Source organism: Arachis hypogaea, chromosome 16, assembly GCF_003086295.3.
Source record: "Arachis hypogaea cultivar Tifrunner chromosome 16, arahy.Tifrunner.gnm2.J5K5, whole genome shotgun sequence".
Classification (NCBI taxonomy): domain Eukaryota; kingdom Viridiplantae; phylum Streptophyta; class Magnoliopsida; order Fabales; family Fabaceae; genus Arachis; species Arachis hypogaea.
The window spans coordinates 65,578,173-65,650,261 of NC_092051.1; positions in this window are offsets into that span (position 1 = coordinate 65,578,173).

Sequence of the window (72,089 nt, forward strand, 5' to 3'; positions counted from 1 at the left end):
AGGGTCGATCCCACGGAGATTGTCGGCTTGAAGCAAGCTATGGTCACCTTGTAAATCTCAGTCAGGAGGATTCAAATGGTTATAGAGTTTTAAAAATTAAAAGATAAATAAAACGTAAAATAAAGATAAAGGTACTTATGTAATTCATTCGTGAGAATTTCAGATAAGCGTATAGAGATGGTTTCGTTCCTCCTGAACCTCAGTTTTTCTGCTATCTTCATCCAATCATTCCCACTCCTTTCTATGGCAAGCTTTATGTAGGGCATCATCATTGTCAATGGCTACTTCCCAACCTCTCAGTGAAAATGGTCCAAGATGCGCTGTCACCGCACGGCTATTCATCTGTCGGTTCTCGATCATACTGGAATAGGATTCAGTAATCCTTTTGTGTCTGTCACTACGCCCAGCACTCGCGAGTTTGAAGCTCGTCATAGCCATCCCTTTCCGGATCCTACTTGGAATACCACAGACAAGGTTTAGACTTTCCGGACCTCAAGAATGGCCGCCAATAGTTCTAGCCTATACCATGAAGACTCTGATCTCACGATCAGAAGGCTAAGAGATACAAATTCAAGCTTGTTTGCATGTAGAACGGAAGTGTTTGTCAGGCACACGTTCATAAGTGAGAATGATGATGAGTGTCACATAATCATCATATTCATCATGTTCTTGTGTGCGAATGAATATCTTAGAGAAGAAATAGGCTTGAATTGAATAGAAAAACAGTAGTACTTTGCATTAATTCATGAGGAACAGCAGAGCTCCACACCTTAATCTATGGTGTGTAGAAACTCTACCGTTGAAAATACATAAGAACAAGGTCCAGGCATGGCCGAATGGGCAGCCCCCATAAAGATCTAAGATAGCATAAAACTAATCAAAAGAACTCTCTTAACATGATAGTAAAAAGTTCTATTTATACTAAACTAGTTACTAGGGTTACAGAAATCAGTAAATGATGCAGAAATTCACTTCCGGGCCCACTTGGTGTGTGCTTTGGCTGAGCATTGAAGCTTTCACGTGTAGAGGTCTTCCTTGGAGTTAAACGCCAGTTTGTAACCTGTTTCTAGCGTTTAACTCTGCTTTGCAACCTGTTTCTGGCGTTTAACTCCATAATAGGGCAGAGAGCTGGCATTGAACACCAGTTTGCGTCATATAAACTCAGGCAAAGTATCGACTATTATATATTTCTGGAAAGCCCTGGATGTCTACTTTCCAACGCAATTGAGAGCGCACCATTTGGACTCCTGTAGCTCCAAAAAATCCACTTTGGGTGCAAGGAGGTCAAAATCCAACAGCATCTGCAGTCCTTCTTCAACCTCTGAATATGATTTTTGCTCAAGTCCCTCAATTTCAACCAGAAATTACCTGAAATCACAGAAAAACGCAAAAACTCATAGTAAAGTCCAGAAATGTGATTTTTAATTAAAAACTACTAAAAATATACTAAAAATTATTCAAATCATACTGAAAACTATGTAAAAACAATGCCAAAAAGCGTATAAATTATCCGCTCATCACGTACCAATTTAAAAAAAAATTGCAGTAAACTTGCTTCAAGAATGTATTTTGGAACATAGTGATTGAGATAAGAACACAAGCATGTAAGTTTTGACCCTATTATGTGGTTATATCTTCTAACCACTATTTTCCATTCTTGTGCGCATTATTCTCTCTCTATGACTGTAATCCTTGCTTTGTCTGATTCTATATGTCCATTACTTTGTGTATTAATGTATTTACATGATTGAGACCATCATTTCAATAGTCACTTCGCCCAAATGGCCTTAACCTTTTTATCTACCATTGCTAACCAATTTTGAGCCCATGATAAATCCTTTTTGTTCTTAAATAGAGCACATCAACAACCTTAAGTGAAAAACAATGAATGTCCCTAGATTTGGATCGTTGATTAGCTTAGGTAAGTGAGGGTGTGTATCATTCAAATGGGAGGGTGTACTTGGGAACTTGGGTAGATGTAAAGGTGTGTATTTGTAGTTGTAATTAAAAATTCTGGGATTTGGGAACATACTCATGTATTGAATGATTGACCCATATGTATTGAAACTTTTGTACAAGAAACCCCAAGAAAAAGGGGACCAAAAAAAATTATATGTGTATATACGAGAATGTAAGAAAAAGAAATAGAAAAATGCAAGAAACAAAAATATGAAAAAAAAAAGAAAGCAATGAAAGGGGACAAAAATGCCCCAAGACAAAGTAATAATAACAATGCATATGGGATGTGAATTGAAAAGAATGCATGAGCATGCAAAAAAGTGAAACCCATGGGTAGCTAGGTATTGTATTAGAGTTGTATAGGTTGTTCTATGTGTTTAGTGAGAACTTAGGTTAATCAAGGATTCAGATTTTAAGCTCACTTGACCATATGCATCCTTACCTTCACCCTTGCCCCGTTACAACCCATAAATAAGACCTCATGAAACTTGTATACATGCATTAAGTAATTGTTGATTGTTAGATGAAAGACAAATCTTGGAAAGCATGATTAGGAGAGGATTGAGTGACAAACCCTATACACTTGAGCGAATAGAGCGGATGCACTTCCGGTGAGGGTTCGATTCTCAACTCCTTGTTCCCAGCTTTCACAAGCGTTCATCTAGCAAGTTATATGCACTTCATAGTCATGTTCAAATTGGTAGGATTCATGAACTACATATCATTTTCGTCCCGTATGCTCATATGTGTTCTTGGAGGATAGATTTACCCTTGACCAAGTAGATAGATGCTTTTACATTAGTTGCATGCATTCATCTAGGTGATTTGCACTTCATAAACCCTTTCTTACCATGATCTTTGTTCTTTTTATTTTTAGCATGAGGAAATGCTTGGTTTAAGTGTGGGAAGATTTGATAAACTCCAATTTTTTGGTTTATATTGTGTAGAATTTGGGGGGTTTTGTCAATATTTTTTACACTTATTCACAAGAATTGCATGGTTTTGTGTTCTCTTTCTAATATTGCTTCATGATGGAAAACATGCTTCTTTTGCCTTAGAATTGCTATATTTTGATCTTCTTTTATTACCATTTGATTCCATGACGTGTTCATTGAGTGATTTCAGAATTTATAGGGCAAGAATGGCCTAGAAGAGAGAAAGAAGCATGCACAAGAGAAAGGAACATGAAGATATGGATTTTGGGAATTTCAGCATGGGCCGCGTGTATGTGGACAGATGGAAGCGGCGCGTGAAGTTCGGCACATCCGCGCGGATTAGAGAAATCCCCACCGACGCGCACGCGTACATGGCGCGCGCGTGTGGATCACAAAATCAATCGGCGCGCACGCGTGCATGGCGCGCACGCGCGATAAGCTGCACGTGACCTCATTAAAGGAAATCATGCTTGGTGATTTTTTTGGCTCAACAGGCCCAAATTCAAGCTAGTTCTACATGGAAAAGACCCAAGGATGCTAGGGGAAAGGGGGGATCATTCATTCACACTTAGACACAATTTTTAGCTAGTTTTTGACTTTTGTTCTTCTAGAGGGAGAAACCCTTGTTCCTCTCTAGATCTAGTTTGATTTGATCTTCCCTTGTGAATTCTGAATTGGATTTTGTTGAATTCTAGTTTTGATTACTTAATTTGAATTCCCTAGTATAATTTTGTTAGATTTATGTTTTCTTGCCAATTGTTACTTCTACCCTTTCCATGAATCTTGTTGATCTTTAGTTGTTAATGCTACATTAATGATTTCCATGGTTAATTTATTGTTTGAGTGATTGTATATTGATACTTCTTAATGTGTACTTGTTAATTTCAATTTAGTTGCATTTTGAATATGTCTTTTAGTAATGCTTACAATGTGTTTGATGAAATGTTTCCTTTGATTATGGAGTAGTTTTCTTTACTCTTGGCCTAAGCTAAGGGAATTGAGTGACCTTGAGTCATTGGGTCTCATTGAATTGGTGATTTGAGAACCCTTGGTGATCAATTTGATGCCCATTGACACTAACCCACTACTAATCTAATTAGTAGATAGGTTGGGACTTATGGGTTGATGTGATCAAACCTATTTGACGTACTTCAAGCTTAGGAGTAGACACTGCGTACTTAAGGCTTTTGGGAAGTAGACTTAATGGGTTGGTACCTTATAATTGTCAATATTTGGTATGAAGACAAGGATGGCGATCTCAATTCCCATGCCTAGCCAAGAGTTGCTTTTATTATTCATACTTGAAAACCAAAATTTCAATTGCTTAATTCTAGTCATAGTTACTTGTTAGTTTTAGATTAGAATTGTATTACTTGTCCTCTTATTAGTTTGAATTGCTCATACCTTACTTTAGCTAATTGAGTTAATTTCTTGCATCTTAAGAATTCTTGCTTGATTGGGTCTCTTAGTTTAATTTCTTGCTCATAAGTTGCAACCCTGGAATTCTAACTAATGTTGAAGCGCATGTTTGCCCATTCCTTGTGAGACGACCCGAGATTTGAATACTTTGGTTACTTTTATTGGGGTTGAACTTGTGACAACCAATTCCTTCGAAATTTGATTCGCGGATTATTTGTCAGTTGAGGGCCATACTTGCAATGTGAAAATCTTCTGAAATTCCTTACTGACGGTATTCCTCCCATCACTGACGCGTACGGGTGGTGAGCGGCACATGCCTCACTAAAGTGAAATCGCTAGGGGCAATTTCTGAGCTAATTTCTGGCCTAGTTTCGAGCCTAGTATGCAAATAAGAGTCTGGGAGTGAAGGAGGATAGGGGGGATCACCATTCATACACACTTTTAGTTTAGATGTAGTTTTCTAGAGAGAAAGGCTCTCTCCTCTCTCTAGATTAGGGTTCTTAGTTTTACTCATTTTTAGATCTAGATCTCTTTCTCTTTCAATTTAGTTTTCATTTACCTTTATTTGTTCTAGTACTTTACTTCTCTTGTTATTTCCTTTATTTTATTAATTTTAGTTTATGAATTCTCTTGTTCATTTCTATTTTCTTTTAATGCAATTTATGATTTCCATGTCTTTTTACGTTTGCCTTAATTTCTATTGTTGGTTTTTTACTTTAATTAGTTGTAGCTTCCTTTAATTCTTGCAATTGATGATGTTTACTTTTATTGCACTCTAGCTGTTTGTTAAAATGTTTTCACTAGTTTTAGAGTAGTTTTCTTGACTCTTGGCCTAGGCTAAGGGAATTGAGTGACCTTGAGTCATTGGATCTCATTGAATTGGTGATTTGAGAACCCTATGTGGTCAATTTGATACCCATTGACGCTAACCCACTACTAAGCTAAATGGTAGGTAGGTTAGGACTTATGGATTGATGTTGATCAAGCCTATTTGACGTACTTCAAGCTTAGGAGTAGGCATTGTACGTACTTAAAGCTTAAAAGTAGAATTAATGGGTTGGTCCCTCATAATTGTCAATATTTGGTTTGTAGACAAGGATAGTGATCTCAATTACCTATATCTAGCCAAGAGTTCTTCCTTTCTTTTATTAATTCTTGTTATTTACATTTCTTGTTCCTTATTACAAAAACCCCAAAACATCCCTTCATAGCCAATAGTAAAGCACTTCATTGTAATTCCTAGGGAGAACAACCCGGGATTAATACTCTTGGTTATTTTATTGGGGTTCAACTAGTGGCAACCATATTAAATTTGATTTGAGAAATCATTGTTGGTTTAGAACAATACTTGCAACGTAACTATTTTTGTGAAATTCTTTACCGACATGAAATCCTCTCGCATCAGTTTACAACATAGGAGAGACACACAGAATATTATTTTCAAATCTTCTTTGTTTTCTCAGTAAAGCATAAGTAACTAAACCTTCTGGTTAAGGTGAGGAGCTCTGCTTATTCCTATGGATTAATATGATTACTTTTCTATTTTAATATATGTTTGATTCCATTCTATGAGTATTGTTGTTCTTCATCTAATGAATATGGGGTGGAACAGAAGTATGACCCCTTTTTCTACATGAGTTCTTGCGAGTTCCTGACCGGATAGTATTGAACTACAGCTTGAGAATACATCTCCTAAACTGTAAATTGACTGGGCTAATTAGATAAGTGACATAAAATCCGGTTAGCTTTGGGTGATTGAGGTTTCTGTGGCGCTAAGGCTAGAGTACTAAGCTTCATTCTCTGATCCGAAAGATTTGACCTTTTCTGTGCCATTTTAAGTAGAATCAAGAGAGATTGAATTGCGTTGAGCTTCACCCTCGTTTGATTCGAATGACCACTGACCCTGGCTTTTGATGAGAATCAGAGGAGATTAAAAGGGTCCAAGGAATTGGGGTTTGATCACTTACAGCTTTGCCATACAATGAATCATTCGTTGTTAATTTAGATAGTAAGAAGTATTAATCCAGAAAGATAAGTATCTCCAAAGCCTTAACGGATTTCTCATTATTGGTTTTATACCGATTCTTTGCTGCTTTCTTTATTGTATGCGCCAACAACAACCACTCTTTTTCTATTTCGCCTGACAAAGTCCAGCAAGATAACTATTGCTTGCTCAATCCAACAATCCTCGTGGGATCGACCTCATTCACCTGAGGTATTACTTGGACGACCAGGTGCACTTGCCGGTGAAGTTGTGCGAGTTCAAATTTTGCGCATTAGTCGGTTGTCTACCCGCATCCCGACTTTACCCGGAGTGATGGTTTCTTTACTGCGTCAATTAGGCACATTGGTATCGTCATGGGTAAACCCATGTCACTTAAGATACCTTGGCATCACGGTTACCTGTGTCAGTTACGCCTCACCATAATAATATTTTAATGTGTATCATAGTAAGAAATGGTACTATCAATTAGGCGAACATTCCTGCATTAGCAATCTTAGGCTATCAGTTTGGGGGGCACTTTCACATTAGCAGTTTGATAAAAGGGCCTTTTCAACATACAATTTTTGAGTATATAATTTATTCATTACTTTTCCTTTCTTTTTGCTTAAGTATCTATTTCATTCCATAGTTCTCATTTCCTTTCTTTTCATTATGCCTCCGCATCACCATGTAACTTAAACGTACCTCCGCATCACTATGTAACTAAACATACATCTGCATCACTGTTTAACCAAGTTCCTATATTTTTTCCAAATTTGCTATTACCCTTTTGATCTTAGATTAAATTTTACCACGTTTGGATTAGAATTGAATTTGATAACAACTTTTGAAAATTTGCTACTGCACTTATGGAAAAATTTAGAAAAAAACAGCAGGTAGCTCTATTTTGTAAAATCTATAATAAAATTCAATTCTAATCCATTGCTTCTAGATTTTGGTGGGGATACACTCAACACCCCTAAGTTTTAGAGCAAACAAGTTTCAGGTTCATAGCAGTTTGTGTTATTAATTAAATGTCAATTGAAAAGGCTGCCCTGTTTCTATAATTCAGTTCTAATTTCCCTGCAAGCAGCCCAGCTTCCATGTGATTTAATTAACTCTAAAAAATATCTTTGGACATGAAATTTGTATTCACTTAAAGTAGACTTACAGATCTTCAAAATTATTTTGGTAGAAACTCAAAATGCCAAATAAATCAAAAGTTCTAGTGGCTGAAAGTTGATAACGCAGAACCAGAAAAATAGAAAATTCTACAGCAACTACTAAATTTAAAAAATTCACATCTTCCAAAACACTTGGCCAAATTCCTTGAAATTTTTATGGAGAAATCTTGACTTCTTGAAGTTTGATAGAAAAATAATTTGGATCTAAAATCATGTCTAGATTTCTCCCAGTTTTTATTTTAAGTTGATGCCAAATATGCAGAAAAATTTGCATTAAGTAATTTAACAACCTCACGTAACAAATTTTATATTTAAACCTAAAATTCCTCTAAAACCATAATTATATCTTTCTTTTGACTAATCAAAGTTGCTAGAGTGATTAGCACAGTCCTAAAAATCCAGATTCAATATTTCGCAAGTTTTCAAGTGCTTATACACAAGTGAACCTGTATTTTTCTGCATCACGTTAAAAATAGAATTTCCACATGCACTTGTTATCATTAAATCACAAAGTAAATCATCATTCATAATCATTCAACTAGATTTAGTTATAATAGAACCCATCTCAAGCACAGCAGCTCATACTACCAACTAATTCATTCACAGAACATGGCCTTTAGCTTTCAAACAAATTCTGCACATAGCAACATAAAACCTCAAGTAACATCATTTGACCCACAACCATCAATCAATCACAAACATATCCTTCCAAATATACTAACCCTTACCTTTTTTGTTGATTAAACACACAAAGCTTGCCTCTACTACCTTGTTACAACCGAACCCTAATTACAACAAGAACTAATATTCTCTATCACACACACTAGGCCATTCGGAAAAAACAAATACAAGCAAGGGAAAATTACTTACCCTTTCTCGCTTGTGATGGTGGTTGTTTCAAAAATCGGGCAAGCTACAGGAATGGTGCAAGGAGTTAGTCAGAGATTCGAATTGGGGAATTAAGGGAAGAATGTGAAATCACTGGTTCTCACTTTGCAGAGAAGCTTGATGAATCAACTGGGTGAGTAGGATGCAACTTCAGCTTTAGCTTTGGCTGTCCTCCTCTCTACTCTCTCTTCTTTTCCCGTCACTGGCCCTTCCTCTCTTTTCTCTATTTGATGGGTGTATTGGAAAGAAGAGAAATTGAAGCTACTTACCTACACTTATACAGAAAGAAGGGTGGGCTGAGTTGTTGATTATAGCTTCGTGTCTTCTCTTCCCTCAAACACAGCAGCCACGCACCTCTGAAGAGGTGAAACTATGGTTTACGGCTGAGTTCCAAATGGTGCTGAGAAAAGAGGTAATCAAGGTTGGGTTTAATTGGTTAGGAGGTGGTTTGGTTGAACCAAAAGGAAAGAAACCAACCCAATTCAAGGTTTGGTTCATTAAAAAAGTGTGGTTCAATGATTCATGTATCGACTCTTTTCAAGAACAACTAAAGAGATGATTAAAATACTATAGAAGTAATTATTCCAAAAAATAATTGAATCAGTAGTGTAATTTTTAAAATTACCGAATCTTGCTATTACTTAAAACTGAGTAAAATAATATTGAACTTGGCGATATAAGTTAAATTTTATTCCTCTGTCTTAATATCTATCAATCACACACACAAATATAAATTCGCGAAAAATCACAATTTTCAAAAGGAATAATAAAATTTTCAAGGTAGAAAGATCCCGTTCTTACAAAAATCAATTCTCATCATTCTTCATTCACATAGCCAACCTCATCATCAATCATATCTCATTCAACTTTATCCTTACCTCATTAATTCAATTATTTCACTTCACAAAATTTCCCTCAATGTCAACCTAACTTCCTCAGTAGGTTCGCTCTCTTTTTGAAGCCTAGAAGCTAGCTATTGGACCTTAAAAAGTAGTTACCGACATTTGAAAAGTTAGAAGAATGGTTTAAACTCAAAAACATAATTTTCAGAAAAATAAGGTCATGTGTAAGAACCGGATTTTTTCACGGATAAAATTATTTAAATGTCGAAATTAAGTTTTGGAAAGTTACGATGAGAATTTGGGGATTTAAATATGATTTTCAGACTCAGTAGGTCTTTCCGAGCCAGAAAATGTGTTTTCTGTGAAAAATCGTGAAAAATCGCAAACTGACAGTCGAACCGATTGAACCGGTTTAAGTCTGCCCGGTACTACACAAGAAATAGTGAAAATAGCCGAAAACCTTAGAAAAATAGTAGAAGTCAAAAACCAGGCGTTAATTTTAAAGGTTTGGCCCGAAGTTGGGCCAAACGGGCTAAAAACGCTAATAGGTTAGACCGGGCTCAAGTTGGACCCAAGCCCAACATATATAAGGTTCTTTTAATGAACCAAATCAGCCACAACACTAAACACACCCACACTCATGCTGAAAAGAAGAGAAGAAGAAGAAACCCTCTTTTGGCACTATTCATCATCTTCTTTCCAAGCTCATATCTTGAGCTACAGAGCTCCGATCGCCGTACCGTTTGTGGCTACACGTTCTTGTGATGAGCTCTACAAAACCCATCCAAGAAACTCTATAGGTAATCACAAAATCATCCTGGTTCCTTGGTGCACGAATTATGAATCACACTTTTCACAACTCGTACCACTGACCAGCAAGTGCACTGGGTCGTCCAAGTAATACCTCACGTGAGTAAGGGTCGAATCCCACGGAGATTGTTGGTTTGAAGCAATCTATGGTTATCTTGTAAATCTTAGTCAGGAAGTCAATTATGTTTATCAGTTGAATTGCAAATAAACAATAGAGCATGGATTAAAGGTTACTTGTTATGCAGTAATGGAGAATATGTTGGAGTTTTGGAGATGCTTTGTCTTCTGAATCTCTGCTTTCCTCTGTCTTCTTGTTCACGCACGCACGTCCTCCTATGGCAAGCTGTGTGTTGGTGGATCACCGTTGTCAATGGCTACCTTCCATCCTTCCAGTGAAAACTACGCTCACGCGCTCTATCACAGCACGGCTAATCACCGGTTGGTTCTCGATCCGGTTGGAATAGGATTTACTATCCTTTTGCGTCTGTCACTAACGCCCAGCCTTCAGGAGTTTGAAGCTCTTCACAGTCATTCAATCCTTGAATCCTACTCGGAATACCACAGACAAGGTTTAGACTTTCCGGATTCTCATGAATGCCGCCATCACTTCTAGCTTATACCACGGAGATTCTGATTAAGGAATCTAAGAGATACTCATTCAATCGTATATAGAACGGAGGTGGTTGTCAGGCACACGCTCATGATTTGAGGAAGGTGATGAGTGTCACAGATCATCACCTCCATCACAGTTAAGCGCGAATGAACATCTTAGATAGGAACAAGCGTGTTTGAATGGAAAACAGAAATACTTGCATTAATTCATCGAGACACAGCAGAGCTCCTCACCCCCAACAATGGGGTTTAGAGACTCATGCCGTCAGAGAATACAAAGTTTTGATCTAAAATGTCATGAGATACAAAATAAGTCTCTAAAAGTTGTTTAAATACTAAACTAGTAGCCTAGGTTTACAAAAAATGAGTAGACTATGATGGATGATGCAGAGATCCACTTCTAGGGCCCACTTGGTGTGTGCTGGGGTTGAGATTTAAGTGAGTCACGTGCAGAGGCCATTTGTGGAGTTGAACACCAGTTTTTGTGCCAGTTTGGGCGTTCAACTCCAGCTTTTGATCCTTTTCTGGCGCTGGACGCCAGAATTGGGCAGAGAACTGGCTTTGAACGCCAGTTTACGTCGTCTATCCTTGTGCAAAGTATGGACTATAATATATTGCTGGAAATCCCTGGATGTCTACTTTCCAACGCAATTGAAAACATGCCATTTCGAGTTCTGTAGCTCCCGAAAATCCACTTTGAGTGCAGGGAGATCAGAATCCAACAGCATCAGCAGTCCTTTTTCAGCCTGAATCAGATTTTTGCTCAGCTCCCTCAATTTCAGCCAGAAAAATACCTTAAATTACAGAAAAACACACAACTCATAGTAAAGTCCAGAAATATGAATTTTTCCTAAAAACTAATGAAAATAGACTAAAAACTAACTAAAACATACTCAAAACTATATGAAATTAACTCCAAAAAGCGTATAAAATATCCGCTCATCACAACACCAAACTTAAACTGTTGCTTGTCCTCAAGCAACTAGACAAATAAAATAGAAGACTAATAGGTTGAGAAGAAATAATATCTCAGACTTTTTTATTGAAGCTCAGATTCTAATTAGATGAGCGGGACTAGTAGCTTTTTGCTTCTGAACAGTTTTGGCATCTCACTTTATCCATTGTAGCTCAGAGTGATTGGCATCTATAGGAACTCAGAATTCAGATAGTGTTATTTATTCTCTTAGTTCAGCGTGATGATTCTTGAACACAGCTTCTTTATGAGTCTTGGCCATGGCCCTAAGCACTTTGTTTTCCAGTATTACCACCGGATACATAAATGCCACAGACACATAATTAGGTGAACCTTTTCAGATTGTGACTCAGCTTTGCTCAAGTCCCCAGTTAGAGGTGTCCAGGGTTCTTAAGCACACTCTTCTTTTTGCTTAGACCTTGACTTTAACCGCTCAGTCTCAAGTTTTCACTTGACACCTTCACGCCACAAGCACATGGTTAGGGATAGCTTGGTTTAGCCGCTTAGGCCAGGATTTTATTCCTTCGTGGCCCTCCTATCCACTGATGCTCAAAGCCTTGGGATCCTTTTCATTACCCTTGCCTTTTGGTTTTAAGGGCTATTGACTCTTTCCTCTTGCCTCTTGGTTTTAAGAGCTTTTGGCTTTTTCTGCTTGCTTTTTCTTTTTCTTTCTATATTTTTTTTTCGCTTTTTTTTTTCTGTAAGCTTTGTTCTTTGCTGCTTTTTCTTGCTCCAAGAATCATTTTTATGATTTTTCAGATTATCAATAACATGTCTCATGTTCATCATTCTTTCAAGAGCCAACATATTTAATAGTCTTAAGCAACAAATTCAAAAGACATATGCACTGTTCAAGCATTCATTCAGAAGACAGAAAGCATTGCCACCACATTTAACTAATTAGAATTTCTCTTATTAAAACTCGAAATTTTATTGCCTCTTATTCAAAAGATCTACTACTTTATTCATGTTTGCTGATGATGAGAAAAATAAACTATAGCTTAATTGGAGATAAAATTAAAATAGATACTAATTACTACTATATGACTCCTAAGGTAAACTTCTATAAGGACACTGTCACAGAGTTAAGGCAGAAATTGGAAATTAACAACCTTTATTCTGGGGGAACGGGGGTTCCTCTGATCCTTGCGGTGCTTGGTCCTACAAGAGAAGATTTTTGGCGCTTCAACTCCCTTAAGTCACGCCCTTGCTCCTCTTGTTCTTTAAACATATAGGTCAGCATTTGACTGTGTTCCTTCTGTTCTTTTATTATTTGCTCCAAAGCTTCCCGTATCTTGGTAACGGACGTCTCAAGATACTCCAAGTATTCAGCTTGAGGGATCTCTGGGAGGAATTCCTGTGCTCTCTTTTTGATGGGATCCTCCTGTGCTTGTTGTTTTTCCATTGATGCTTTGGTGATTGGCTTTTCAATTAGGATATACTCAGTTATTCCCATCCTTACTCCAGCGTCCTTGCAGAGCAGAAAAATCACGTTTGGATAAGCCAACCTGGCCTCTTTTGAATTTTTGTTAGCAATCTTGTAGAGTTTAGTTGAAATCAGCTGATGAACCTCCACTTCCTTTCCCATCATGATGCAATGGATCATCACTGCTCTTTTAACTGTGACTTTAGAACGGTTGCTAGTAGGCAACAGAGAACGCCCAATGAAGTCCAGCCATCCTCTGGCGACTGGTTTGAGATCCTCTCTCTTGAGTTGATTTGGGACACCCTTTGTGTTGGTGGTCCACCTGGCTCCAGGGATACATATGTCCTCTAGAATCTTATCCAGGTCAATGTCTGCTCTCATCATCCTCCTGTTGAAGGAGTCTGGATCATCCTTTAGCTGACGTAGCTTTAAGATCTCTCTGATCTTGTCAGGGGTGGTATGAACAATCTTCCCTCTGACCATGGTCCGAAATTCATAGAAGGCAGTTCCAGATAGTTTTTGCTTGTCAGTCTGCCACATATTAGCATAGAACTCCTGGACCATGTTCCTTCCCACTTTCGTTTCAGGATTAGCTAGGACTTCCCAGTTCCTGATTCGAATTTGCTCCTGGATCTCCGGATATTCATCTTCTTTTAGATCGAATCTAACTTCCGGGATCACTGATCTCAGACCCATTACTTTAAGATAATGGTCTGAATGTTCTTTAGCTAAGAACTTCCCTTGATTCCAAAGTGGTTTTGGAACGCTCTCTTTCTTGCCTCTTGGAGTGGGTTGTTTTCCTTTAGGAGCCATGATCTTAGTGATCTCGGATAAACACACCAAACTTAGAGGTTTGCTTGTCCTCAAGCAAAAGAAAAGAAAGGAGAGGGATAGAAGGAGAGCTAGGTGCAATTATTGATGGAGGAGGAGGGAGGCCGAACCCAAATATAAAGGGATGGGGGGTGAGTTTTTCGAAAAATTGGAAAAGATAAGATAAGAAGATTAAGTTAAAAAAGATAAGATAGAAGATATAGTTTAATTTTGAAAAGATATGATAGATTTTTGAAAAAGATAAATCTGAATTTTGAAAAAGATAATATGGAGATTTGAAAAAGATATGGATTAGTTGAAAAGATTTTTGAGTGAAAAAGATAGATTTATTTTCAGAAAAGTTTTGAAAAGAGTTTGGATTGAATTTGGAAAGAGGGATTTTTAGAAATTAAGGATTTTAGAAATCAGGGTTCTTAACATGTTTATGTAAAAATCATGCATTGAAACATAAAATTTGAAATTAAAATGGAAATACATGTGGAAAAATGAATTTGGCTCCTCCCTGCTGTCCTGGCGTTTGAACGCCCAAACACTGCCTGTTTTGGGCGTTCAGCGCCCAAATGCTGCTCTCCTGGGCGTTCAACGCCCAGCTGCTGCCATTACTGGCGTTCAACGCCCAGTGGGTGCCCCTTTCTGGCGTTGAACGCCCAGCTGCTACCATCACTTGCGTTCAGCGCCCAGTGGATGCCCATTTTGGGCGTTGAATGCCCAAAATGCACTTTTACTGGCGTTTTCTTGCCAGTGAGATCTTTTTCTCTGTTTTGTGTGCCGAGGTCTTCTGTAAATGATTATTTACCTTGTTATCAATGAACTCTATATAAACAAATAAAAATAAAAATAGAAATAGGGCAAAAATGCTTAGAGGATTGTTGCCCCATGGCTGGGTTGCCTCCCAGCAAGCGCTTCTTTATTGTCTTTAGCTGGACCTTGCTGAGCTTTTAATCTAGCTTCAGCCTTGAGAATTCTTGCTCAATGTTGCCTTCAAGATAATGCTTGATTCTCTGTCCATTGACAATGAACTTCTTATCAGAATCAATATCTTGAAGCTCCACATAACCATATGGTGACACACTTGTAATCACGTATGGTCCCCTCCACCGGGATTTCAGTTTCCCAGGGAATAGCCTGAGTCTAGAGTTAAACAACAGGACCTTCTGTCCTGGTTCAAAAATTCTAGATGACAGCTTTCTGTCATGCCATTTTTTTTATTTTTCTTTATAAAGCTTGGCATTTTCGAAAGCTGTGAATCTGAATTCCTCTAGCTCATTTAGCTGGAGCAATCATTTTTCTCCTGCTAATTTGGCATCAAAGTTTAGGAATCTGGTTGCCTAGTAGGCCTTATGTTCCAGTTCCACGGGCAAGTGACATGCCTTACCATACACGAGTTGGTATGGAGATGTCCCTATGGGGGTCTTGAATGCTGTCCTGTAAGCCCACAGAGCATCATCCAGGCTCCGTGCCCAATCCTTTCTACGGGTGTTTACTGTCCGTTCCAGGATTCTCTTTAATTCTCTGTTAGAGACTTCAGCTTGCCCATTGGTTTGTGGATGATATGGAGTGGCCACCTTGTGGCGAATTCCATACCGAACCATGGCAGAGTAAAGCTATTTATTGCAGAAGTGAGTGCCCCCATCACTGATTAGTACTCTAGGGACACCAAACCTACTAAAGATATGTTTCTGGAGGAACTTCAGCACTGTTTTAGTATCATTGGTGGGTGTGGCAATAGCCTCAACCCATTTTGATACATAGTCAACTGCCACCAGAATATAAGTGTTTGAGTATGACGGTGGGAAAGGTCCCATGAAGTCAATTCCCCATACGTCAAACAACTCAATTTCCAAGATTCCTTGTTGAGGCATGGCATAACCATGAGGCAGGTTACCAGCTCTTTGGCAACTGTCACAATTACGTACAAACTCTCGGGAATCTTTATAGAGTGTGGGCCAATAGAAGCCACATTGGAGGACCTTGGTGGCTGTTTGCTCACCTCCAAAATGGCCTCCATATTGAGATCCGTGGCAATGCCACAGGATCCTCTGTGCTTCTTCTCTAGGCACACACCTACGGATAATTCCGTTTGCACATCTCTTAAAGAGATAAGGTTCATCCCACAAGTAGTACTTTGCATCAGTAATTAATTTCTTCTTTTGTATCCTGTTGTACTCCTTGGGTATGAACCTTGCAGCTTTATAGTTTGCGATATTGGCAAACCATGGTGCTTCCTGAATGGCGAATAAATGCTCATCAGGAAACGTCTCAGAGATCTCAAGAGAAGGGAGGGACGTCCCTTCCACTGGCTCTATCCGGGACAGATGATCAGCCACTTGGTTCTCTGTCCCTTTTCTGTCTCTTATTTCTATATCAAACTCTTGCAGAAGCAATACCCATCTGATGAGCCTGGGTTTTGAATCCTGCTTTGTGAGTAGATATTTAAGAGAAGCATGGTCAGTATACACAATCACTTTTGATCCTACTAAGTATGATCTAAACTTGTCAATGGCGTAAACCACTGCAAGTAGTTCTTTTTCTGTGGTTGTGTAATTTTTCTGGGCATCATTTAGAACGCGACTGGCATAATAAATGACATGCAGAAGCTTGTCATGCCTCTGTCCCAATACTGCACTAATGGCATGATCACTGGCATCACACATTAGCTCAAATGGTAATGTCCAGTCTGGTGCAGAAATGACTGGTGCTGTGACCAGCTTAGCTTTCAGCATTTCAAATGCCTGCAGGCACTTTGTGTCAAACACAAATGGCGTGTCAGCAGCTAGCAGATTGCTTAGAGGTTTTGCGATTTTTGAAAAATCCTTTATAAACCTCCTATAGAATCCTGCATGCCCCAGAAAGCTTCTGATTGCCTTAACATTGGCAGGTGGTGGTAATTTTTCAATTACCTCTATTTTTGCTTGATCCACCTCTATTCCCTTGTTTGAGATTTTATGCCCAAGAACAATTCCTTCAGTCACCATGAAGTGACACTTTTCCCAGTTTAAAACTAGGTTGGTTTCTTGGCATCTTTTCAGAACAAGTTTCAGGTGATCAAGACAGGAGCTGAATGAGTCTCCATATACTGAGAAGTCATCCATGAAGACTTCCAGAAAATTTTCCACCATGTCAGAGAAAATAGAGAGCATGCATCTCTGGAAGGTTGCAGGCGCATTACATAGCCCAAATGGCATCCTTCTATAAGCAAACACTCCGGATGGACATGTGAATGCTGTTTTCTCTTGATCCTGGGGATCTACTGCAATCTGGTTATAACCTGAGTAGCCATCCAAAAATCAATAATAATCATGACCTGCTAGTCTTTCTAGCATCTGGTCTATGAATGGTAAAGGAAAATGATCCTTTCTGGTGGCTGTATTGAGCCTTCTGTAGTCAATACACATGCGCCACCCCGTAACTGTTCTTGTAGGAACCAGTTTATTTTTTTCATTATGAATCACTGTCATGCCTCCCTTTTTTGGGACGACTTGAACAGGGCTCACCCAGGGGCTATCAGAAATAGGATAAATAATTCTAGCCTCTAGTAACTTGGTGACCTCTTTCTGCACCACTTCCTTCATGGCTGGATTTAGCCGCCTCTGTGGTTGAACCACTGGTTTGGCATTATCCTCCAATAGGATTTTGTGCATGCATCTAGCTGGGCTTATGCCCTTAAGGTCACCTATGGACCACCCAAGAGCTGTCTTGTGTGTCCTTAGCACTTGAATAAGTGCTTCCTCTTCCTGTGAATTTAAAGCAGAGCTTATGATCACTGGAAAAGTGTCACCTTCTCCCAGAAATGCATATTTCAAGGATGGTGGTAGTGGCTTGAGCTCGGGTTTAGGAGGTTTTTCCTCTTTCAGAAGAAAGTTCAGAGGCTCTTTCATGTCCCCTGAATCCTCCAAATCAGGCTGAACATCTTTAAAGATGTCTTCCAACTCTGATTCGAGACTCTTAGCCATGTTGATCTCTTCTACCAAAGAGTCAATAAGATCAACTTTCATGCAGTCTGTTGATGTGTCTGGATGCTGCATGGCTTTGACAGTGTTCAACTTGAACTCACCATCGTTGACTCTCAGGGTTATTTCCCCTTGTTGGACGTCAATGAGGGATCGTCCAGTTGCTAGGAAGGGTCTTCCTAGAATGAGAGTAGCACTCTTGTGCTCCTCCATTTCCAGCACAACAAAGTCAGTGGGAAAGGCGAATGGCCCAACTCTGATAATCATGTCCTCAATCATGCCTGATGGGTATTTAGTGGAACCATCAGCAAGTTGGAGACATATCCGGGTTGGTTTAACTTCTTCAGTTAAGCCAAGCTTCCTGATAGTGGATACAGGTATTAGGTTGATGCTTGCCCCAAGATCGCATAAAGCTGTCTTGGTGCAATTATCTTCTAATATGCATGGTATCAGAAAGCTCCCAGGGTCTTTAAGCTTTTCAGGAAAGCTCTTCAAAATGACTACACTGCATTCTTCAGTGAGGAGAACTCTTTCTGTTTCTCTCCAATCCTTCTTATGACTCAAGATCTCTTTCATGAACTTGGCATAAGAAGGTATTTGCTCAAGTGCTTCTGCAAATGGAATCTTTATTTCAAGAGTCCTGAGGTAATCTGCAAAGCGAGCAAATTGCTTATCCTGCTCCTCTTTCCGGAGTTTTTGAGGATAAGGTATCTTGGCTTTATATTCTTCAACCTTAGTTGCTACAGGTTTATTGCCTACAGAAGTGGTGGAAGAAGCGTTTTTAGAGGGGTTGTTATCAGCATTTGTGTGTGTCTGATCCCTCACTAGCACTTGAGTGCCAGAGTTAGAAGCTGGAGTGAAACTGGACGCCAGCTCCTTGTCTACTCCTGGCGTCTGAACGCCAGAACTGTGCTCTTTCTGGGCGTTCAGCGCCAGATCCTGCCCATTTTGGGCGTTCAACGCCAGATCCTTGCCCATTTCTGGCGTTGAACGCCAGTCCTGCTGTATTTCTGGCGTTGAACGCCAGTTTTGGCCATGGTCTGGGCGTTTAGCGCCAGCCTTCCACCAATTTTCTGGCGTTTTAGCGCCATAATTATTTTTCCCTGGGCTCTTACTGTCCTCAGGTGAATTTTGGGTTGTTTGCTCATTTCTTAGCTTTTTGCTGCCTTGAGGTGGGGTATTTAATGTTTTCCCACTTCTTAGTTGAACTGCTTGGCATTCCTCTGCTATTTGCTTTGACAGCTGCTGCTTTGTTTGCTTGAACTGTTCATCCATATGTATATTAGCCATCCTTGTCTCTTGTAACCTGTCTTTAAATTCGGCTAGCTGCTTTGTTAGAAAGTCCAATTGCTGATTGAATTCAGTAGCTTGTTTTACAAGACTGAGTTCAGCAGTTACTATTTTAACCTCTTCATTCATGGAAGGGTTGCTGCTTAGGTACAGATGCTGATTCCTGGCAACTGTATCAATGAGCTCTTGAGCCTCTTCAATTGTCTTTCTCATGTGGATAGATCCACCAGCCGAGTAATCAAGAGACATCTGAGCTCCTTCTGCAAGCCCATAATAGAAGATGTCTAACTGAACCCACTCTGAAAACATTTCAGAGGGGCATTTTCGTAGCATCTCTCTGTATCTCTCCCAAGCATCATAAAGAGATTCATTATCTCCTTGTTTAAAGCCTTGGATGTCCAGCCTTAGCTGTGTCATCCGTTTTGGGGGAAAGTACTGATTCAGGAATTTTTCTGTCAGCTGTTTCCATGTCTTTATGCTGGCCTTAGGTTGGTTATTCAACCACCTCTTAGCTTGATCTTTTACAGCAAATGGAAACAGTAATAGTCTGTAGACATCCTGATCTATTTCTTTATCATGTACTGTGTCAGCAATTTGTAAAAATTGTGCCAGAAACTCTGTAGGTTCTTCCTGTGGAAGACCGGAATACTGGCAGCTTTGCTGCACCATGATAATGAGCTGAGGATTCAACTCAAAGCTACTGACTCCAATGGAGGGTATGCAGATACTACTCCCATATGAAGCAGTAGAGGGGTTTGAATATGACCCCAGAGTCCTCCTGGACTGTTCATTTCCACTTAGATCCATGATGGAGAAAGGGAGATGATGTAAAATAGGAAAAATATTTTGATTTATTTATTTATATATTTATTTCAAAAATGAAATAAATTAAAATAGAATAAATAAAAATTGAGTGAAGATTTTCGAAAAACAGAGGAGAGAGAAAGTGGTTAGGAAGTTTTGAAAAGGATATGATGATTTTGAAAAAAAAAATTTTTAATTTTGAAATAAAAAAAAATCTGAATTTTAGAAATATATTTCGAAAATTCGTTTTTTAAAAAAGAGAGAAAAGATATTTTTGATTTTTAAGAGGAAAGAGAAAAACAATAAGATAGCACAAGATTTGAAACTTTTAGATCTAATGCTCCCTATTTTCGGAAATTTTGGGGGGAAAACACCAAGGAACACCAAACTTAAAAATTTTAAGATCAAGTTACCAGGAAAACTCAAGAACATGAAGAAAGAACACCAAACTTAAAATTTTTAGAAAACCAAACCAAAATTTTCGAAAATTTTAAGGAAAATCAACAAGAAAACACCAAACTTAAAGTTTGGCACAGGATCTAATAGAGAAATTATTTTTGAAAACTATTTTTAAAAAGAAAATAAGGATTCTAAAATTTTAACACGACAATAATAAGAGACCCTAAACAAAAAAAGAAATTTTTCCTAATCTAAGCAACAAAATAATCCGTCAGTTGTTCAAACACGGACAATCCCCGGCAACGGCGCCAAAAAACATGGTGCACGAATTATGAATCACACTTTTCACAACTCGTAGCACTGACCAGCAAGTGCACTGGGTCGTCCAAGTAATACCTCACGTGAGTAAGGGTCGAATCCCACGGAGATTGTTGGTTTGAAGCAATCTATGGTTATCCTGTAAATCTTAGTCAGGAAGTCAATTATGTTTATCAGTTGAATTGCAAATAAACAATAGAGCATGGATTAAAGGTTACTTGTTATGCAGTAATGGAGAATATGTTGGAGTTTTGGAGATGCTTTGTCTTCTGAATCTCTGCTTTCCCTGTCTTCTTGTTCACGCACGCACGTCCTCCTATGGCAAGCTGTGTGTTGGTGGATCACCGTTGTCAATGGCTACCTTCCATCCTTCCAGTGAAAACTACGCTCACGCGCTTTGTCACAGCACGGCTAATCACCGGTTGGTTCTCGATCCGGTTGGAATAGGATTTACTATCCTTTTACGTCTGTCACTAACGCCCAGCCTTCAGGAGTTTGAAGCTCGTCACAGTCATTCAATCCTTGAATCCTACTCGGAATACCACAGACAAGTTTTAGACTTTCCGGATTCTCATGAATGCCGCCATCAGTTCTAGCTTATACCACGGAGATTCTGATTAAGGAATCTAAGAGATACTCATTCAATCGTATATAGAACGGAGGTGGTTGTTAGGCACACGTTCATGATTTGAAGAAGGTGATGAGTGTCACAGATCATCACCTCCATCACAGTTAAGCGCGAATGAACATCTTAGATAGGAACAAGTGTGTTTGAATGGAAAACAGAAATACTTGCATTAATTCATCGAGACACAGCAGAGCTCCTCACCCCCAACAATGGGGTTTAGAGACTATGCCGTCAGAGAATACAAAGTTTTGATCTAAAATGTCATGAGATACAAAATAAGTCTCTAAAAGTTGTTTAAATACTAAACTAGTAGCCTAGGTTTACAAAAAATGAGTAGACTATGATGGATGATGCAGAGATCCACTTCTGGGGCCCCCTTGGTGTGTGCTGGGGCTGAGATTTAAGTGAGTCACGTGCAGAGGCCATTTGTGGAGTTGAACGCCAGTTTTTGTGCCAGTTTGGGCGTTCAACTCCAGCTTTTGATCCTTTTCTGGCGCTGGACGCCAGAATTGGGCAGGGAACTGGCGTTGAACGCCAGTTTACATCATCTATCCTTGTTCAAAGTATGAACTATAATATATTTCTGGAAAGCCCTGGATGTCGACTTTCCAACACAATTGGAAGCATGCAATTTCGAGTTCTGTAGCTCCAGAAAATCCACTTTGAGTACAGGGAGGTCAGAATCCAACAACATCAGCAGTCCTTTTTCAGCCTGAATTAGATTTTTGCTCAGCTCCCTCAATTTCAGCCAGAAAAATACCTGAAATTACAGAAAAACACACAACTCATAGTAAAGTCCAGAAATATGAATTTTTCCTAAAAACTAATGAAAATAGACTAAAAACTAACTAAAACATACTCAAAACTATATGAAATTAACTCCAAAAAGCGTATAAAATATCCGCTCATCATTCCTCTCTTCAAATTTTTGGGTATTTAGGGCTTTTTATTAAGAGATTTTTTCTGATTTTTGATGTTTAGGTCCACTCTAATCCTTGCTTAGCTTTGGGTTTTCACATCCAAATCTGTTGGGAAAGGTAAGAGACTTTGAACTTTTGTGAAATTTTGATTTATGTTGAGCCCTAGGTTGATTTATGATGGTTTGTGCATATATAGTTTGATTATTGTGAGTTGGAGCTTGTTGGAGTTACATTGGTGGTTGGATGTTGGTTGAAAGCTCATTTGGTTCATAAAGGGAATCGGCCAAGGTATGGTTTTGGTTTCCTCTATGTAGTATATAATATTCATGGACACTTAGGCTAGTGACCCATAGGATAGGTTTGAAATTTTATAAGTTGGTTGATGGTGTACAATAAATTGGTAATGTTGATATGGTTAAATGATTATGTTGAGATATGATGGATTTGGATGATTGAACATTGTTGATTAATAATATGAAGCATGGTTGAGTGATGATGAAGATTGATGGTGATAAATGATGATTAGTGGATATGTGTTTGGAATGTTATATATATATTTGATTGTTAAGGTTGAGAATGATAAAGTAGGATAGAAAGATTGGTATTAATTATGAAAAGTGACCCAAGTGGGAAAATTGTGTTGTAGAGGGGAGTTTGGTATTGTTTTGGTTGGTTTAAGATATGATAATTGGGAGAATTGGTAAATTAGGAACTTAGGTAAAAGCTTATTTAAAACCCTTTAATTTGATATAAAGTTTGCCAAATTTGGAATTTTGTAGAGGAAGTTATGATCATTCAAAGTTGGTGTTGAAAATCTGAAATTTTACAAAGATGCAGAATTTCAGGATTTCTTATATGTGCGCACGCACAACCCTGCGAAAATCTTATTCTGTGCAGACGCATGGACATGTGCATATGCACAGGCAGGAAAAGGCTCTCTGCTTGCAGCGTTTCACAGCTTGTGCGTGTGCACATCAATGAAGAATTACGACCTGTGCGTATGCACAGCCCTGTGCGCACGCACAAGTTAGGAAGGGTCGTCTGTTGGGGGCGCTCGCACAGCTTGTGCGAGTGAACAGGCTTGTAAATTTTAGTACATATGCGTACACACACTCCTATGCGTACGCACACTTTCAAAATCTTCCTAGGTGTGCGCATGCACACCCCTGTGCGGACGCACACGCCCTGTTTCACAAAATTAACTTTGTTTTCAACTATTTCACCTTCCTTACAAGGTCGTAAGCTTCTATAACACCATTTTAAGGCTTTTGGGCTTAAATTTTGAGTATGGGAATAAGGGAAATAGGCTAAGGGTTTTAGTTAATGATTGTTATGAAAAATTAGAAAAACAGAGGCTTAGGTTTCTGGTGTACTGAGGATGCGTTGGCAGAGTGAGAAGAGGAATGGAAATATGAATTGGCAATGGTTGAGATGAGTCGAGGACTCTAAAGGAAATGATAGATCCATGTGATATTGAAAATATTTTCCGAAAACCAGTGATATTGAAAATGTATCATTGTATTTTGAGATTATGACACGCTATGCGCCCAGCAGGGGCCGAGGTTGGATCCCGCCTATTCGAGGTAGCGGTGGCGGCATAAGGGCGGTGGTTCGTCCCGCTTGTGCTTAGATGTGAGGTTGGTGGCAATAGATCCTGCTCACATCCCTTCGGATCATCAGAGCGTACAAGCGCAAAACCCTGGATAGTGATCCGAGCACTATATCTCGGGGGTTCCCACACCATGATTCCGAAGGGCAACATCTCCATGGAGATGTGTCGGGTTGGCAGTTGAACCGACAATGTAATATCACAACCAGTAGGACAGGCATTTATCATGTGCATTTTCTATCTGTTTGCATGCTTTGCCGACTTAATATTGTTTGCCTATTTGTATAACATGTCTAATTGCTACTTGAGTTATTTGCTTTATATGCTTCTACCTGTGATTTACTTGTATTGTATATACTTGTGTTTTCTACTGTGATTGAGGAGGTTCGGAAGGCGGTGATGATGGGATTGCATGGAGGATAGGTTGGCAAAGGCTGTGGGACAGCGGTGTTTGGTTAGAATAGAAATCCTTTAAGATAGAGTGCCCTGTTTAGTTATGTTAAGGTTTATATATATGCTTTATGGTTTTAGTATGCTTTAAGTTTGAAATCATGTGATGGATATGAAGTCTAGGATTACCTTTGGCGTCCCGGGGTCTTATATCCTACATCACTGGGTACTGTTACCATGCTGAGAACCTCCGATTCTCATACCATATCTCTGTTGTATTTTTCAGATGCAGGTCACAACCCACGTTGGTGAGTTGCTTTGGATGGTGACAGCAGCGGAGGATCCCGTTACTTCGAAGTTCTTTTTTATTTATTTCGTTTATATATATCTCTCACTTTTGTATTTTGTTTTGCCTAGAGGCACGTATTGAGAGAATACAACTTGTATAAGTCCTTTTAAACTTTAATTTCTTTTTGTTTGTATATTTGGCTAGCCGGATTAAAATCCGCGAGCCGTGGCTAGTTCCTTATGATATTACACTATTATACTATTATCATTTTTCATATCACATCTGTTTCTTGTGCTCTACGTTAGATGCTTCGTTAGTACGCTTTGCGCTTTTAAAATCCTATTTTTGAGCTACATCCTTCATCGGGCTTCTAGATTATACTATTCTTTCTATATATATCATGTATGAGCTTAGAACTGTCATAATCTCTGATTAACATTTGCTTTACGATGTGAAGTAAGGCTTAGGCTAATTAGGGTGTTACATTTAGTAGTATCAGAGCGGTTCGTCCTCGTGAGCTTGAGGGATGGACCGATTGTGCTTCATTGCATACTCTGTGTGTCTTTTTTTTATGCCATTAGGTTATCTACTTGAAATTTCATAGCATGCATGTCTATGAGTGCCTGTTTGCGATAATTGAAACACTAGGCTTTTGTTATTCAGACTGATCACCTCGATATCGATTGTTTGGTGTAGACAGAAAACCCAATGGCCACTCGTGGATGAGGTCGAGCACGTTTACGAGAGAGTAGGAATGAGCAACTGGCTGATAACCATGCCGAGTTCATGGCGGGGATGGCGAATCTGGCAAATACCATGGAAGCGAATGCTGCTGCGACTCTGCAAGCTGTGCAGATTTTAGCCCAACCAGCCAGAAGTGGAAACGAAAATAGAGAAGGTGCTGAGGACAGCTTGAGAGGTGTTCCGAGAACTCTAACTGCTTTCCGGAAAGCTGACCCGTTGGTTTTCAATGGTTCGACAAACCATACTAAAGCAAACAACTGGTTCCAAGCTATGGGGCGTGCATTGCTAACTCAACTTGTACCGTATGACCAGTTCATGGAGCATGCGGCTTACCAACTAGTGGGAGAAGCTCAACAATGGTGGCAAGGAGAGCGCCGACTACTACTCCAACAGAACGTGAACATTACCTGGGTGTTATTCGAGGAAGCCTTCTACAATAAGTATTTTCTTTAGTCAATAAAGGAGGCCAGAGAATTGGAGCTCTTACAGCTGAAGCAAGGGTCCATGACTATAGCTGAATACACCAGTAAGTTTGAAGAATTCTGTAGGTTCTCGAGAATAAGTCAGGGTACTCCTGAGTCTTATGAGGGATGGAAATGCATCAAATACGAAGTAGGGCTGAGGGAAGATATTAGGCGTGTCATGGCTCGATTGGAGATTAGGAGATTCTCTGAATTGGTGGACAAGGCGAGGATTATTGAAGAACATGCAAAATTGGTAGCCTCGTCAAAAGACACTCCTGGGGAAAATACTAGTAGGGAACGCACGATAACCTTGGACGAAGGGGACAAAACTTCAAGAGATATAGTGAAGAAAAGTGGTCAAGAGCTTACTACCCTACTATAAAATGTCAGGAGTATGGGAACTACCATCCGAATAAGCCATGCCAGTTGGGTAAGAAACTATGTTACAAGTGTGGCGCACCAGGACATTTGGTTAGAGATTGTCACCGCGGGAGGAACCGAGATGAGGCTCAGAATCAACAGTCAGGCCGTGTGTGTACTGTGGATGCACGTGATGCGACAGGGTCGGGTCCTCCGACGAGAGGTAAGCATATGTCTTGAGTATTATATTACCTGGACCTGAGGATAGTTTGGTTCTATCTTTTGCAACACCGTCGTTAGGGTTACGAGAGCTTGGGGTTTTGTTAGGAGTAAACCATGGTAAAATGGAGGATTCTAGTGGTAGTAGTCGAGGATTTCAGACTTGTGATGACGAATGATCTGAATGGACGTGTCGAAGTGGTTACCAGGCATGACTAGAAGTCTTGTCGGTACCCTGAGTGGGTGTTGGGTGCGGTTCAGCACTAGTGGCAACGGAAGTACTGACTGACGCCTTTGTGATTTTTTAACTATGAATTTTTGCGGTTTTAAGGTTTAGAATGATTTCTAATCTGGTTTGGAACTTTGGTTTAAATGATTCGGTTTTGAAAGTTAGTCGGAACTCTTGATTTAAGAGATATGGTTTAAACGAACATTGAGTTCTCTGATTTTGTTTAATTGTGAAAATGGTTTCCAATTTCTCTTATCGAAAGGGATTCAATTTGAAAAGTTTTAATTTAAGAAAATCATGAATTGAAGTAGGCAACTTCCGAGTAAACTATTTTGACTCCTTTCAGGAAACTCAACAGTGATCTGTTCTAGAGTGAACTGTTTTGAATGATTTGGTTTTGAAAGTAAGATTGGAACTTTTGATCAAATGATACCATTTAAAAAGGAAAAGTGAGTCCTATTTTATTCACTTATGATTTGGTTTGTAAATTTTAATTTAACAAAGGGGATTCAAATAGAAAGGTTTTGATTTAAAGGTTTCAATGAATTTAGACAAATCATGCTTTAAAATATTTGATTTACAGATAAACGGTTTTCGACTCTGTTGATAAGGTTTTAACAATTGGCTCATTTAGATTGAAGTGTTTTAAAGGTTTTGACAAATATTACAAAATTGGTATTTAATTTAAGGAAAATTTTTGGATTCTTAATGATGGTAATCAGAGTGATGCAATGGAAGTTGTACACTAAGTTGTCGACGTGTGAGTTCTAGAAGATGGAAGTGAAGTTCTTAGATCACGTGGTGAGCAAAGGAGGAATAGCCGTAGATCCTTCTAAGGTGAAAATGGTGATGGAAAGGGAAAGATCGACAACGCTGACGGAAGTCGGAAGCTTTCTGGGTTTAGCCGGATATTACCAGAGATTCATTGAAGGATTTTCCCGGATTGCACTACCGATGACTAAGTTGACAAGAAAGGAAGTGCTAGTTGTATGGACATCGGAGTGCGAAGAGAGTTTCCAAACTTCGAAACAGAAGCTAACTCTAGCACCTGTTTTAATCTGGCTGGAACCACACGAACCGTTAGAAGTATACTGTGATGCTTCCTTGAAGGGTTTGGGTTGCATGTTGATGCAACACCGGAACGGGGTGGCTTATGCATTGCGTCAGCTGAGACCGCATGAGGTGAATTATCCAACTCATGACTTGGAATTAGCAGCGATTGTGTTTGCATTGAAGATTCGGAGGCACCACTTGTACGGAGTGAGGTTTAGTGTCTTTTCTAATCATAATAGTCTCAAGTACATCTTTGATCAGAAGGAGCTAAATATGCGTCAGAGGAGGTGGATGGAATTGCTAAAGGATTATGATTTTGAAATGAGTTATCACCCTGGAACGACGAAGGTGGTTGCAGACGCATTGAGTAAGAGATCTTTAACAATTGCTTGGATGAGAATCAAGGAAGAGGAGCTAGTGGATAAGTTGTGGATCTTAAGATGGACATTGGTGAGGTTGCCGGAAGAACTAGTTTGAACCAGTTGTAGATTTCAAGCACGTTTAAGACGGATATTCAGAGGAATCAGCAAAATTAGCGGAAGTTTTAAAAATTGTTCCAATGAGTTGGTGATAAGAGGCGTGAGGATTTCACTAAGGATGATGAAAGATTATGGAGATATAAGGGGAGAATTTGCATACTGGATGTCGGGAGGTTTGATTCACTAAAAAACTGTCTCTCAACAATTTTCTACCGGCAAGTGCACCGGATTGTCGTCGAGTAAAAATTCACTGTAGAGTGAGGTCAAATCCCACAGGGATTGGTTGGTTGATCAACGTTAATTGGAGAATTGTTCTAGTTGAGCTAAATCGAAATTGAGTTGAGAATTGCTTAATGTAAATTTGGCGGGAAACTTAAATTGCAAGAAATTAAATGACAGAAATTAAAGTGCGAGAAATTAAATGACAGAAGCTTAAATAGCAAGAGATTAAATGGGAATGGGGATTAAGCATGAAATTAAAGAGCAGAATGTAAATAGAATGGGTAGATCAGAGATGGGATTCATTGGGTTTCAGGATATATTGAACTCTCTGGATCAAATCATTTTCATCTCTTCCACAATCAATGCATTCATTACTAATGGCAATCTTAGATGATTAGATCCTAAGGTCTTGGCTCACCAATCTCTCTAAGCATGAACAATTGCCCAATGTCTTGATTTAATTGCTCATGTGAAGAGTTGAAGTTCAGTCACTGATTATACCACACAAATTCATATATCAAAGTATTGGTAGGATTAAATGTCCCAATATCCATCCAATCCCCAATCTAATCCAATGTGAGAAAGCAATTCTAGCATGAATTCTTCATCCCTCTCTCAAGGATCCGAAGAATTCCAATTATGGATAGCTTCTCTGTCAGAACAACTATCCAAATGAATTAAGATTGAAAGCTTTATAACAAAAATCAAGAGAAAAGAAAGAAGAAGAAGATGAAAACTACTATTGATCCATTGAATTACAATAGAGCTCCTTAACCCAATGAAAGGGGTTAGTTGTTCATAGCTCAATTCAATTTACAGAGAAAGAAAAGTGCCAAAAGAAATAAAGAAAATACAAAAGAAACTAAAAGAAAAGTGCAGGAAATGAAATCAGGGAACTGAACTCCCAGAGCCCCCCTCAGGGCCTCCCCAGAGAGCTTTCTTAAATCTTCAACAATTCTTCTATTTATAATCCTCTTCCCATCTTCAATTGGATCAAGTATTTGGATGTGGGCCTTTGTCTTGATTGAAGCAAGGATTGATTGGATTGGTGCCTAATGCAATTGAGGAGAAGGGTGTGTCAATTGTGCCTTTCTCGTATTAAAGTTGGAGTCAACATTTTTGGGCAAACGTTGAGTCAAACGTCCCTTTAAAAATTTGGGTTCTGGTTGCTGTCATTAGCGTTTGACTCAACGTTAGAGTGCCAACGTTCTTCTACCCACGCGTACGCGTGAACCACGCGTACGCATGAAGGCTGTGTTTTTGCTCATTAACGCGTGCGCGTACACTATGCTTACGTGTGCATTGCCATTTTCCCCTTCCACGCGTACGCGTCACAGACGCGTGCACGTCGATTCAAGTTTCTCAATTCCAAATTCTAGGCTTCTCATCGCAGACGTTGGAGGCAAAGTTTGAGGCAACGTTGGACCTCCAACATTCGTTTGGTGACGCGTACGTGTGACCCACGCGTACGCATGGATGGTCAATTTTGTCATTCCACGCGTGCGCGTGACTCACGCATGCATGTGGATATAGAAATTTTCTTCTTTCATGCGTACGCATCATAGATGTGTACGCGTCGCTCAAAAATCCTTTAGCTCCAGAATTGAACATTTTCAATGACGTTGGAGGTAACGTTGGTTCACCAACGTTCCCTCCAACGTTGGCACCTATGTTTTCTTCTTCTAGAACAACCAACGTTGGTCTCTCCTTCTCTTCTTCCTTGCTCTTTTTCTGCTTCTTTCTTCCTATCATCAACCAAACAATCTCATCAAAGCCTTGGCATAATCACAAGATTTTGCATCTTTCATAATACCAATCAATTCTTGCATAAATCTCATGAAAATGCATAAAATTAACAATGTTTGATTGAATCAAGACAAGCATGAATTTCTCATCCAAATACTTACTTATTGCCTAAGAAAAGCATGAAACTACTCTAAAACAAACTAAAAATGGCTTGTGAAACTAGCTAAGATGCCCTGGCATCACAACACCAATCTTAAATCTTGCTTATCCTCAAGCAAGTGATAGATCATGAAAATACAAGAGATACAAGTCCTTATTCAGAGAATTCAAATCCTTGGTTCATGGAGTTTCATGCATGGCAATTCAGGTTCATGTTCATGCTGGTTTCTAGGCTCTCATATGCTCTTGAATTCTCACTCTATTTCCTTTCTATTAGAATTTTATTCTTGATCCTTAACTTCTCTATTTTTGTTTTCTTTCCTTCTTTAGAGCTTAATGCTTTCGGTAGCTAAGTGTTCTGTAATGAGATAACTTTTTAGGATAGGCTTTCAGCCAGCACTCCCGAACCAGTTGGTTTGTTATCATTCCTTAGACCTTGGTGTCCAGCACCTCTTTGGGTTGCTAAATATTTTGTGAGAAGGTTGCTCTTGATAGTGGACTTTCAGTTGACAATTCCGGGTTAGTTAAGTTATCAAGTGATAAAGCACTCCTAAGAACTTACTCATCCAAGCAGATCCTTGCACAGAAACACCACAGACAGATGCCTTAAGGTTCAAACTATTGGTGCCTAGCTTTATTTGCTTTTCATTCTCTTTTTTTTTTTCTTTTTTTTTCGTTTTTAGATCTTATTAACTTATTTAAGTCTCATAGAATGCACATCAAGCTAATAATTCAAGAGATATCTTAGCCTTGTACCTTATTGATGAACCAACTTAGCTAACAAATACCACCACAACACTAGGATTTATTCTGCATATTGGATTTCACTCTTGTCTTTCACAGCAAATTCTCATAAACTCTTTTATTGAGCTCAATGACACATCATACAATTCAAGCAGGATGACAATGAAGTAGGCACTTAGACTAGTAGCCCCAAAATGTCAATAAAGAGAAACAAACAGAATATGAATGTTCATGAGAACAGGATTCAATCATACTTCCAATTAAAGTACTACAAATCTGAGACAGTTAAGTACAATACAACCTCTTAGTGTCTTCTTGTTTCTTCCTTGTCATCATCATCCATAGCTTTTGCGTCCTTCTTTGGATTGATTGAATTCCTGCAAATCATTGGAAGTTGCTTGTTCCCTAAGCACTTGAAAAATAGTTTGCATGCATGTATGCTTGTGAATTTCTGAACTTAATTTGGTGTGAGGAAACCAAACTTAGTTCCTTGCCTAATACAACAGATTGAATACATGCAGAAACCTCTTGTGCTTTTATTAAGAAAACAATTGTGAACTAGAAAGTAAATAATTGTTAAGTAAGTTCCCTAATTGTTTCGAGTTAGTTACTATTAATACCAAGGGTTGAAATGTGCTTTTAATGAAATCTTTGGTGGAAAACCAAACTTAGAATCCTACATTCACCCATTGAATTGTTTTGGTGTGCAACAGCAAACTTAGCTCCTTGCAATACAAAGAAATCTACTTAATTTTTTTATTGAAATAACTAGGAAAATAAAAACTACCTCTAGTTGGGTTGCCTCCCAACAAGCGCTCTTTTAATGTTATTACCTTGACATTTTATTCATGAATTTCTTCCTCTTCTTCCAGTTTGTTAAGAGGAATGACCTCGAGTGGGAAAAGGAGCCAGTTGATGCCCCTTGTTGTGAGTACCTCCTTCCAGCAAGCTTTCTGTTGTGATTGGCATGAGTGAACTTGCTTGTTGGATCAGGAGTTGGATTGTTCTTTGACCTTTTCTTCTTCATGGATATGGTCCCTTGTTTCTCGGTCACAATCCTCATTTTGGTGCTTGTTTCTACTACCTTCCCATCTTTGATCTCAGAACTTCGGTGTTGTTGGACAGTTGGAGCATCCTCTTTATCAAGAGCTTCTTGAATTGGTGGTTTACTGAACTTACCTTCTATGCAACTCTCTGTTTCGTTGGAGTGTGGACTCCCTTATTTGACTTCCTCCCTTTCTTCTACATGATGTTGGATTGAGTCTTTTGGAAGTGAGTTTGCATGTTCCTTTGTTACCCCTAGTAGCCTCTGTGGGTATGGAGCCTTAGGCTTGTATACTCTCAAAACATCCTCCTTCTTCATATGAATCTCACTTGGTATGGGTGCCTCTTTTTCTTGTTCTTCTGATTCCTCCCCAGTATCCTACATTTGGTCCTCATCCTCCTTCCTAAGCACCACTCCGAAGTGTTTTGCTATATGGTCTAAGTGTGCTTCGATTTTTCTGCAAGTGATGGCTTGTTCTTCTGTCGATGCTCTGAGCCATTGAATGAACTCCTCAGTTTTCGGAGAGAGAGGAGTGGTCTCTCTTTGTGATATTAGCTCTTCAATGAATTGTTCTTCAGAATAGCGTGGTGCTTTCAGTCTCAATTTTTCTTCATGCTCCCTTTCTGCTATTTTTTCCTCTGCCTTTATCTTTATCATTTCTTCAAGGAGGAGTTCAATCCTAGAAAGTGTATTGATGAGCGGATAATTTATACGCTTTTTGGCATTATTTTTAGTATATTTTTAGTATATTTTAGTTAGTTTTTATTATATTTTTATTAGTTTTTAAATAAAAATCATATTTCTGGACTTTACTATGAGTTTGTGTATTTTTCTATGATTTCAGGTATTTTCTGGCTGAAATTGAGTGACCTGAGCAAAAATCTGATTCAGAGGCTGAAAAAGGACTGCAGATGCTGTTGGATTCTGACCTCCCTGCACTCGAAGTGGATTTTTTGGAGCTACAGAAGCCCAATTGGTGCGCTCTCAAATGCGTTGGAAAGTAGACATCCTGGGCTTCCCAACAATATATAATAGTTTATACTTTGCCCGAGATTTGATGGCCCAAACCGGCGTTCCAAGTCAGCATAGAAATTCTGGCTTCAAAACACCAGAACTAGCATAAAAGCTGGAGTTAAACGCACAAACTGGCACAAAAGCTGGCGTTTAACTCCAAGAAAAGCCTTTACACGCGAAAGCTTCAACGCTCAGCTCAAGCACACACCAAGTAGGCCCGGAAGTGGATTCTGCATCATTTACTCATTTCTGTAAACCCTAGGTTACTAGTTTTCTACAAATAGGACCTTTTGCTATTGTATTTTCGGAATTTTACACACTTGATAATACTTTTGATCTTGGTTCTTCTGGTTCCCTTTCTGGGGCTGAAGCCAATGATCACCATTATCACTTTTGTATTTTCAACGGTTGATTTTCTACACACCATAGATTAAGGTGTGGAGCTCTGCTGTTCCTCATGAATTAATGCAAAGTACTATTGTTTTTCTATTCAACTCAAGCCTATTTCTGTTCTAAGATATCCATTCGTTCTTCAACATGATGAATGTGATGATCTGTGACACTCATCACCATTCTCACCTATGAACGCGTGCCTGACAACCACTTCCGTTCTACATGCAAACAAGCTTGAATGAGTATCTCTTGGGTTTCTAATCTAAGATTAGAACCTTCGTGGTATAGGCTAGAATCAATTGGCGGCCATTCCTGAGATCCGAAAAGTCTAAACCTTGTATGTGGTATTCTGAGTAGGATTAGGGAAGGGATGACTGTGACGAGCTTCAAACTCGCGAGTGTTGGGCGTAGTGACAGACGCAAAAGGATCAATGGATCCTATTCCAACATGATCGAGAACCAACCGCTGATTAGCCGTGCGGTGACAGCACATTTAGAACATTTTCACTGAGAGGACGGGAGGTAGCCATTGACAACGGTGAAACCCAACATAAAGCTTGCCATGGAAAGGAGTATGATTGATTGGAAGAAGGCAATAGGAAACCAGAGGTCCAGAAGGAACAAAGCATCTCCATACGCTTATCTAAAATTCTCACCAATGAATTACATAAGTATCCCTATCCTATTTTATGTTTTATTCATATTTTAATTATCAATCCTCCATAACCATTTGAATCCGCCTGACTGAGATTTACAAGATGACCATAGCTTGCTTCAAGCCGACAATCTCCGTGGGATTGACCCTTACTCACGTAAGGTTTATTACTTGGACGACCCAGTGCACTTGCTGGTTAGTTGTGTGGAGTTGTGATAAAGAGTTGAGATTACAATTGTGCATACCAAGTTGTTGGCGCCATTGATGATCACAATTTCGTGCACCAAGTTTTTGGCGCCGTTGCCGGGGATTGTTTGAGTTTGGACAACTGACGGTTCATCTTGTTGCTTAGATTAGGTAAGTTTATTTTATGTTTAAGCTTTTTACCTTTTAATTTTCGAAAAATTTCAAAAAAAAAATTTGTATTTCTATTTTGTTCTTCAGAACTTTTAAGAATGGATTCTAGAGTTTCATGATGATTTGTTAAAGTCTGGCTGGCTGAGAAGCCATGTCTAAACTTTTGGACCGAGGTTTCAACTTATCATCACAAGAGCTTGTTGATTTCTATCAAGCTTGCTGTTGAACGTAATGATTTGCTAAAAGCTTGGCTGGCTAGTAAGCCATGTCTAATTCCTGGACCGGAGTTTTAGACTAACATTGCATGATTCCTGGAATTTTCATTAAGAATTTTGAAGTCCTTTTTTCTCTTTTTCCACTTAATTTTCGAAAAAATTACAAAAAAAATTTATAAAATCTTAAAATAAAAAATATTTTAAGTTTCTTGTTTGAGTCTAGTGTCTAATCTTAAGTTTGGTGTCAATTGCATTCTTCTAATTTTCGAAAATTACATGCATTATGTTTGTCATTGATCTTCAAGTTGTTCTTGATGATTTCCTTGCTTTGATCTTTAAATTCTCTTGTTTTGTGTCTTTTGTTGTTTCTCATATGCATTTTCAAGTTGTTATAGTCGTTAGTATACAAACTTCTATGTTTAGTGTCTTGCATGCATTGTTGATTTAATCTTAGTTTTCCATGATTAGTTGCATTTTGATTGTTTCTCATCATTAAAAAAATCCAAAAATTTTTCAAAATTATGTCGTTTCAAGTCAATAATACAGAGAATTGAAGATTCAGAACAGACAGCAGAGGAATTACACAGAAAAAGCTGGGCGTTCAAAATGCCCAGTGAGGAAGGAAAACTGGCGTTTAAACGCCAGCCAGGGTACCTGGCTGGGCGTTAAACACCCAAAAGGTAGCATTTTGGGTGTTAAACGCCAGAATGGATGCCATTCTGGGCGTTTAACGCCAGGAGGACACTAGAGGGAAGATTTCGTTTTTAATTCAAATATTTTTCAAATATTCATAATTTTTCAAAATCAAATATTTTTCAAATCATATCTCTTCAATCATATCTTTTCAAAATCAATTTCTTTCCATTTTTTTAAATTATTATTATTTTCGAAAATCCTTGCTACAATTAATGATTTAACTCAAAATTTTCAAGTTGTTACTTGCCTATTAAGAAAGGATCAAATTTTAATTCTAGAATCGTATCTTTTAATTTCCTGTTAGTCAAGTAATCAACTTTAATTTTAAAAATTTCTCTTTTTAATTTGATTCTCAATCATATCTTCTCAATCATATCTTTTTCAAAATTAATTTTCAATCATACCTTTTTGATTTCTGATTTCAAAATCTTTTCCAAAAATCACTTAATTTCTTTCCCAATCTTAGTTTTCGAAAATCATTTACCAAATTTTCAAATTTTCTTTTAATTATTTCAAAATCTTTTCCTTTAATTTCGAAAATTCTTCCCCTCTTCCCAAATCCTTCTATTTAAAGGACTAACACTTCTCCATTATCAGCAATTCGAACTCTGTCCCTCTTGATAAGTTCGAATTCTCTCTTCTCTACCTCATCCTTCTATTTTTATTTTCCTCTGACATCTCAAGGAATCTCTATACTGTGACATAGAGGATTCCATATTTTCTTCTCCTTTCTTTTCATATGAGCAGGAGCAAGGACAAGGGCATTCTTGTTGAAGCTGATCCTGAACCTGAAAGGACCTTGAAGAGAAAACTCAAAGAAGCTAAAGTACAACTCTCTATAGAGGACCTAACAGAAACTTTCAAACAAGAAGAAGCCATGGCAGCCGAAAACAACAACAATGCTAACAATGCAAGGAAGGTGCTTGGTGACTTTACTGCACCTACTCCGGACTTTTATGGGAGAAGCTGACAGGCTCCCAAGGGTGTATTGGTAAAGATTTTCTCCAATAAAACCACGTTGCAAGTATAGCTCTACCAACAACAATCCTCGGGGCTCAAATTTAGAGAGGGATTTGGTTGTCACAAGTTCAATCCCAATAGAAATAACCGAAGTATTTAAACCTCGGGTCGTCTCACAAGAAATGGGCAAACATGTGCTTCAACATTGGTTAGAAATTCGGGGTTGTGAGTTATGAGCATGAAAATAAATGGGAATCTTAACAAGCAAGTAATCTTAAATTGCAACAAACTAATTCAACTATCTAAGCAAAACATGAGCAATTCCAATAAACAAGCAATATTCCACTTAATTCTATTATAAACCAAGCAAGTAACTGTAACTAAAGAAAATAATTTGGGAAAATTGGTTTTCAAATATGAATAATAAAAGCAACTCTTGGCTAGGCATGGGAATTGGGGTCACGATCCTTGTCTAACAACCGTATCTTGACAATTATGAGGAACCAGGCTCATTAAGTTTACCCTCAAAGTCTTAAGTACGTGATATCTATTCCTAGACTTGAAGTACGTCAAATGGCTTTGATCACATCAACCCATAAGTCCCAACCTACCAACTAATTGGATTAGTAGTGGGTTGGCGTCAATGAGTATCAAATTGACCACCAAGGGCTCCCAAATCATCAAATCCATTAGACCCAATGACTCAAGTTTACCCAATTCCCTTGACCTAGGCCAAGAGTAAAGAAGACTACTCCATAATCAAAGTAAACAATTCATCAAACACTTGGTAAGCATTAACAAAAGACATGTTAAAAATAGCAATTAAATTGAAACCTACAAGTACCCACTAACAATTATCAATATACAATCATTCAAACAACAAGATTAAACATAGAAATCATCAATGTAACATCAACAAGTCAAGATTCAGAACATTCATGAAATGGGTATAAAATGACAATTGACAAGAATTCATAAAACTATCACTAGATATAAGCAAAATTGTAACAAGGAATTCAAATTGAACAATTAAAACTAGTAAGTAACAAGATGCAATTCATAAATCAACAAGGGAAGATCAAATTAAAACTAGATCTAGAGAGGAACAAGGGTTTCTCTCTCTAGAATAACCAAAAAACCAAAAACTAGCTAAAATTATGTCTTAGTGTAAAAATGATTGATCCCCCCTTTCCCCCTAGCATCCTTGGGTCTTTTCCATGAAGAAACAGCTTGAAATTGGGCCTGATGAGCCTCAGAAATCGCCAGGCACGATTTCCTTTAATGAGGTCACGTGCAGCTTCCCACGCGTGCTTGCCATGCGTGCGTGTGCGCCGATTGCTTTTGCGATCCACGCGTGCGCGCCCAGTGCGCGTGCGCGTCGATAAGAATATTCTGATCCTGCAGATGCGTCCATCCTTGTGCACCGCTTCCATCCAATCCCATCCACGCATCCGCGTGGAGTGCGCGGGCGCGCCGATGCTGCTTTTCCTAAGATTTCAATTCTTCATGTTCCTCCCTCTTTGTACATCCTTTCTCCCTCTCTTCTAAGTCATTCCTACCCTATAATTCCTGAAATTACTCAACAAATACATCACGGCATCGAATGGCAATAGAAGGGGATTAAAATATGGCAATTTTAAGGCAAAATAAGCATGTTTTCCATCATGGAGCAATATTGGAAAGTGAACACAAAACCATGCATTTCTTGCGAATAAGTGTGAGAAATATTGATAAAATCCCCCAAAATAAGCACAAGATAAACCACAAAATCGGGGTTTATCAAATCTCCCCACACTTAAACCAAGCATGTCCTCATGCTTAAAATAAAAAGACCAAAGATCATGATGGAAAAGGGTTTATGAAATGCAAACTTCCTAAATGGATGCGTGCAACTAATGTAAAATCATCTACCTACTTGGTCAAGAGTAAATCTATCCTCTAAGAATACATGTGAGCATATAGGGTGAAAATAGTATGTGATTCATGAATCCTACCAAATTGAACATCACGATGGAATGCATATGACTTGCTAAACGAACGCTTGTGAAAGCCGGGAACAAGCATTGAGCATCGAACCCTCACCGGAAGTGTATCCGCTCTATTCGCTCAAGTGTAAAGGGTTTGTCACTCAATCTTCTCCTAATCATGCTTTCCAAGATTTGTCTTTCATCTAACAATCGACAATTACTTAATGCATGCTTACAAGTATCATGAGGTCTTATTCATGGGTTGTAACGGGGCTAGGGTGAAGGTAAGGATGTATATGGCCACGTGGGCTTAAAATTTGAGTCCTTGATCAACCTAGGATCCACTAGACACATAGAACAACCTATACAACTACAATATAATACCTAGCCACCCTTGAGTTTTACTCTTTTTGCATACTCATGTATTCTTTTTAATTCACATCCATATACATTGTTTTTGTTACTTTATCTTGGGGCATCTTTGTCCCCTTTCATTGCTTTCTCTCTTTTATTTTTTTATTATTATTATCCCCTTTTTCTTGGGGTTTCTTTGTGAACAAAAGTTTCACTGCATACAATTTCATCATTCAACACATGAGTATGTTCCCAAATCCTAGAATTTTTTAATTACACTACAATTACACACCTATATATCTACCCAAATTTCCCAAGTATACCCTCCTATTTGAATGACACACATCCTAACTTACTTAAGATAATCAAGGATTCAAATTTAGGGACATTCATGGTTTTTCACTTAGGGTTGTTTGTGTGCTCTATTTAAGAACAAAAGGGTTTATCATGGGCTCAAAATTGGTTAGCAACGGTAGATAAAAGGGTTAAGGCCATTTGGGAAAAGTGACTATTGAAATGATGGCATCAATCATGTAAATGCATTCATACACCAAGCAATGGACATATAGAATTAGACAAAGTAAGGATCACAATCATAGAGAGAGAGATATGCACACAAGAATGGAAATAATGGTTAAAAGATGTAACCATGCAATAGGCTCAAAACTATCATGCTTGTGTTCTTAGCTCAATCACTATGTTCCAAAATACATTTTTAAAACAAGTTTACTGTAAAAAAAATTTAGAATTTTGGTAGGTCACCCAGAACACAATTTCTTGAAAAGGAAGTTATTGTTTTGACCAAGTAACTCTATAGAAACTAACTATCATGCAAGGGTATTTACAAGCAAAACTAACTATATATGCAATATACTAACTTCTAAGCAAAAGATAAATCGATGGGTATTGAGGGGAAGAGAATCTTACCCATGGAGATCGGTCGAACGACCTCCCCACACTTTAGAAATTAGCACGGTCCTCCGTGCTACGAATAATACGCAAGGGACGGTCGGGACTGGAACCTTCACTATCCCCATCATCAGAGCTCCCATCACTTGGGTTTGAGGTGGATGTGAACATTTCGGGTTCCTCCATGCTAGGGGTAACACAACGCAGAAGCTTCTTGATGTAAGTGTACCGGCGGTGGTTGCGCCGCTCATATCTATCAAGCTTCCGGTGAAGATCTTCTATCCTTTGATGTGTGGATATCAGTGGTGGTGATGATGAGCTAGAAGGAAAAAGAAGTGGCGGGGCCATGTCAAGGCTTGGTTTGCTCATGGGAAGGTGTAGGTATTTCCCGCTTGGGACCACATCGCCCTTAGCCGGAACTATGATCTTTTTGTCCTTGGCTTCCCAAGAAACACCCGCAGTAGCAACTAAGTCATACACCAATGCTGGAAATGGCAAATTACCCCGGTCGTGAACTTGACTCATCGCTTGCCTGACAAAAAGCAGAATATTCACCGGCTTCTCCGTGAGAACACACCAAACAAGCAAGGCGAAGTCTGCCGTGAGGGACGACTTGTGGGTGCTAGGTAGCACATAGTGGGATAGGATCTGGGCCTAAGCTCTAGCTTCCACAGTGAGGAAGCGAGCGTCAATGCTCTTGGGCCTCATCCGGAGTCGACCTTGGGTCCAAAATGTCCCTGGCTCAGCAATGACTCAGAGAATCAAGTCCCAATTGAATCCATACTTCTCTCGCTGACGTAAGACTTCTTGGTAGCCATCTATGTCACTTGGCACTGGTAGGACATTAAGCACTTGCTGAATAGCCTCTTCTGAAACTGAGACTTGCTTTCGGCGCATGTATACGGATTGAAGAGAGGGAAGATGGTAGTTAGTGTAGAATTCTTCCACCCAAGAGAGGTTGATTTCCCTTGGTTTCCTCAAAAGAAACTCCCATCCTCGCTGTTCAATGTGGGGCAAAATATAAGGAGCGACCTTGTCCGGCGGAGCGAGTAGATGCTCAGGATGATAGTTCCTTACAGCTATGGAGGGGAACATAAGTTCACAAAAGCGGTTGGGGAACCTTGAAGAATCTTTTGCCGGTTTGCCCTTGTCATTCTCATCAAAAGGAGCGGGTGTCTTCCCTTTCTTAGATAGGGTTTTGGCTCCTAATGAAGAGCGCGCCTTAGAATTTGACTTTTGGGGTGCCCTTTTTGTGGCCAGTTTCCTTTAAGCTATCTCCTTGCCTTTCTTGGTGGCCATCCTGAAAAGGAAGAGAAGGAAGGAAAACATTAAACCCAAGAATCAATTTGACAAAAAATATGCAAGTGACTTGTGGTGCCCATGATGAATGTAAAAGCAAGGGTCACAACACTTGGCATGGGATGCAAGAGGAAGTAAAGCATGCAATGGCATGAGAAGAGTAGTCTCAAGCATCCATAATAAAGAGCAAGTCATGTTCAATTAATATCTAATTGGCAAGTATAAACTTTAAGCACACAAATTAGACTCAATGCATTTAAGAGAAAGTAAGTGAATGAGGAGGGAGCACCAATTTGAAAAATATATGACTAAAATGAACCAAAATAGTATATGTGCATTTCCTCGAACACGTGGCGTGCAATAATCAAGCAATGAGCAATTATGAGATACTAAACCAATTCAAAGCCCAAAATGGAACATCAGTCATCACATAAACATCACACAATGGGAAAGATAAGAAAAAGAATGACAAAAGATCTATTAATGCAAATTAAGCTTAAATTCAACATCCATGGAGAAATAAGGAAAAAGGAAAGGTAAGCAAACAAAAAGCAAGAAACATCATCATGCAAGTAAAAGGGAAACTAAGTAAAGCAATAAGAAGCATCTAACTAGAGGAAATAATGCAAGAGAAAATAAAGAGGAGAAGTAGAAGAAGTGAAACCTTGAAAAGTATGAAGGAACAAGGTTGAATCTTCTTTTGTGAAGATGAGAAAGAAAATTGGAGAGGTGTAGTGCCACCAGAAAAAGTTGGTTGTCGCCGGTGAGTGGCCGGAGACAGTGGTGGTGGGGTAGCGAAGAAGAAGAGGAAAAGGGAGATGATGGAGGGAGAAGGAAAAGAAACTAAGAAAGAAAAGGGTTTGAGAGGAAGAAAAACAGGGCAAGGCGCGAATTATAAAACTGACTCGCACAACCGGTGCGCGCGCGCAAGGTGCGCTGGCGCGTCAGTGAGGATGCTAGCAGGGGACGAGTGGGCATCAGTGGCGCACGCGCGAGGGGAGTTGTGCCTCAGGCACAGAAGTGGCACAAAGTTGGCTCAAGTCTCTGGTTTTTGTACCAGAGTGAATCAGTGAGGTAGGTGCGCGGACGTGCACCTTGCGCAGACGCGTGCTTAAGGTATTCCGCAACTGGCGCGAACGCGCACAACGCGCGGACGCATCAGTTTTGGCACAAGGTTGGCCCAATTGTGGCACAACTCTCTGGGTTTTGTACCAGAGAGTCCACATATCTCCATCGGCGCGCGTGCGCACCGTGCGCTGGCGCGTCGATGGTTGAATTGCAAGGGTGCCCGTAGGCGGCATGTACGCGAACGCGTCGGTGCCTGGCGCGAGTTGGGCATGAAGTGGGCATGACTCTTGGGTTTGTGGCCCTAGAGTGGAATTTCGCTACCGGCGCGTGCGCACTGTGCGCTGGCGCGTTGGTGCCTTTTTTCAATGAAAAATTTTTGTTTTCTTTATCTTTTTCAGATCCTATCTACATGAACATTCTACCTATCCAACAAAATCAACCAAGCTATCATTCCTATGCACTCAATCAATCATCAAAAGATCACAAAATTCACAAGAAACTAAAGATACGAACAAGATGGTATAAATAAGGAAGATCTTACCATGGTGGGGTGCCTCCCACCAAGCACTTTTCTTTAACGTCCTTAAGTTAGACGGTCCTTTTCTTAAGCTTCCTCTCTCCTTGGTGCATCCTCCAATATGTACACCTCTAGCTCTCTTGGGGGCTTGCAACCATGATATTTCTTCACTCTATGTCCATTCACATTGAAAGTTGCTTCACACTTGGGATCAAACAATTCCACCACTCCGTAGGGCTTCATCTCCTTTACCTTGAAAGGTCCTTCCCATCTAGAACGGAGCTTGCCAGGCATAAATCGGAGCCTTGAGTTGTAGAGGAGGACCTCATCACCTTCTTGAAAGTCCTTCTTCTGGATGTGATGGTCATGAAATGCCTTAGTCATTTCCTTGTAAATTCGGACATTCTCATATGACTCGTTCCTCAAACACTCAAGCTTTTCTAGTTGTAACTTCCTAGCTTCACCCGCCTTGGCTAAATCCATTTTGCACTGCTTTACTGCCCAATACGCTCGATGCTCGATCTCTACCGGAAGGTGGCACGCCTTACCGTAGACGATCCGGAAAGGACTCATCCCTATCGGAGTCTTGTAGGCTGTTCTATACATCCATAATGCATCTCCTAACTGGAGGCTCCAATCCATTCTTTGTGGATTGACCACTTTCTCCAAGATTCTCTTGATTTCCCGGTTGGACACTTCTGCTTGTCCATTTGTTTGCGGATGATAAGCAGTAGCAACCTTATACGACACTCCATAGCGCTTGAGCAATGCTTCTACCTTCCTGTTACAAAAGTGGGATCCTTGGTCGCTCACGATTGCTCGTGGCGACCCATAACGGCATACAATGTGATTTCTAATGAAAGAAACAACGGCATTGGCATCGTCAAAGTGGGTAGGTACGGCCTCTACCCACTTTGACACGTAGTCAACCGCTAACAGAATATACAGATACCCACTAGAGTTTGGAAATGGTCCCATAAAGTCAATGCCCCATACATCAAATATCTCACAGAACAACATAGGTTGCTGAGGCATTTCATCCCTTTGGGATGCGTTTTCTGACTTCTGACACTGATGGCAAGACTCACATAACCGGTTAGCATCCTTGAATAAGGTTGGCCACCAGAATCCACAATCCAACACTTTTTTAGCGGTCCTTTGTGGGCCGAAGTGGCCACCACATTCGGACGAATGACAAGCTTCAAGAATTGGTTGGAATTCAGACTCCAGGACACATCTTCGAATTACTTGGTCTATGCCCCTCTTCCACAAGTGAGGGTCATCCTAAATATAGTATTTGGAATCACTCTTCAACTTGTCCCTTTGGTTTTTCGAAAAGTTGGGAGGGAAGATTCTTACAACCAAGTAGTTCGCCATTGGGGCAAACCAAGGATAGCTATCCGATACAGCATGCAAACTATCCAATGGGAATGAGTCATTGATCAGAAATGGATCAATTTTTAAATTCTCAATGCGGCTTAAATGATCCGCAACCAGGTTTTGAGATCCACTCCGGTCCCTAATCTCAATGTCAAATTCTTGCAAAAGCAAGATCCAACGTATGAGTCTAGGCTTTGACTCATTCTTTGTCAATAAGTACTTTAAAGCGGCATGATCCGTGTATACCACTATCTTTGAACCTAGCAAATAAGATCTGAATTTATCTAAAGCATGAACAATAGCTAGGAGTTCTTTTTCAGTAGTGGTATAGTTGGATTGTGCCGCATCTAGTGTCTTAGAAGAGTAAGCAATGACATAAGGGAGTTTACCATCGCGCTTTGCAAGCGAGGCACCCACAGCATGGTTTGACGCATCGTACATTATCTCAAATGGCAACATCTAGTTGAGGCCTCGCACAATTGGTGCCGTGGTAAGAACTCTCCTTAGCTCTTCAAAAGCTTTTACACATTCACCATCAAACTCAAAATCCACATCTTTTTGGAGTAGGCGCGACAATAGCAAAGCAATCTTGCTGAAGTCCTTGATAAAGCGCCTATAAAATCGTGCATGTCCCAAAAACGAGCGGACCTCCCTCACGGATGAGGGGTGAGGCAAAGTGGTGATAACATCGACCTTGGCCAGGTCTACAGAAATGCCTTCAGGAGATACTACGTGTCCTAACACTATACCTTGTTGTACCAAAAAGTGACATTTTTCAAAATTTAAGACAAGATTAGTGTCAACACATCTAGCTAGGACCTTGGCCAAGCTCTCTAAACAAAAATCGAATGAAGTACCATAAACGCTAAAGTCGTCCATAAAGACTTCCAGGCAATTCTCCATTAGATCGGAGAAGACACTCGTCATGCACCGCTGAAAAGTAGCGGGTGCGTTACATAGTCCAAATGGCATCCTTTTATAGGCAAAGGTGCCAAACAGACAAGTAAACGTGGTCTTCACCTGATCTTCAGGAGCAATATGTATCTAGAAGTAGCCAGTAAATCCATCAAGAAAGCAGTAGTGAGATTTACCTGCCAAGTGGTCTAGCATCTGATCGATGAAGGGTAAGGGGTAATGGTCCTTCCGTGTGGCGTTGTTTAGTCTTCTGTAGTCAATACATACTCGCCACACATTTTGTACTCTTTTAGTGACCATTTCACCGTCGTCCTTCTCGACCGTTGTGATGCCCGACTTCTTGGGGACAACTTGAACCGGGCTCACCCACTCACTGTCGGAAATTGGGTATATGATATCCGCATCCAGTAATCGGGTGACCTCTTTCTTCACTACATCGAGGATGGTTGGGTTGAGCCTCCTTTGCGGTTGCCTAACTGACTTAGCTCCATCTTGGAGAAATATCCTATGCATGCACTTGCGGGGGTCAATTCCCACAATATCCGCTTCCATCCTATTACTTTCTTGTACTTTCTGAGAACATCTAGGAGCTTTCACTCTTCTTCACTTGAGAGCTCACTAGCAATAATGATCGAAAACCTTTGGTTATCCTCTAAGAAAGCATACTTCAAATGAGATGGAATGGGCTTCAATTCACTTTTTATCTCAAGTTGAGGTTTCTTTTCATCAATCTCATGGGATTCATTCTCGACAACTTCTTCATGTTCATCTTCTTGGTCATCCGTCTCCTCAATAATGGGGTAGCACAACTTGTCATGGTCTTCTTCTTGCACTTCCGCTACCACTTCATCAATCACATCACATCGGAGTACAGAATGTTCTTCGGGAGGATGTTTCATGGCATCCTCTAAATTGAACTTGATAGTCTTGTCTCCAACCCCAAAGGAATATATACCGGTGAAGGCATCTAACTTGAATTTGGAGGTTTTGAGGAAGGGTCTACCAAGTAGAACGGAGGAGGAATTTTTATTTTCTGTTGGAGGCATTTCAAGGATGTAAAAGTCAACCAGAAAAACCAAATCCTTAATTGCCATGAGTACATCTTCCGCTATCCCCATCACTGCGATCACACTCTTATCGGCTAAGGCAAACCTCGCCGCCGACTTCTTTAATGGAGCTAAATTCAACCGCACATAGATAGAAAGTGGCATGATGCTTACACAAGCTCCTAAGTCACACATACAATCATGAAAAGTGTATCCACCAGTACAACAAGACACTAAGCACGGTCCAGGGTCACCACATTTTCTTGGAATAGGTTCCATTGGTATGCAAAATTGTTACTCAGATTGTGAATTATTATTCGAAATTGATTCCCTGGCGATGGCACCAAAAATGGATGCACAGAACCATGGTCTAAACATATCTTCACAACTTCGCATAACTAACCAGCAAGTGCACTGGGTCGTCCAAGTAATAAACCTTACATGAGTAAGGGTCGATCCCACGGAGATTGTTGGTATGAAGCAAGCTATGGTCACCTTGTAAATCTCAGTCAGACGGATATAAAATAGTTATGGAGTTTTCGAAATTAATACTAAAATAAGGATAGAAATACTTATGTAAATCATTGGTGAGAATTTCAGATAAGCTTATGGAGATGCATTCATTCCTCTGAACCCCTACTCTCCTGCTGTCTTCATCCAATCAGTCTTACTTCTTTCTATGGCTGGCTTTGTGTAAGGATGTCACCGATGCCAATGGCTACTTTCAATCCTCTCGGGAAAATGGTCCAAATGCTCTGTCACAGCACGGCTAATCGTCTGGAGGCATCACCCTTGTCGTTGGTTGCATCCTATTCCTCTCTGTGAAAATGGTCCGATGCGCTGTCACTGCATGGCTAATCATCTTGGAGGTTCTCGATCATACTGGAATAGAATTTACTATCCTTTTGCGTCTGTCACTACGCCCAGCACTCGCGAGTTTGGAGTTCGTCACAGTCATTCAATCCCAGAGTCCTACTCGGAATACCACGGACAAGGTTTAGACTTTCCTGACTCTCATGAATGCCGCCATCAATCTAGCTTATACCACGAAGATTCTGATTAAGAGATCTAAGAGATACTCATTCAATCTAATGTAGAACGGAAGTGGTTGTCAGGCACGTATTCATAGGGAATGATGATGATTGTCACGTTCATCACATTCAGGTTGAAGTGCGAATGAATATCTTAGAAACTGAATAAGTTGAACTGAATAGAAAACAGTAGTACTTTGCATTAATCCTTGAGGAACAGCAGAGCTCCACACCTTAATCTATGGAGTGCAGAAACTCTACCATTGAAAATACATAAGTGATAATGGAGTTCATTGGTCTCGGCCCCAGAGGGGAACCGGAGTAACCAAGACTGCGAATACAATGATAAAAAGTTCTATTTATAATAAACTAGTCACTAGGGTTTACAGAAGTAAGTAATTGATGCATAAATCCATTTTCGGGGCCCACTTGGTGTGTGCTTGGACTGAGCTTGAAGTCTACACGTGGAGAGGTCATTCTTGGAGTTGAACGCCAGCTTTTGTGCCAGTTTGGGCGTTGAACTCCACTTTGCAACTTGTTTCTGGCGCTGGACGCCAGAATTGGGCAGAGAGCTGGCGTTGAACGCCAGTTTGCGTCATCTAAACTTGGGAAAAGTATAGACTATTATATATTGCTGGAAAGCTCTGGATGTCTACCTTCCAATGCAATTGGAAGCACGCCATTTTCAGTTCTGTAGCTCCAGAAAATCCATTTTGAGTGCAGGGAGGTCAGAATCCAACAGCATCACAACACCAAACTTAAATTGTTGCTTGTCCCCAAGCAACTGAAAATCAAATAGGATAAAAAGAAGAGAATATACTATAAATTCCAAACTATCAATGAAACATAGCTCCAATCAAATGAGCGGGACTTATAGCTTTTTGCCTCTTGAATAGTTCTGGCATCTCACTTTATTCATTGAGGTTCAGAATGATTGGCATCTATAGTTACTCAGAGTTCAGATAGTGTTATTGATTCTCCTAGTTTAGTATGATGATTCTTGAACACAGCTATTTTATGAGTCTTGGCCATGGCCCTAAGCACTTTGTTTTTCAGTATTACCACCGGATACATAAATGCCACAGACACATAATTGGGTGAACCTTTTCAGATTGTGACTCATCTTTGCTAAAGTCCCCAATTAGAGGTGTCCAGATTTCTTAAGCACACTCTTTTTTTTTTTTTTGCTTTGGACCTTGACTTTAACCGCTCAGTCTCAAGTTTTCACTTGACACCTACACGCCACAAGCACATGGTTAGGGACAGCTTGGTTAAGCCACTTAGACCAGGATTTTATTCCTGTAGGCCCTCCTATCCACTGATGCTCAAAGCCTTGGGATCCTCTTTATTTACCCTTGCCTTTTGGTTTTAAGGGTTATTGGCTTTTTTTCTGCTTGCTTTTTCTTTCTATTTTTTTTCGCTTATTTTTTTTTCTGCAAGCTTTGTTCTTTACTGCTTTTTCTTGCTTCAAGAATCATTTTTATGATTTTTTAGATTATCAAATAACATGTTTCCTAGTCATCATTCTTTCAAGAGCCAACATATTTAACATTCTTAAACAACAACTTCAAAAGACATATGCACTGTTCAAGCATACATTCAGAAAACAAGAAGCATTGTCACCACATCAATATAATTAAACTAAGTTCAAGGATAAATTCAAAACTCATGTACTTCTTGTTCTTTTGAATTAAAATATTTTTCATTTAAGAGAGGTGATGGATTCATAGGACATTCATAACTTTAAGACAAAGTTACTAACTACTAATGATCATGTAATGAAGACACAAACATAGATAAGCACTTAACATAGAGAAAACGAAAAACAGAAGAAAAAAGAACAAGGAATGAATCCACCTTAGTGATGGTGGCGTTTCCTTCTTGAGGAACCAATGATGTCCTTAAGCTCTTCTATGTCTCTTCCTTGTCTTTGTTGCTCCTCCCTCATTGCTTTTTGATCTTCTCTAATTTCATGAAGGATGATGGAGTGATCTTGATGTTCCACCCTTAATTGTCCCATGTTGGAACTTAATTCTTCTAGGGAGGTGTTGATTTGCTCCCAATAGTTTTGTGGAGGAAAATGCATATGAGGCATCTCTGGGATCTCATGGTGATGAGCTTCCTGTGCCTCTTGAGCTCCATGAATGGGCTCTCTTGCTTGCTCCATCTTTTTCTTAGTGATGGGCTTCTCTTCCTCAATGTGAATGTCTCCTTCTATGGAAGCTCCAGCTGAGTAACCTAGATGGCAAATAAGATGAGGAAAAGCTAGCCTTGCCCCAGGAGAGGGCTTTTCAGCTATTTTGTAGAGTTCAAGGGGATGACTTCATGAACCTCTACTTCTTCTCCAATCATGATGATATGGATCATGATGGCCCGATCCACAGTAACTTCAACTCGGTTGCTAGTGGGAATGATGGAGCGTTGGATGAACTCCAACAATCCTCTAGCTACAGGCTTGAGGTCCAATTTTCTTAGTTGAACCGGCTTGCCTTTGGAGTCAATCTTCCATTGAGCTCCTTCCACACATATATCCATGAGGACTTGGTCCAACCTTTGATTAAAGTTGACCCTTCTAGTGTAGGGGCGTTCATCTCCTTGCATCATAGGCAAGTTAAACGCCAACCTCACATTTTCCAGAATAAAATCCAAGTATTTCCCCCGAACCATTGTAACATAGTTCTTTGGATCCGGGTTCTTACTTTGATCATGGTTCTTGGTGATCCATGCATTGGCATAGAACTCTTGAACCATTAGGATGCCGACTTGTTGTATGGGATTTGTTAGAACTTCCCAACCTCTTCCTTGAATTTCATGTTGGATCTCCGGATACTCATTTCTTTTGAGTTTGAAAGGAACCTCGGAGATCACCTTCTTCTTGGCCACAACATCATAGAAGTGGTCTTCATGAGCTTTGGAGATGAATCTTTCCATCTCCCATGACTCGGAGGTGGAAGTTTTTGTCTTCCCTTTCCCTTTTCTAGAGGATTCTCCGGTCTTGGGTGCCATCAATGGTAATGGAAAAACAAAAAGCTTATGCTTTTACCACACCAAACTTAGAATATTGCTCGCCCTCGAGCAAGAATATAAAGAATTAGATGAAGAAGAAGAAGAAAAGATGGAGAAGAGGGAGGAGGTGTGTTTCGGCCAAGAAGAGAAGAGAGGGTTGTATTGTGTGAAAATGAGGAAGAATGGAAGGCTTTATATAGGGAAGGGAGGGGGGTTAAGGTTCGGCCATATGGGTAGGTTTGGGTGGGAAATTGATTTGAATTTTGAAGGTAGGTGGAGTTTATTGGGTAGGTTTATGGGGAAGAGTGGGTGGATGTGAGTGGTGAAGGGTTAATAGGGAAGAGAGATGGAGGTGATAGGTGAAGGGTTTTGGGGAAGAGTGTTTATTGGGAATAGAGGATGATTGAGAAGAGAGAAGAGAGTGAGTGGAGGTAGGTGGGGATCCTGTGGGGTCCACAGATCCTGAGATGATCCTGTGGGGTCCACAGATCTTGAGGTGATCCTGTGGGGTCCACAGATCCTGAGGTGTTCAAGGATTTACAACATTGCACCAAATTAGGCATGTAAAATGCCCTTGCACACAAGTCTGGGCGTTCAACGCCAGGTTGGTGCCCATTTTGGGCGTTCAACGCCCATTTGTTGCCCATTTCTGGCGTTGAACGCTAGAACCATGCTTGTTCTGGGCGTTCAGCGCCAGCTCCTCTCCAGGGTGCAATTATGGCGTTCAGCGCCCAGATGATGCCCATTTTCGGCGTTCAGTGCACAGATACTGCCCATTTTGGGCGTTCAGCGCCAGAACCATGCTCTGTTCTGGCGTTGAACGCCAGGCGGGTGCTTCCTCCAGGGTGTGATTTTTCTTCTGCTGTTTTTGATTCTGTTTCTAAATTTTTCGTTCATTTTGTGATTCCACATGATCATGAACCTAAGAAAATATGAAAAAAATAAAATTAGATAAATAAACATTGGGTTGCCTCCCAACAAGCGCTTCTTTAATGTCAATAGCTTGACAGTGGGCTCTCATAGAGCCTCACAGATGTGCAGAGCTTTGTTGAGACCTCCCAATACCAAACTTAGAGTTTGGATATGGGGGTTTGACACCAAACTTAGAGTTTGGTTGTGGCCTCCCAACACCAAACTTAAAGTTTGACTGTGGGGGCTTTGGTTGACTCTGCTTTGAGAGAAGCTTTTTCTGCTTCCTCTCCATGGATGCAGAGAGAGATTCTTGAGTTGTAAAGACAAGGCTGTCCTTATTTAATTGAAGGATCAATTCTCCTTTGTCCACATCAATCACAGCTCTTGCTGTGGCTAGGAAAGGTCTTCCTAGGATGATGGATTCATCCTCTTCCTTTCCAGTATCCAGGACTATGAAATCAGCAGGGATGTCAAGGCCTTCAACCTTTACTAACACGTCCTCTACTTGTCCATAAGCCTGTTTTCTTGAATTTTCTGCCATCTCTAATGAGATTTTAGTAGCTTGTACCCCATAGATTCCCAGTTTCTCTATTACAGAGAGGGGCATGAGGTTTATTCCTGAACCAAGGTCACACAGAGGCTTAAAGATCCTGGTGCCTATGGTACAAGGTATTATGAACTTTCCAGGATCCTGTCTCTTCTGAGGCAATGTCAGTTGATCCAGATCACTTAGTTCATTGGTGAACAAGGGAGGTTCATCTTCCCAAGTTTCAATACCAAATAATTTGGCATTTAGCTTCATGATTGCACCAAGGAACTTGGCAGCTTGCTCTTCAGTAACATCCTCATTCTCTTCAGAAGAGGAATACTCATCAGAGCTCATGAATGGCATAAGGAGGTTCAATGAAATCTCTATGGTCTCTAGATGAGTCTCAGATTCCTTAGGTTCCTCAGAGGGAAGCTCCTTATTGATCACTGGACGTCCCAGAAGGTCTTCCTCCTTGGGATTCACGTCTTTCTCCTCTCTTGTGGGTTCGGCCATGGCAATTAATTCAATGGCCTTGCACTCTTCTTTTGGATTCTCTTCTGTATTGCTTGGGAGAGTACTAGGAGGGATTTCAGTGATCCTTTTACTCAGCTGGCCCACCTGTGCTTCCAAATTTCTAATGGAAGACCTTGTTTCATTCATGAAACTCACAGTGGCCTTAGATAGATCAGAGACTAAATTTGCTAAGCTAGATAGATTCTGCTCAGAATTCTCTGTCTGTTGCTGAGTGGATGATGGAAAAGGCTTGCTATTGCTAAACCTGTTTCTTCCATCATTATTAAAGCCTTGTTGAGGCTTTTGATCCTTCCATGAATGATTTGAGTAATTTCTCCATGATGGATTGTAGGTGTTTCCATATGGTTCACCCATCTATTTTAACTCTGCTATTGCAGGGTTCTCAGGATTATAAGCTTCTTCCTCAGAAGATGCCTCTAGAGTACTGTTGGATGCAGCTTGCATTCCATTCAGACTCTGAGAAATCATATTGACTTCCTGAGTCAATATTTTATTCTGAGCCAATATGGCATTCAGAGTATCAATTTCAAGAACTCCCTTCTTCATAGGCGTCCCATTACTCACAAGATTCCTCTCAGAAGTGTACATAAACTGGTTATTAGCAACCATGTCAATGAGTTCTTGAGCTTATGCAGGCGTTTTCTTTAGGTGAATGGATCCACCTGCAGAAGTATCCAATGACATCTTTGATAGCTCAGATAAACCATCATAGAATATATCCATGATGGTCCATTCTGAAAGCATGTCAGAAGGACACTTTTTGTTCATAGAGGGATTCACCTTCTTTCTGTCTGAAGGTTTGAATATCAGCTCTAAGCTTGCTCAGCTTTTGAGGAGGAAAGAACTTGGCTAAGAAAGCCGTGACCAGCTTATCCCAAGAGTTCAGGCTGTCTTTGGGTTGAGAGTCCAACCATATTCTAGCTCTGTCTCTTGCAACAAAAGGGAAAAGCATGAGCCTGTAGACTTCAGGATCTACTCCATTAGTCTTAACAGTATCACAGATCTGCAAGATATCAGTTAAGAACTGAAAAGGATCTTCAGATGGAAGTCCCTGAAACTTGCAGTTCTGCTGCATCAGAGAAACTAGCTAAGGTTTCAGCTCAAAATTGTTTGCTCCAATGGTAGGAATGGAGATGCTTCTTCCATATAAATTGGAATTAGGTGCAGTAAAGTCACCAAGCATTTTCCTTGCATTATTGTTGTTGGGTTCGGCTGCCATCTCCTTTACTTGTTCGAAATTTTCAATAAGGTTGTCTTTGGATTGTTGTAATTTAGCTTCTCTTAGTTTTCTCTTCAGAGTCCTTTCAGGTTCTGGATCAGCTTCAACAAGAATGCCTTTTTCTTTGTCCCTGCTCATAAGAAAGAGAAGAGAAAAAGAAAAGAAGAGGAATTCTCCATGTCACAGTAAAGAGGTTCCTTATTGTTAGTAGAAGAAGAAAAGGAATAGGGGTGAAGAAGAATGAAGAATCCAAACACCAAGGTGATGATAGGAGCAGAGATGTGAGATGAAGAGAAGTGTTAGTAGATAAATAAATAAATAGAAGGAGATGAGGGAGAAGGATTTTCGAAAATAATTTTTGAAAAAGAGTTAGTGATTTTCGAAAATAGTTTTTGAAAAAGGTTAGTAGTTTTTCGAAAATTCAAATAAAAAATAAAATAATTAGTCTAATTAAAAAGAAATTTTGAAAAATAGGGAAGATTTTTTCGAAAATTAGAGAGAGAGAGTTAGTTAGGTAGTTTTGAAAAAGGTAAGAAACAAACAAAAAGTTAGTTAGTTAGTTGAAATAAATTTTGAAAAGATAAGAAGTTAGGAGGTTAGAAAAGATATTTTGCAATCACTTTTTTGAAAAAGGTAAGATAAGAAGATATTTTTGAAAAGATATGATAGAAATTAGTTTTTGAAAAAGATTTGATTTTTAAAATCTCAATTAATGACTTGATTCACAAGAAATCACAAGATATGATTCTAGAACTTAAAGTTTGAATCTTTCTTAACAAGTAAGTAACAAACTTGAAATTTTTGAATCAAAATATTAATTGATGATGTTATTTTCGAAAATATGATGCAAAATTAAGAAAAAGATTTTTGAAAAATATTTTTGAAATTTTCGAAAATAACTAAAAAAATTGAAAAACGATTTGATTTTTGAAAAAGATTTTGAAAAAGATAAGATTTTTTTTAAATTGAAAATTTGATTTGACTCATAAAAACAACTAGATTTTAAAAATTTTTGAAAAAGTCAAATCTAATTTTCGAAATTTTAAGAGAGAAAAAGGGAAAGATATTTTTTTGATTTTTGAATTTTTATGATGAGAGAGAAAAACAAGAAAAATGATGCAATGCATGAAAGTTATGGATCAAAACAATGAATGCATGCAAGAATGCTATGAATGTCAAGATGAACACCAAGAACACTATGAAGATCATGATGAACATCAAGAACACATTTTTGAAAAATTTTTAATGCAAAGAAAACATGCAAGACACTAAACTTAGAATTCTTTAATGCTTAGACATAAAGAATTCAGGAATGCATATGAAAAACAAGAAAAGACACAACATGCAAATGCAAAGATCAAACAAGAAGACTTACCAAGAACAACTTGAAGATCATGAAGAACACTATGAATGCATGAATTTTTTTCAAAAAATGCAAGATGAACATGCAATTGACACCAAACTTATAACATGACTCAAGACTCAAACAAGAAACACAAAAAATATTTTTGATTTTTATGATTTTCTAATTTTTTGTATTTTTTTTCGAAAATTATTTGAAAAACAAAAATAAGGATTCCAAAATTTTTAATATAAATTCTAGGAATCTAGCATTCTTAGTCTAAAGCTCCAATCTGAGGGTTAGGCATGGCTTAATAGCCAGCCAAGCTTTAGCATATAACATCAGAGAATATACTGCTCATTACTTATCAAAGTAACTTGCCTCTATGCTGATGGTTTGGAAGCCTCAGTCCAAAAGTTTCAATATGCTTCATGAAACACTAGAATTCATTCTTAAAAATTTTGAAGAAAAATATATTTTTGAGAACAATTTTTTTTTTTAGAAAACAAAGGAGAAATTTTTGAAAACTTTTTGAAAAGAAAACAAAAAGAAAGTTACCTAATCTGAGCAACAAGATGAACCGTCAGTTGTCCAAACTCGAACAATCCCCGGCAATGGCGCCAAAAACTTGGTGTTGTTGCCGGATCAAACTTGGCACTGATGTTACCGGACCAAAAGCTTGCCGAAAACTCGAACAATCCCCGACAACGGCGCCAAAAACTTGGTATGCGAAATTGTTACTCAGGTTGTGAATTATTGTTCGAAATTGATTCCCTGGCGATGGCACCAAAAACGGATGCACAGAACCATGGTCTAAACATATCTTCACAACTTCGCATAACTAACCAGCAAGTGCACTGGGTCGTCCAAGTAATAAACCTTACGTGAGTAAGGGTCGATCCCACGGAGATTGTTGGTATGAAGCAAGCTATGGTCACCTTGTAAATCTCAGTTAGGCGGATATAAAATAGTTATGGAGTTTTCGACATTAATACTAAAATAAGGATAGAAATACTTATGTAAATCATTGGTGAGAATTTCAGATAAGCTTATGGAGATGCATTCATTCCTCTGAACCCCTGCTTTCCTACTGTCTTCATCCAATCAGTCTTACTCCTTTCTATGGCTGGCTTTGTGTAAGGATGTCACCGGTGCCAATGGCTACTTTCAATCCTCTCGGAAAAATGGTCCAAATGCTCTGTCACAGCACGGCTAATCGTCTGGAGGCATCACCCTTGTCGTTGGTTGCATCCTATTCCTCTCTGTGAAAATGGTCCGATGCGCTGTCACTGCATGGCTAATCATCTTGGAGGTTCTCGATCATACTGGAATAGAATTTACTATCCTTTTGCGTCTATCACTACGCCCAGCACTCGCGAGTTTGGAGTTCGTCACAGTCATTCAATCCCAGAGTCCTACTCGGAATACCACGGACAAGGTTTAGACTTTCTGGACTCTCATGAATGCCGCCATCAATCTAGCTTATACCACAAAGATTCTGATTAAGAGATCTAAGAGATACTCATTCAATCTAATGTAGAACGGAAGTGGTTGTCAGGCACGCGTTCATAGGGAATGATGATGATTGTCACGTTCATCACATTCAGGTTGAAGTGCGAATGAATATCTTAGAAACTGAATAAGTTGAATTGAATAGAAAACAGTAGTACTTTGCATTAATCCTTGAGGAACAGCAGAGCTCCACACCTTAATCTATGGAGTGCAGAAACTCTACCGTTGAAAATACATAAGTGATAATGGAGTTCATTGGTCTCGGCCCCAGAGGGGAACCGGAGTAACCAAGACTGCGAATACAATGATAAAAAGTTCTATTTATAATAAACTAGTCACTAGGGTTTACAGAAGTAAGTAATTGATGCATAAATCCACTTCTGGGGCCCACTTGATGTGTGCTTGGACTGAGCTTGAAGTCTACACGTGGAGAGGTCATTCTTGGAGTTGAACACCAGCTTTTGTGCCAGTTTGGGCGTTGAACTCCACTTTGCAACTTGTTTCTGGCGCTGGACGCCAGAATTGGGCGGAGAGCTGGCGTTGAACACCAGTTTACGTCATCTAAACTTGGGCAAAGTATGGACTATTATATATTGCTGGAAATCCCTGGATGTCTACTTTCCAATGCAATTGGAAGCGCGCCATTTTGAGTTCTGTAGCTCCAGAAAATCCATTTTGAGTTCAGGGAGGTCAGAATCCAACAGCATCAACAGTCCTTCTTCAACCTCTGAATCTGATTTTTGCTCAAGTCCCTCAATTTCAGCCAGAAAATACCTGAAATCACAGAAAAACACACAAACTCATAGTAAAGTCCAGAAATGTGAATTTAACATAAAAACTAATGAAAACATCCCTAAAAGTAACTAGATTCTACTAAAAACATACTAAAATCAACGCCAAAAAGCGTATAAATTATCCGCTCATCATCCATCAAGGAAGAAATTGAACTACCCAAGGATAATGTCTCCAATTCTTCTATCCTTTCCTTGTGTGTACACAAGTCTTTCAAAAATTTTGCATACTTTGGAATTTGTTGAATAGCATTAAGGAGTGGTATGGTTACCTCAACCTTTTTGAACACTTGAAGCATGTTCAAATCAAACTCCAATGTCTTCTTCGCCTTCTTCACCATGGAAGGAAATGGAATAGGAATTGACTCATCTACTATAGCTTTCCTCTTGGGTTCCTTGAGGTTTACTCCTTCTTCCTCATGCCTTTTGTCAACCACCTGTTCTTCATGTGGAGCTTCAACAACTACCTCTTCCTCATGAATTTCTCCCATGACCCTTGGAGGTATCTTCTCTAATGTAGTCCCCGACCATAGAGTGATGGCGTTGAGACTGCCTCTTGGGTTTGGTTGGGGTTGGGATGGAAGGTTAGAGGAACTTGAGGGTTGATTGGTGTTATTATTGGGGGTTGGTGATTGGCTTGACATGTTCATCTTTGAAAGCATGTTAATGAGGTTGGCCAATTGAGTATTCAAGGCCTCGAATTGAGCCTTGTTGCTCTCATCTCATTTTTTTATAGTGGCTCTAAGCTCATCAACTTGATTGTTGGAAGATGGAGGAGTTTGGTTTTGATTTTGTTGTCTATGGTGTGGTGCTTGGTACTTGGTGTAGTTGTTTTGGTTTTGGTTGGAGTGGCCTTAGTTGGCTTGGTAGTTGGTGTTGTTTTGGTGGTATTGGGATGAAGATTGGTTGTTGTTGTGATGAGAAGAAGAGTTGTTCCACCTTTGGTTTTGATTGCTTCCTTGTGCATTATCTCTCCACCCTTGATGTTGATTACCACCTTGATGGTAGTTGTTTTGACCTTGAGAAGGGTAGGGTGGATGGTTATTGTAATTCACATTGGCTACCACAAGGGCATATTCCTCTTGAATTTGATGGCATTGGTCGGTGTAATGTGTGGCGCTAGAGCACAAACCACAAATTCTAGGAGGGTTTTCAAGTTGAGCAACCGGAGGTGGGGCTTGGACGGCTTGGATGGAGTAGTATTCCTTTTGATCCCTTTGGATTTGTGTAAAGATGGTGGTCATATCCCCAAGTGCCTTGGTTAGACTTGCTTCAGAGGGGGATGGTTCTACCACACCCTTGAGAGGATTACTTCTCACCCTTGTGTGTTGTGTAGCTTCGGCAACATCCTATATCAAATTCCAAGCTTCTCCCTCCGTCTTGTTTTTCGAAAGGGAACCGCCACTAGAAGCGGTGAGCAATCTTCTATCTTTCACACAAAGACCTCCGCTAAAATAGCTAATGAGCAAGTGAGTGGTCATTCCGTGGTGTGGACATGACTCCAATAGCCTCTTGAACTGAGACCAATACTCGTACAAACTCTCTTGGTCTCTTGCATTATACCTTAAACCATGATAGCTACCTCATCGGCTCCATGCCTTCGAGCCGTAGAAACAAGCAACTTGAAAATCCTTCAAATGTCAGATGGGGTCTTGACCCGGCAACCAATGATACTTAGGAAGTAGATTTATCGAGCTACTCTTCAACTCAAAGTTTGGATCAAGGTTTGTATACCTTGCTTGTAACGGTTGAAGTATGATATACGGAGCTCCTTGCTCATGCAAATTGATCCGGCGTGGCTCCGCCATGTGTGGCTCACCTGTAGGATACAAAGATGTATTAGTAGTGTCAACAGAAGAATAGGAAGTAGCAGACTCCAAGTCACTCTCGGTGACGTCTAATGTTTCGGTATTTTCCTCAAGAGAGGCCGAAGTACTAGGCGTATAGTCCAACCGCCGTCTAGCTTGCCGAGTGTGTAACAAAGTTCTTTCGATCTCGGGATCAAAATTGGCTAAGCTAGAATTCGGTTGAGACCAAGTCATCAAACTTGAAAGTCATAGCACAAATGTAAAAGAAATCTAAACTATAGCTAAGTATTGAGAGAAGTAAAATATCTACAATATTCACATATTCACATAACCAATATCAAGGCATATGTTGCAACCATTCCCCGGCAACGGCACCAAAAATTTGACAGGCTCCCAAGGGTGTATTGGTAAAGATTTTCTCCAATAAAACCACGTTGCAAGTATAGCTCTACCAACAACAATCCTCGGGGGTCAAATTTAGAGAGGGATTTGGTTGTCACAAGTTCAACCCCAATAGAAATAACCGAAGTATTCAAACCCCGGGTCGTCTCACAAGGAATGGGCAAACATCTACTTCAATATTGGTTAGAAATCCGGGGTTGTGAGTTATGAGCATGAAAATAAATGGGAATCTTAACAAGCAAGTAATCTTAAATTACAACATACTAATTCAACTATCTAAGCAAAACATGAGCAATTCCAATGAACAAGCAACATTCCACTTAATTCAATTATAAACCAAGCAAGTAACTGTAACTAAAGCAAATAATTCGGGAAAATTGGTTTTCAAATATGAATAATAAAATCAACTCTTGGCTAGGCATGGGAATTGGGGTCATGATCCTTGTCTAACAACCGTATCTTGACAATTATGAGGAACCAAGCTCATTAAGTCTACCCTCAAAGTCTTAAGTACGTGATATCTACTCCTAGACTTGAAGTATGTCAAATGGCTTTGATCACATCAACCCATAAGTCCCAACCTACCTACTAATTGGATTAGTAGTGGGTTGGCGTCAATGAGTATCAAATTGACCACCAAGGGCTCCCAAATCATCAAATCCATTAGACCCAATGAATCAAGTTTACCCAATTCCTTTGACCTAGGCCAAGAGTAAAGAAGACTACTCCATAATCAAAGTAAATAATTCATCGAACACTTGGTAAGCATTAACAAAAGACATGTTCAAAATAGCAATTAAATTAAAATCTACAAGTACCCACTAACAATTATTAACATACAATCATCCAAACAACAAGATTAAACATAGAAATCATCAATGTAACATCAACAAGTCAAGATTCACGACATTCATGAAATGGGTATAAAATGACAATTGACAAGAATTCATAAAACTATCACTAGATATAAGCAAAATTATAACAAGGAATTAAATTGAACAATTAAAACTAGTAATTAACAAGATCCAATTCATAAATCAACAAGGGAAGATCAAATTAAAACTAGATCTAGAAAGGAACAAGGGTTTCTCTCTCTAGAATAACCAAAAAACCAAAAACTAGCTAAAATTATGTCTTAGTGTAAAAATGATTGATCCCCCCTTTCCCCCTAGTATCCTTGGGTCTTTTCCATGCAGAAACAGCTTGAAATTGGGCCTGATGAGCCTCAGAAATCGCCAGGCACGATTTCCTTTAATGAGGTCACGTGCAGCTTCCCACGTGTGCGCGGCATGCGTGCGTGCGCGCCCAGTGCGCGTGCGCGTCGATAGGAATCTTCTGATCCGTGCGGATGCGTCCATCTTTGCACGCCGCTTCCAGCCAATCCCATCCACGCGTCCGTGTGGAGTGCGCGGGCGCGCCGATGCTGCTTTTCCCAAGATTTCAATTCTTCATGTTCCTTCCTCTTTGTACATGCTTTCTCCCTCTCTTCTAAGTCATTCCTACCCTATAATTCCTGAAATTACTCAACAAATACATCACGGCATCGAATGGCAATAGAAGAGGATTAAAATATGGCAATTTTAAGGCAAAATAAGCATGTTTTCCATCATGGAGCAATATTGGGAAATGAACACAAAACCATGCATTTCTTGCGAATAAGTTTGAGAAATATTGATAAAATCCTCCAAAATAAGCACAACATAAATGATAAACCACTATTTTATGGTTTATCTTGTGCTCAATTGAGTGGTTTCTATCTACTCTTTACCCACTTATTCATACTATTCGCTTGGTTTTACATTTGCCTTCCTAATTATGTGCTTTGATTGAAAACATGCTTCTTTGATCTTATATTTGTTATTATTAATACTCTCTTATCACCATTAGATGCCTTGATATGTGTGTTAAGTGATTTCAGAGATTACAGGGCAGGAATGGTTTAGAGGATAGAAAGGAAGCATGCAAAAGTGGAAGGAATACAAGAAGTTGGAGAAATTGCTAAGCTGTCCAGCCTGACCTCTCTGCACTGAAACGGCTATAACTTTAGCTACAGAGGTCCAAACGACGCAGTTCCAGTTGCGTTGGAAAGCTAACGTCCGGGGCTTCGATTTGATATATAATATGGTATATTTTCCCTGATGCTAGGCGACGCGATCGCGTGATCCATGCGGCCGCGTCGCAATGACGGAAATCCAGCGTGGCAAAATTCGAACCCAGCGAATTCTAGACTGTTTTGGACCCAGTTTGCAGCCCAAAAAACACAGATTAGAGGCTATAAAGTGGGGGAATGCATACATTCAGAGGAGGCTCTCATAATTCATAATTTTAGGAGTAGATGTAGTTTTTAGAGAGAGAGGTTCTCTCCTCTCTCTTAGGATTAGGATTTAGGATTTCTCTTAGTTTTAGGAGTGACTCTCAATCCCAGGTTCAACGTTCTTTTACTTTATATTTACCTCTTACATTCAGATACTTTAATGCTTATATTAGTTATGTTGCCTATTTGGCTTAAGCTACATTCATGTTATGATTTTCTTAATTAATATTATTTGAGGTATTTCAGATTTAAGATCGCTTTGCTTTTAATTTAATTTAGATATTTTCTTCCTTTTGGCTTTGGTTAGGTAATTGGTAACACTTGAGTTGTCAAACTCAGGAGTGGTTAAATTTGGAAAATTTTGCTTTAGCTAGGATCGCTCTAACACTAGTCTCTCCACAGGAGTTGACTAGGACTTGAGAATCAAGCTAATTAGTCCACTTGACTTAACTACGTGGGATTGAAATCCAATTCTCATCACATCTGATAAGGATAACAAGGACAAGATTTCCGGTTCTCATACCTTGCCAAAAGCTTATTTTTCAGTTATTTATTTATTTTTATTGCTTTGAAAATATACCTGTGCCCATTGCCCAAACTCCAAATTTCCCCAATTTACAAACTCATAACCAATAATAAGAACATACCTCCCTGCAATTCCTTGAGAAGACGACCCGAGGTTTAAATACTCGGTTATCAATTTTAAAAGGTTTTGTTACTTGTGACAACCAAAACGTTTGTACGAAGGGATTTTTGTCGGTTTAGAGACTATATCTACAACACGACTATTTTTATGACATTCTTTACTGGCAAAAATTCTAACGTCAAGATGGCGCCGTTGCGGGGGAATTGCAAACGTGTGCCTTATTATTGGTTATTGTAAATATTTTTCTTTTACTTGTTTATTTGTTTTTATTTTTACTTTTCCATAAATTAAGAGGTTATTTGTTTTTATTTAGTTATTAAAAAAAAATTTCAAAAATTTGTTCTTAGTGTTCATCTTGATTTTCAAGTTGTTCTTCACGTTCATCTTGACCTTCAAGCTGTTCTTAGTTGTTTTCTTCGTTTTGATCAAAAAATTTGAAATTTGGTGTCATTTTATTGTTTTTCTCTTTCTTCATTAAATTCAAATATGTTTTTAATTAATTTTTTCGAAAAAAAAATTTCAGATTTTTATTTTTAAAATTTTTATCTTATCTTATCTTATTTCAAAAAAAAATTTTCAAATTTCAAATTTCAAAAATTCAAATTTCAAAAAAATTTAAAATTCAAATTCAAAATTTAATTTTCAAATTCAAATTTTAAATAACCTTTTAATTTCAATTTGTTTTTATTTTTGTTTTTAAATTTTTATTAGTTACTATGAATTCTCACCCCTTTCGCTTCAAGTTTGATTCCAATGTTGTTGTTAGGAATGGAAACTATAATGAAAATATGCATCAAAGTTGGAAGAATCAAATATGGGAGGAGCCACAAGGATTTAATCAACCCTCATGGCAACAACCACCTCCAATGGACCATCAACAACCATTCTGTGATGCATATCAAGGCAATGGCTATGGTGAGCACTCTTTTAATTATCAACAACCACCACCATATGCCTATGAACCCTTTCCTCAACATAACTTTGGACCACCAAACTCACAAGCCCCTTTTCGCCATTCACCTCCATATGACCCTAACCCTCAACCACCATACCAACCACCTTATGAGCCATATGAACCATATATAGAACCACCCCAATTCCAATCCAATCACTCCCAAACACCACCACTTTCTTTTGTAGCATGTCCAAGTCCGGCAACCCGAGAAGCGGAGGATCGCCTAAGGGAAACAGTAATTAAATTTCAAACAACCATTCAACAACTGGAGCAAGCAATGATTCAATGGGCTTCTAGACGCTTAAATACATAAGGATCAGCCACAGCCCCATGTGGACAGTCTAGTGAAGAGCATACCATGAAGGAGATACCAGAAACCCCAGTGGACAAGACAGAGAATGAATTCGTACTAGAACAAGTAGAAGAAGCTGTCTTTGTTCAAGAAGAAGAAGAAGTGGTTGAAGACTTAGGAGATGCAGAACCTCCATGGGAAAGTCAAGACATAGAGCCTCCTTCCAAGACGGTTGTAATTGATGCTGAGGATGGTGTACAACCTCCAAAGCATATCATAGTTGAAGACTTGGAAGAGGTTGATCAAGAGATGAAGATTCAAGGGGAAGAAGCACAACCTCCCATGCCCTTGGAAAGCAACGAAGAGGAGATTAAATTGGAAGAGAGCTGCCAAGAGGAAGAGGTTGAAATTGAAGAAGCTTGCAAAGAGGTGGTAATTATCAGAGAAGAGCACAAGGGAGTGGAACTTGCAATTTCATTAAAAATACCTCCCCCTAAGTTGCCATCATCCTTCACAACATTCAAGTGGGTAAAATTCATATCCCGTAGCTTTCTAATCCCACTTGAATATGGGCTACTGGAGACGGATGGTCAACTTAGAGCTCTTTGTGATATTAAGAGTAAGAGGAAGATGGCCAGTGGTAAGAATTGTCCTAAAAGGTTCATCATGGTTGGAAGCTTTAAGTTCAAACGCAAAGGTTGGTATAAAGCTCAATTGAATGGGTCTAGGAAGCTGTTTGGTAGCTGCAGTGAGAATTCAAATTACTTATCACCCGGCTGGAAAAATACAGATCCCGACAAAAATGGGTGTAAAAGCAAGGTTTGGAATCCTGGAATCTGTTCTGACATCCAACACCCCGGGAGCCTAAGAATCTTTTTGAAGCTGCTCAAGGGTTTTACATGCCTAGTTTGGGACCCCGGAGGTTACTGGAATCATAAACACTGGTGGAGATTCCTGGATGAGTTCAAGCATAAGCCACCATAACAGGAAGCTCATCAAATGTCCAACTTAAGGACTTTAACTAAAAGTGCTAGGTGGGAGACAACCCACCATGGTATGATCGTTCCTTTTTCATTTTTATTTAGTTTTATTTGTTTTCGAGTTTTATTTTATTTTATTTTATTTTATTGAACCTGGATTTTTGCATCACATTCATATTAACACTGCATTCTGCATCTTTTCAGATTAAAAAAAAAAAAGGAAGCACGCAAAGCGACCGCATCAGCGACGCGTCCGCGTCGCAAGGAGATGGGAGATAATATTAATATGAACAGAGAGTTTCGCAGGAGCGGCGATGGAGGCGTGCCAATGGCACAAATCACCCCACGTGACCGCGTCGCCGGCGCGTCCGCGTCCCATGAGATCTTTGGCCTCCTACGCGACCGCGTCACCCACGCGGCCGCGTGACCTGAAAATCGACGTCAAAAGGGTGCATGGCCGAAAGTTATGCTGGAGTTGGGCTGGACTCGTGCTCGAAGCCCAAGCCCTCCCACGCGAACGCGTGCCCCACGCGTCTGCGTCACCTGACCTTCTTGCGCACCACGCGACTGCGTCACTCACGCGTCCGCGTCACAAGCGGCGCACAGATTATCCAGATCAGCCAAATTTCTTATCTCTTCTTCTCTAATCCTTATTTTTCTTATCTTTTCTTATTTCTTTCTTCTCCTTTCTTATCTTCTTTCCCTTCTCATCTCTCTTATTTTTTTTATTTTATTTTAGTTTATTTACATACTTTCATTCATTGCATTATTTTCATTGGTGTTAGAAATTTATTTGGGTCATTATTTCTATATTTTACTTGTGGATTATTAGAGGAATTATTTGACAATTATATATATTTATTTTTAAAGGGTTGCTTGCATATTCAATTTATTATTTTCATTAGATTATTTAACATGCATGCTATGTGTTTGTGAAAACGCCCGTATGGCATTGTGCACTGCTTTTCAGTATCTTTTATCCTACTACTCTGAATGCTTGCTTTTCATAAACTCCCTTTACTATTGTATTAATTGAAATTAATTGTCAATACAAACGTGATGGTTTGTTACAAAGTATTGCTTGGTCTATGCTACTCATGCCCTTTGCCGGCATGCCAATAAACACCTTGCATTCACTTGTCTTTACATGCACTAGCTATTTCCATTGTTGGCTTTTCACATGTACTCGCGAGCATGTGATAATGTCAGTTATATCTTAATGTGCATCCATCACCACCTTTTCCGTTGTCTTCCTTGCTATATATATCTCTTTGAATTTAATTTACTTTCTCTTCCCTTTTTCAGGATGGCCACCAAGAAAGGAAAAGAGAAAGCCATTCCCAAATCAACAGCAAGGAAAGGAACAAAAAGAGCCCCAGCTGAGGAACCACAACCCCCATCCACTTGCACATCTTAGCATGCACCGAGGACGGTGCAATCTTTAAGTGTGGGGAGGTCGATACCAATCTCCATGGGTTAGTACTTTCCTGTCTCAAACACCAATATTTTATTTTCTCTGTTAATTTTTGCATTTGCATATTTAATTGCATGTTTATTTGATTTTTGCATTTAGTTACTGCTTGGTTAAAATAATAAGTTTCTTCTTAAGATCCTATTTTTTGAAAAAATTTACTAATTTAAAACCAAAATTTTTGTGTTAAACTTGTTTAAAGTTGTAATTGGAACATGGTTTTTGAGCCAAAGAACACACAACCTGTGAGACTTTGAGCTTATTTACATGGTTACATTATTTAACCATAAATATTTTATTCCTGTGTGTTTCCTTCTCTATGATTGTAATATGTATTTTGTTCCAGTCTATATGTCCTTTGTTTAGTATAATTACATGCTTGCGTATGATTGAGGCCATATTTGATTATCAACTCACTTACCCCAAATAAGCCTACCTTTTACATCACCTTTGTTAGCCCCTTGAGCTTTTAATCCCCTTCTGTTTTATAACCACATCACTAGCTTAAGCGGAAAACAAATTAATTATCCCAATTGAATCTTTGGTTAGGTTAAGATAGAGATTGTGTAGCAAATAAGTGTGGGGAAATTTTGGGAACATTGGTTAATAAGGGAACGTATTTAATTTATTTGAATATTGGGAATTTGGGAACCTACTCATGAAAAACCAAAATAGAAAAATAATGAAGAATCCATGTGCATTGATAAGTTATGTTTGCTTTTATGATTCAAACAAAAAAAAAAGAGAAAAAGAGAAAAAGAAAAGAAAAAATAAATATATATATATATAATATAGATAAATAAATAAGGGGACAAAATTACCCCAATGTTAAGTTAATGAAAAATCAATGCACATGTGATAAATTAAAAAGAAAAATTTGGTACATGAGTATGGGAATTATATAAAAGTGGGAATTATGGGTAGCTAGGCATGAATTTAAAAGTATATAGAGTATATTTATATTAGGTGAGAGCTTAGGCTAATTAAAGATTCAATTTATAAAGCTCACTTAGCCATATATATACCTTTACCCTTACCTTAGCCCCATTACAACCTTGAAAAAGACCTCATGACGTTTGCATTGGTATATTAAATATTGTTGATTGGTTAGATGAAGAACAAGGTTTAGAAAGCATGACTAGAGAAGAGTAGAGTGAATAACCCTATACACTTGAGAGATTAGAGTGATACACACTACCAGTGAGGGTTCAATGCTTGATTCTATGTTCCCTGCTTTCATGAGCTGTCTTCTTACACGTTTACCTGCTTTTTATTGTATGATTTGAATTAGTGAAATATGGTTTATGTTTGTCCTGAAGAGCTTATTTACTTTTAACCAAGTAGGTAGAAACATTTTGCATGTAGTTGCATTCATATAGATAGGATTGCATTTCATACATTCTACCATTCCTCTTCATTTCTTTATAGCTTCTCTTGAGCTTAGCATGAGGACATGCTAATGTTTGTGGGGAGGTTGATAAACCACTATTTTATGGTTTATCTTGTGCTTAATTGAGTGGTTTCTATCTACTCTTTACCCACTTATTCATACTATTCGCATGGTTTTACATTTGCCTTCCTAATTATGTGCTTTGATTGAAAACATGCTTCTTTGATCTTATATTTGCTTATTATTAATCCTCTCTTATCACCATTAGATGCCTTTATATGTGTGTTAAGTGATTTCAGAGATTACAGGGCAGGAATGGTTTAGAGGATAGAAAGGAAGCATGCAAAAGTGGAAGGAATACAAGAAGTTGGAGAAATTGCTAAGCTGTCCAGCCTGACCTCTCTGCACTCAAAGGCTATAACTTTAGCTACAGAGGTCCAAACGACGTGGTTCAAGTTGCGTTGGAAAGCTAACGTCTGGGGCTTCGATTTGATATATAATATGATATAGTTTCCCTGACGCTAGGCGACGCGACCGCGTGATCCATGCGGCCGCGTCGCAATGACGAAATCCAGCGTGGCAAAATTCGAACCCAGCGAATTCTGGACTATTTTTGACCCAGTTTGCGGCCCAGAAAACACAGATTAGAGACTATAAAGTGGGGAAATGCATCCATTCAGAGGAGGCTCTCATAATTCATAATTATAGGAGTAGATGTAGTTTTTAGAGAGAGATGTTCTCTCTTCTCTCTTAGGATTAGGATTTAGGATTTCTCTTAGTTTTAGGAGTGACTCTCAATCCCAGGTTCAACGTTCTTTTACTTTATATTTATCTCTTACATTTAGATACTTTAATGCTTATATTAGTTATGTTGCCTATTTGGCATATGCTACATTCATGGTATGATTTTCTTAATTAATATTATTTGAGGTATTTCAGATTTAAGATCGCTTTGCTTTTAATTTAATTTAGATATTTTCTTCCTTTTGGCTTTGGTTAGGTAATTGGTAATACTTAGTTGTCAAACTCAGGAGTGGTTGAAATTGGCAGATTTTGCTTTAGCTAGTATTGCTCTAACACTAGTCTCTCCACAGGAGTTGACTAGGACTGGAGAATCAAGCTAATTAGTCCACTTGACTTAACTAAGTGGGATTGAAATCCAATTCTCATCACATCTGATAAGGATAACAAGGACAGGATTTCCGGTTCTCATACCTGGCCAAAAGCTTATTTTTCAGTTATTTATTTATTTTTATTGCTTTGAAAATATACCTGTGCCCATTGCCCAAACTCCAAATTTCCCCAATTTACAAACTCATAACCAATAATAAGAACATACCTCCCTGCAATTCCTTGAGAAGACGACCGAGGTTTAAATACTCGGTTATCAATTTTAAAAGGGTTTTGTTACTTGTGACAACCAAAACGTTTGTACGAAGGGATTTTTGTCGGTTTAGAGACTATATCTACAACGCGACTGTTTTTATGACATTCTTTACTAGCAAAAATTCTAACGTCAATAAACCACAAAATCGGGGTTTATCAGAAGCATCTCAATCCCTGCCATTGGAGCAAACAACTTTGAGCTTAAGCCTCAATTAGTTTCTCTGATGCAACAGAATTGCAAGTTTCATGGACTTTCATTGGAAGATCCTCATCAGTTCTTAGCTGAATTCTTGCAAATCTGTGACACTGTCAAGACCAATGGGGTTGATCTCGAGGTCTACAAGCTTATGCTCTTTCCCTTTGCGGTAAGAGACAGAGCTAGAACATGGTTGGATTCACAACCTAAAGAAAGCCTGAACTCTTGGGAAAAGCTAGTCAAAGCCTTCTTGGCAAAGTTCTTTCCACCTCAAAAATTGAGCAAGCTTAGAGTGGAAGTTTAAACCTTCAGACAGAAGGAAGGTGAATCTCTCTATGAAGCTTGGGAAAGATACAAGCAACTGATCAGAAGGTGTCCTTTTGACATGCCTTCAGAATGGAGCATCATAGGTATCTTCTATGATGGTCTGTCTGAACTATCCAAGATGTCATTGGACAGCTCTGCTGAGGATCTCTTCATCTGAAGAAGACGCCTGCAGAAGCTCAGGAACTCATTGAAATGGTTGCGAATAACCAATTCATGTACACCACTAAAAGGAATCCTGTGAATAATGGGACAAGTCAGAAGAAAGGAGTTCTTGAGATTGATACTCTGAATGCCATATTGGCTCAGAACAAAATATTGACTCAGCAAGTCAATATGATTTCTCAAAGTCTGTCTGGAATGCAAGCAGCAACAGCCAGTACCAAAGAAGCTTCATCTGAAGAAGAAGCTTATGATCCTGAGAACCGAGCAATGGAAGAGGTGAATTACATGGGAGAATCCTATGGAAATACCTGATGCAGGTGGAAACTTGTCTCTCAACAAATCTCCCTTCGACAAGTGTACCGAATTGTCGTCAAGTAATAACTCACAAAAGAGTGAGGTCGAATCCCACAGAGATTAACGGATTAAGCAATCAATGGTTAATTGATTATCCTAGTTAGATGAATCAGATTTGAATGATGAGCAGCAGGAATTGTAAATTGACAGAAAAGTAAAGAAAGCAATAAAGTGCAGAAAAAGAAAATGGCAAGAAAAGTAAATGTAAGAACTAAAAATAAAATGAACATTAGGATCAAGAGATATTGCAATCCTCCGGATCAAGTTCATTCTCATCTCTTCCTCAATCAATGCACTCATTGATCTCCTTGGCAATCTTAATTGATCGAATTACAATTTCTTGTAATTCAATCTCTCAAATCTTGATCAATAGCCAATTCCTTGCTCAATTGCTTATGAGAAGAGATGAAGTATGGTCACTGATTATACCACATGCATTTCCCAAATCAAGCATTGAGAGGATTATAGTCACATATCCATCCAAACCCAATTTGGTCCAGCATGAGAAAGCATTTCTAGCTTGATCTCTTCATTCCTCTTCCAAGGTTCAGAAGAGATCCAAGTATGAATAGTTTCTTTTCCAAGATAACTACCCAATTGGATGAAGATCGAAAGCTTTCAAGTAAAATCAAGAGAAAAGAAAGAAGAAGAAGAATAAGAACTACAATTGATCCATTGAATCACAATAGAGCTCTCTAACCCAATGTTAAGAGTTAGTTGGTCATTGCTCTACAAAAATAGAAAAGAAAGAAAGTGCAGAAAAGTAAAGATGAAGATAAAAATTGAAAATAAAACTTCAAAATTCATAAATAAAATTACAACTAAAATGAAACTACTCCTAAGGAAGAAAATAAGAGAAAAGGAAGAAGAGTGGTTGAGGGGAGGGGTCGAAGACCCACTCTCCTTGGAGTGTGCCAATTCACAGAAGTTCGAATTGGTCTTCACTATCTCCCCCTTCCTTCAATTCTCCAGAATTCAAAATGCTTTGAATGTAAAAACTAAGGCCTTTATATAGGCTCTCCTAAATTACAAAATGAAAATAAAAGCAAATTACAATAAAATGAAAATTCCTATTCGAGATGCTTCTTGTGGTCTTGATTGGTTGACAATTGTGGGCTTGCTTGCTTGAGCTTTGAAGTGGACTTGAGAGAGAAGTGAGTTAGTTGAGGCCAGGTGCTAAAGTTAGTGCTAAAGTTAGCCACACTAACGCTACAAGTGCGGCGTTAGTGCTAAAGTTATTGTGGCTAACGTTGCACTTGCTGCCCAGTTGGTGTTTTTGGGGCTTAAAAGATACCTCTTGTTTGTACTCAAATTTCATGCCCACCATAGAGTATTATATATCGTTGGAAAGCTCTGAATGTCAGCTTTCTAGCAATACCTCATTGACCCTGTAGATCAAGTTATGCTCCTTTGAAGTGGACATGGTCGCTGGCATATATGCCAACGTTACTGGAAATGTTGATTGCCAATAACGCTAGCGATCAGGGCTTCATTATTGCCAGTTTCTGAAGCTCAAACTTAGTGTCCACCCCATACTATTATACATTGTTGGAAAGCCCTGGATGTCTACTTTCCAATTCCTTTTGAAGCGGATCATTTGGAGCTCTACAACTCGAGTTACACTTCTTGGAAGGTGAAGAGGTCAGTTGGCATTAATACAGGTTGATACCATGTTCATCATTGCATTTTCGGGGCAAGTTTTCCCCTCAAATTTAGTGTCAACCATGTAGTGCCATATATGCTTGGAAAGCTCTGGAATCCTACTTTCCAATGCCACTGGAATCACCACATTTGAGTTTTGTGGCTCAAGTTATGCGTGTTTGAAGAAGGTATGGTCAGGCTGCCAGGTGAGACTTTTGCCCACGTTAACTAGTTAACTAAGTTAAGTGGGAGTTAACGTGGCTCTTTGTGGCTTGTGTTGGATTCCAACGTTATTGACAATATTTGGTGTCACTAACGTTGTCGACAACCTCTCTTCTTCACGTTAACTTCCACGTTAACGTGGGAGTTAACGTGGCTTCTTGGGGATTGTGTGGGGTTCCTTCCAACGTTAGTGACAATGTTTGATGTCACTAACATTGTCGACCACCTTGTTTCCTCATGTTAGCTTCCACGTTAACTAGGTTAACGTGGGAGTTAACGTGGCTTAATGTAACTTGGCCAACGTTAGTGATAATGTTGAATGTCATTAACGTTGGCTTCCCCCCCTTTCTTCTTAGTTAACGTGGTGACTAACATGGCCACTTATGAGCTTAGTCCAATGTTAGTGATATTGTTAAGTGTCACTAACGTTGGCTCCATTTCCTTTCTTCAAAGTTAATGCCACTAACTTTTCTCACTAACGTTGTGGCTTTCCTTCCTTCACGTTAGTTCCCACGTTAGTGTAACTAACGTAGCCACTAACGTGGCTCTTCTCTTCTTCTTTTGGCCTGAAATCAATCAAACAAAGTGCATCAAAGTCTTGCTCTTAATCATGGGATCATGCATCATCCAATTTATCATATAATTCATGCAAAATTCTCATGAAATCATGTAAAGTGCACAATGTATGCTTGAATCAAGATGTAAGTAAATATCTACCCAAAACTAGCTTATTTCCTAAGAAAATGCATGAAACTACCTTAAAAACAGTAAAGAAAAGGTCAGTGAAACTGGCCAAAATGCCCTGGCATCAATACCTATAATCCTTCATGGAGAAATCATCCAAACCTCTCATGGAAGGATCAAAAGAGGCCTCAACAAGGCTTCAACAACAATAATGGTGGAAGAAATAGGTTTAGCAATGGCAAACCTTTTCCATCATCTTCTCAGCAACAAACAAAGAATTCCAAGCAGAACCACTCTGAATTAGCAACTATAGT